Here is a 60,948-nt window from a genome sequence, read left to right as displayed (position 1 = left end):
TAATTGACTGAGCCACCCAGGTGCCCCATGGGGAGAATAATATCCTTAAAAAAAAAAAAAAAAAGCCCTGAGGAGATGATCTATTTAGGATATCTCTCACCTAGGACCATTCATACTAAAGAGCATCAGATTTAAGAAAGACTCTTAACTACACAGAAAACAACATTTGAATAATTTTTATAAAGGGAGAGAGTCTTTCCAGTGGCAGTTACCCAACTTGTAAAATTCAGTATGTAACGGCCAAAACTGTGGGGCATTGTGCTGGTTTGCTATTCCTTTTAAATATGAATAACTTTTAAACTGATAATAATGTGTTTCCTGATCCAAGGTAAGATATTCATGATCAAATCTCATGCTTCAGGCTATAAGGTAATTACTACAGAGAACAGAGATCTCTTGCCTGTGTTTCAAATAAGAAAGAGAGAGAGAGAAAGAGAGAGAGAGAGAACCATTGAGCAAATTCATCTTCCCTCCCTGCAACCCTCACTGAGCCACCATTTCAAAGTCAAGGTGCCCTGACTTTGTAACAGGTGATACAGCATTAGCCACAGTATATAAAGTTCTGGGTTTTGCCAATCATTTCAAAGTCTTCGCTTTATCTGCCAAGATTAACCTCTTTTCTCTAAGTAAAATAAAAATATTGTTTTGCTAGTTAATAAAAAGAAAATCACACAATGTCTGTGTTAGCACATGACTTTTTAAAGCAATAGAATATCTGTATAGAGGCTCTTGTTTAAAAGTGATTATATGAGCCCACAGCAGTGTAGGCATTATGCCAGTGGCATTGACTTGAAACTCATGTTTAACTCAGATTTGGTATAGTAATCATGGTGACCCAATACATAGTAAGTTTGTTTGTTGTTGTTGTTGTTCTTCTTCTTCTTCTTAAGACTGTATTCAAGCTAAAATACTAAAGCAAAACAACACTACAGTGTTGGCACTTGAATTCGACAGACCTGGATTTAAGGAAAGGTTTTGTCAACGGCTACTGGATGACATCAAACAAGTAATTTAAACTGTGTTTCAATTGGAGAGATTAAAATAAGAAATATAAAAAGGTGAAAACAATGATAGTGACCTCCTAGAGTTATTTCAAGGATTTTAAAAATTAGGCAGTGTCCAGCATATGGTGCACATTTCCAACAAGTGACATTAGATTCATATTACTAAATATAATGGGCTTCTCATACTTGGCTCAGATTTAGAAATTAAGATAAATTCCGATACTGTTTCCAACTAACATATGTTTGGTTTTTGTGAGTGGTATATCCAGTAAGAAGGAGCCTCAATACAGAAATTCCAGAATGGGGCTGCTAATTATTATGAATTTACTTAAAAACTAATATGTCATTGACTCCTTAGACTTACTTAGAAAGTAAGCTTTCTAGGTTTTTAGTACTCAAAGTGAGGTGAGAGACTCAGCAGCAGTAACAGCACCTAGGAGCTTGTCCAAATTTTAGAACCTCAGGCATTATCCAGACTACTGGATCAGAAAATGCATCTTAACAAAATCCCCAGGTGATTCATCTGCAAATGAAAGTTTCAGAAGGATTGCTCTAGTAGACTTCTCAGACTTTAGCATATATCATAAGTACCTGGAGAACTTGTTAAAACACAGATAGCTGGGCCCCAACCCCCGAGTTTCTGATTCAGTAGGTCTAGAGTGGCCTAAGAGTTTGCATTATTAATAAGGTGATGCTGATATTGCTAGTCTAGGGACCACACCTTAATAATGACTAGAACATTTGGGAAAGACTCCAGAAGGGCCACACTTTAGTAATAAGACTACTAGTAAAAGCTACTCTAGACCCACTGTAACAAGGCTTAATAATAAGCCTTAAAAGCATCCAATTGGTCCACAAGTAACAAAATTACCTACCACAAAAATGTCCAACACTACTTAAAGGAGAACAACAAAACCCAGACAGTCAACACTGTAACTTTCAAAATATCCACTATCCAATCAAAAATTACTATCCATGCCAAGATGCAGGAAAATGTGACCCATAGCAGGAGTTGGTCAACAGAAACAAACATTGAAATGAAAGAGATGATGGAATTGGCCGATACGAGCATAACAGCTATTGTACACATGCTCAAACTTTTAAGGAAAAAGCATCAACATAAAAGGAGAGAAGTGGAAAATATATTACAAACTAAGTGGAATTTCTGGAGATGAGAAAAATGTAAATGAAAAATGCACTGAATGAAATTAACAGCAGATGTATACACAAGAGAATTTAAAAAATACACATCACATAAAAAGCTATATACAAATGTTCATAGGAACATTATCCATAATAGGACAAAAGTGGAAACAACTCAAATGTGTATCAACTGAAGAATGTACAAACAAAAATGTGGTATAACCATTCATTGGAATAATATTCAGTCATATAAACAAAGTACTGATATAATATCAGCTACCACATGATTGAACCTTGAAAATACTATGCTAAATAAACATAGTCACAAAGGCCATATCGTATGATTCCATTCATATGGCATGTCCCAAAGAGGTAAATCTATAGAGACAGAAAATACATTTGAGATTGTCTAGGGCTGGGAAGGCAGACTTGAGAGAAAATGGGGAATGATTGCTAATTGGTATGGAATTTCTTTTTGGGGTGATAAAAATGGTCTAAAAGTCACTGAGGTCATAGTTGGATAATTCTTTGAACACAATAAAAACCATTGCATTGTATGATATATAAATTATATCTTAATAAAGCTATTATATTAAAAAATATAGGGGTGTCTGGGTGGCTCAGTCTGTTGAACATCCAACTTTGGCTCAGGTCATGATCTCACAGTTCGTGGATTCGAGCCCTGCGTCAGGGTCTGTGCTGACAGCTCGGAGCCTGGAGCCTGCTTTGGATTCTGTGTCTCCCTCTCTCTCTGCCCAGTCCCCACTCATGCTCTCTCTTTCTCTCAAAAATAAATAAAAACTTAAAAAAAATGTTTTTTAAAAACAGTAGCCCCATGAAGTAGGTATTCTCAATCCTATATGACAGGAAGAACACTGAGGCACATGAAAGCAAAGGAACTCACCAAGGACACATGGTTAGGAAGCTGGTAGAGCTGGGGTTTGCAGCCAGCAGTCTGAGCATGCTCCAAACCATGAAGTGCTGTTGCCTTTCTTTAAAGAAATATGCATCATAAAATGGGGTGGGGCCTATGATGGTAGAAGGGCCCACCACCATACTGAAGGGAGCGGGCATCACTTAACGCCCAGACCATTCCTCACGTCCATAAAGTGGGCTCAGTGTTCCCATATCAAGAGACTTTTTTTTTTTTTTAAGAGGAGCTGAATCTGAACTTGTAAATAAAATCTCATGATTTTTAAACGCTGGTAATTTATTTTTTTTAAGTTTAGGTATTTCATAACAGATCTGTCCATGAGCCAGTTATGGCTGATGATGAACCCGTGTGCGATCTCTGCTTTAGAGAGAACTGTAGGCTTCTCAGGTATCCAAGAGAAAGAAGGATATAATACAAACTATGAAATTTGACAAGTTCAGAAGTTTTACATGTCCACAGACAGCATTTTTAAATGCATAGCATAAAGGGGAAATGAACATACATTCAGAAACACGCAGTCAAGCAAATATGCATCATGAAGAAAATCAGGGAATACCAGCCCAAAGAAGGGAAGAGGACAGACATTTTAGAATTACAAACAACAACAAAACTGCGGTGCTATGGTCACTGACAAGGACAATCGGGATGGGACATCATTCTCCAGGAAAGGTAAATGTGATCTGGAAAAATAACTCTCTCTCTGTAAAAGTCCTGTCCCACTTACATCAGGCATACTGTAATCAGTGAGGTGGAATAAATAAGGGACAGCCCATCACGATCTCACAAAGTTATTGGAAGAAGAGGAAAAAAAGAGCTCTGGAACAAGTAGGAGAAACAGTTTCCCCAAAACAAAGTTAGGTCCTGTTACCATGAGAAGGACAATAGACACTGAGTTCTCCTGCAGGGATGTGGGCAGTGAGGGGCACAGCTGGGCTCTGAAAACAGATTGGTTTTTTTGTTTGTTTGTTTGTTTTGAAAACAGATTGTTAGGTCAGTTCTCTTCCACGGCTGCCCAGGACCACCATACTGAGGGTGATGTTTCTAAAACTGTGCTGCATAGGGGTGCTGGGATGGCTCGGCTCATAATCTCACAGTCTGTGAGTTCGATCCCTGTGATGGGCTGTGCTGACAGCTCAGAGCCTCGAGCCTGCCTCACATTCTGTGTCTCCCTCTCTCTCTGCCCCTCCCCCATTTGCACTCTGTGTCTCTCTCAAAAATAAATAAAAATTTTAATAAAATAAAAAAAAATTTTTAAACAGTTCCGTATAGCCTCTTTGCAGCCCATTTGCCAATACTCCTGTCTGCATTGGAAGGATTAAAAGGCACAAAGTGACGTTCAAGTATCCAGCAATCATTACAACCGCCATCACCACAACAGACCAAAGGTATCGGCACCCACACAAGAGTCCACTGTTATCACACCATTCATTGGCCTGCCCTGCAGGCCTCGGCCTCTGGCTGGAGAAACTATTTACAGCCCCCAGAGAGCTCTCTTTTATACCCGCAAGGCAAAGTTGACTTTTGTTTCAGTAAAGAAACTCTTTTTTTTACCAGTTCAATTCCATGGTACCTCTCCTCTTACTCACGACTGGTCATCAAAACCCATGACCCTCTTAGTCCTAGCTTCCATTTGGCAAAACTGCTGAAACGATGACAACAGCAAAAATAACAGCAATATGAAAGAGTGATCACTTTATGAATGCGTCTGATGCGTAAGTGCCGTTCTAAGACTTGACACATTTACTGCACAGTGTGTGGTTTTGTGCCAATCAAGTTTTAGCTAAGCTGGAACTTCTAAGGCAGCTTGATGTCTGTAGCTTCTAAGAAACTCCTTATTCATTTACCCGTGCCAGGGTTGATGGTTGGTGAATTTCCCCCAATCTTTTCAGACCTTTATTTCTCTAGATTCCTCCCACTGTTGTGGAAGTTGGGACTCCTACATGTTTATACTCCTATTGTTTATTCCATGCTCTCGCAAGGTTTCTACTACCTGATTGAACATTAACTCACACTCATTCTGACTTTAGGAGGGAGGTGCTATTATTATTCCTACTTCACAGGGAAAGAGGCACAAAGAGGGAAAATTATTTTCCCAAAGTCATACACCTGATGAGTACTGTAAGATTTGAATCCATACTAATTTTTTGACTTAATATCTGGTTAACTATCATAATAGACTGCCATAACAGAAGATATAGAGAGACAGGCACTATATAGTTGCCATTCCAGTACATATAGATGGTATATATCATACATATCATATATAATATCGATGCTATGTGATATATATATAGGATGCATTATAAGTAGCAGATATCATATATATATATATATATTACATAAACTATGTAACTGATTATATAGAGACATTCAACTTATATATAGAATTTAACTCTAGGAATTTATAGAAATTGATTTTTCAACTGTTTTCACTAACAGCTAATAAATCACCACCTGTGTATAATTAAAAATATACATACATGTACATATATTCTCAACTGTATACAGTTGGTATCTTGATATTAGAAACAATACTTGAAAAACCAGTTTCTATAAAATCCCAGAGCTAAACTGTCCTACAAAGCAAAAGGAATGGGTGAAACTGCTTTTTTGGATAATATTGGTGAAAGAAAGAAAGAAAGAAAGAGAGGGCTGAGCTCATTAATGTTCAAGCAAGGATGCATTTGAATCGAGAAAGTTAATAAGTACTCTGCGTGGGAGGATCCATGAGACAGTATAAGGCTGTGAAACAAATTCAATGTTTAGAAGAAAATGATAGATAATTCCATTTAATGAGTATACAGCAGACTAATTATTGCAATGAAATATGTTTAATTAAAAAGAAGTCTGCTTCCTAATGATTATACTGACTGTAAACCAGTTTGGAAAACCCCAAAGACAGCTAAAGACGATATATATAAAGGCTACAAGGAAGGTTTACACAAGAAGGGTAAATAAATGCGTCTACTGTGGTCTAAAGTAAGCATTCTAGCTATCCTAGGCTCTTTTCATGTAATACTCCCTGATTTCTGAGGGCAATGCCCAGTTGGAAATAAAAGAAAGTCTTAGGAGAATCATTTAAATACATTTTGATATAAATTTTGAAAAAAATATATTTTAATATAAATTCTTAGAAAATGCAACTTATAGCAAGTTTCATTCAGGATAGTGTTAAAATCCATTCACAGAATCAAAACATTAACCAAATGTGTACAGCTCCAGTTTGTAGTGGGACTTAGCAATGACATGTAAAGCATGTTTTCACATCCTATTTAGGTCACGCAATCATTGGTGGCCCAATGGACAGGGAAGAGCATAGCGAGTGGAGGAGAGCAGAATTGGGGGTTTCAATCCAGGGCTGCAAAAAGGTGACCCTGTCTGGATCCTCCAAGAGATTCTGAGAATGTAATAGATGAGGTCATCAACACAGATTAATAGCCTTTATTAGAGGCAAAGTTCAAGGATTTTTTTTTTTTTAAAGCAGGAAGTTCTTCAGCTTCCCATCTTCTAGAATATCTCATCCTTCTACAAGAAGGACAATTTTGAATACCTAGAACAAGGATAAAAGATTTCTTTTTTTCCAAAAGTGCCAACTTCTCTGAGGAAAAGAATGCTATGATTTATTACTTATGTTTGCCATGGGTAGGGCGTAATAGGTAGTGTAACTCATGCCAAGTATTTACTTTACCTAACTTTTCTGTAAATTATTTTCCTCACTTCAAAAAATGTATCTTCATTTGTCTCCTTAAAAATCACAAGTCACTGATATCTGCTATGATTTCTTGAAAGTCTATGCCTTCATATGTGAGATAACTAGAGGAAAATTAGCTTAATAGGCTATATCTATCCTTGGATAATCTTCTAGTGAGGTCAGATCTGATTATGTCTAAGGTTTGAAGAATAATTACTAGTACAAATTCCCTGGGGAAAGATTTTTTTCTCTCTTCTGGTGTAATGAGGGGCTCAATGTAAAATTGGTCAGATGAAATGTGTTTGGGTTTTTTCCCTATAAAAATAATTGTAACACCTGCTCTCTCTTGCCTTTGTAAACATCAACCCATTTTTCTATTATATGGGTTGAAAGTCATTTTCTATTGGATACATTTAAATAAGTACCAAAATAAAGAACAAAATCATGTATATTTCAGGAATAATTTCATGACTCATGTATTATTACTAATGATGTTAAACGTTCATTAGGTGCCTACTTTGTGTTAGGTGCACAAAGCATGGAAAGCAATAAATGCTCTCCAGATAGGTGTCAATCTACAGAATAATACTGCCTCCCTATAGAAGTGTAGTTAAAAATATAAAGACCAAGGACTCATGAGAATAAATGACATTTTGTGAAATGTGAAACTAGAATATTTCTCCATAAGTTTCATAAACTTGTATACCTTTTACCATGCTTAGCAAAATAATTGAGCACTCACTAAATATTTATCACACCATCATATCCGAGAGCATTTTACAATAAAAAATTACATCTTCTGTTTCATTTCACTTTACAATAACCCAAAGGTAGATAAATACAGGAAACAAATACAGGAAAATAAACCCATTTTATGGGTGAGAAATGAGCCTCAGGGAAGTTAAATGATTTGTTGAAGATAAGGAAGCCCTCACCACACTGCTTTCCCATTCACTGTTGGATGGTTTCAATATTCGAGTGCCAATTTATCTCTGAGCCCCAAGTTATCTCTGTAAAACTTGTGCTTTATAAGTTCGCTCTCCTCTAACCTTGCATTGTCCTTATGAGGTTCTTAGGATAAAGTTCATAGTCTTAAGTGTGACCTAGAAGGCCCTGACGAACCAAACCTTCACCTAACTCCCTGGCTTCATTTCAAGGTACATGGACTTCACTCAGTTCTTATCACCAAGCTCCTTCTTAAATACCAGTTTTCATGTCTGTTCTCCCTTTTGTTTATGACACCCCTTCCTCCTCCATCCTTCAGTCAGGCTAGCTTTTATTCACCCTTTGGGTCTCTGCTTAAGTAGCTTACTCTTCAAAATTTTCCCCAACTTTCCACATTAGGTGAAGACCCTGTTATTCATTCACATACATTCCATATATAAAGAAAACATTTGTCAAAGTCTTTTTGGCTGTCCTTCAGGACAATTCCTGAACCAATTCCTGGACCAATTCCTTATTTGGTCAATTTCCCAAAGTATAAGTTATAGTGAAGGATAGAGCCCGTCTCCCATTATGGAGGGCTAAAAGTAGATACTTGTTCCCGCCTGTCTTTTAGCTAGAACACAGATGCATGGAAAATTAGATGCACCTGCTTCCAAGCTCAAATGAGAAGCTCGTGACTGAAAGAAGCATGGACAGAAGAGAATTTATCCCCAGTATGGTGACAATGGCTGTGCTGACACCCAGTTTTGAGAAATCACAGAGACATCAACAGGATTGTTGTTGATGGTAGAATCCTTGATCCCATTCTGGCAATGTAAGGAGTACAAGTCATGGATCCTGGTGATTAGTGGAGTAGTTGGTAGTGTCCATACTTGACTAGTTTTGTAGCTTAATTTTGGGTGTGACCCATTTATGCATCCACCCTTATCCATTTTCTCAGCTTGGTTTCCCAACACTCCTGACAAATCTATAAACTAACACATGTCTTTTCAGTAAATTATAGTTCTGTTTCAAGCAGCCAGGTTCAATTTCTGTTGCTTGCAACTGAGAACCCTGAAAAAAACACTATTTCCCTTTTAATCTTATGATTTAAAAGGAATACATATTTCAGTGATGTCTGCTTCCCCAACTGAACTGTAAGCTGGAAGACTTGTACTTTGTCTATTACATGAGCCACAGCTGTCTAGCACAGGTTTGTCACATAGTGGACAAAATCAATCTGCTGCATGAAAACAGTGAATTAATATCTGCAAAGTACTGTGCCTAAATGATAGAGAGGGTAGGGGATAATAAGGTTCAACAATGGAAAATCATATATATGATACTCAATAGAGAGGATCTGTTTATAATGAATTATAAACAGCCACACACACACACATATATACTAATGAATGTATATATACATATGAACTAATGAATGACCATTATGTAAGATAGAATGTGAAAAGTGTGGGAAAGACAGAAAAGTCAAAAGGAGAAGAAATGAAGGCATTATGAAAGAGATATCTTTCAGGCAGGATCTTGAAGTGTATATCAAATTTTGATATTCAAAATTTGGAAGAGGGATTATTCAGTGAAGTCTGGACACTTGGAGGGATGAACAAAGGCACGGAGGTCAAAATGCAGAGAATGTAATGGGCACCCTACTAACAGCTATTCTGGAGGGGGAAAGCTATTAGGGAAGAAAATGGCATGTCCAGGCTGCACTATGAAAAAGTCAAAATTACAGAATTATTTAAAATTTAACAGAGTAGAAAGAGTAGACCAAAAAAAAAATCAGGTTTTAGAAGTTGTGGGTATAATTCAAAGGAGAGGTAATAGGACACTGTTGTAAATAGTAGAGACAAATGAGTGAGACAAATTATGAGCCACCAAGAAGGTGGAATTGCAAAGATTTGGAAACTGGCTAGATATGGGAAGTTTTTTTTAAAAAAGAAAAGTTTTTTAAAAGTGAAAATAAAGCATGGATAACCAGGAAAATGGTACTACCAAGAACAGAAGAAAGAAATCATAGGGAAAGGTGAAGTTTTATAGAGAAAGATCAAAGTTTTTTGTAGGATATTTTGAACTTAAGGTACAGATGCATTCCCACCGGAACTGGAAGTAGAGGTCTGGAGCTCAAGAGAGAAATCAGAGTTAGAGGTCCAGATTAGGAACAGAAGCAGATGCTGTCAGTGGTCTTCTAGGTCCCCTCAACTCCCTTTATATCATTTCTGTATACCCTTCTCCCCAGTTCTGTGTGGGTTCAGGCATCAGCCTCTGTGGCCCACCTTGGAGGACAACTGTGAGTTACTAGAGGTGTACTACCTGCGTGTGCAGATTGCTACAAGAGTTTGGAGTTTACATGCTCTTCTCTTCTGTCCTTAGCCCTTTCTGGTGCCAATCAGGTAAAGAAGTATGAAAGCCTTGCCTTGAATTGTGCAACACTGAGATGTACCTTACACTACAATTGTTCTGCAAGATCAGGTTGACTTATGCCTGAGATCATACCCTTGCCTGACCTCCTCCCTTCCCTGTCCTGCTCTAATCCTTTCCAGTCTCCTATAAGAGCACTTCTTCACTGAATCATTTGTATATGAATCCATTTCTCAGGGCCTGCCTCTGGGGAACCAGAAGGAACACAGGGAGTTGTTCTCACAATGTGGCTCAAGTCCTCCATATTGCCACCGATGTTCTTCCTGCTTGTTTTTATCAATTTTTGAGTGAGGGGTGATGAGATCTCTGATTCTAATTGTGGATTTCTCTATTTCTCCTTACACTCTACTGCTTATGCATCACTTATTTTTAAAACTCTGTTATAAGTTGCATAAACTTTTAAGAGTTTTAAGTTCTGCTGATTAAGGGATACGTTTTATCACTATGATATTACCCTCTTTATCCTAATAACTTTGTTGTGATTGAAAGTTATTTGGTCTGATGTTAATATAGCCCCTCAGGCTTTATTTTGATTACTCTTATCATGGTATGCCTATTTACATACTTCTACTTTTAATATGTTTGTGTCTTTATACTTAAAGTAGGCATTTTTTAATCAGTGTGTAGTTCAATAAGAGTGAACCATAATGTAAAGTATGGACTGGGTGACTAACATGTGACAACGTAGGTTCACTCTTTGTATAAAATGTACCATTCTGCTGACAGATGCTGAAAATGTGGGAGGTTATGTATGCATGGGAACAGAGTGTACATAGGAAATCTTTATATCTCTCTCAATTTTGCTGTAAACCAAAAACTGCTCTAAAACAATAAAGCCTTAGGGGCGCCTGGATGGCTCAGTCCGTTAAGTGTCCAACTTCGGCTCAGGTCATAATCTCATGGTCTGTGGGTTCGAGCCCCACATCGGGCTTTGTGCTGACTGCGCAGAGCCTAGAGCCTGCTTCAGATTCTGTGTCTCCCTCTCTCTCTGCCCTACCCCTGTTTGTGCTCTCTTTCTCACTCTTTCAAAAATAAACGTTAAAAAAAATTTTAATAAAAAAAACAATAAAGCCTTAGAAAATAAATTTTAAAAAAATTTAAGTGCATATTTTACCTTCATTTTTGAAAGGCACTTTGAAAGGCAACCAATTTTAGGTTGGTAGTATTTGTTTTGTTTTTTTCTCTTTTAGTAACTTAAACATATTTTACTCTCTTTTTGCTTGCATTGTTTCCAACAACAAGTCTGTTGCCACTCTTATCTTTGCATCTCTGTATGTCATGTATCTTTTTGGCTTGTAGCTTTGAAGGTTTTTCTCTTTATCATTGCTGTTAAGAAATTTTATTATGATATGGCTTGGTATATATTTCTTCATGTGTCCATTGTCCATAAGTTCACTGAACTTATTAGATCTGTGGATATAAATTGATAAAATTTAGAAATCTGTCAGCCATTATGTCTTCAAAATTTTCTCTATGTCTTTCTTCCTTTTGAGATTCTAATTGCAAAAATATTCAAACAAGGTTCTCCCACTGATCACTATACTTTCATTGTCCAGTATTCCCTCCCTCTGTGTTTCATTTTAGTTCCTGTTTCTATTTCTATGTCTTCATGTTAACAAATCTTTTCATCTGCAGTGTCTAATCTGTTAATCCTCCACAGAGTATTTTTCATCTTCAACACTGTAATTTCCATATCTAGAAGTTCAATTTAGGTCCTTTTTATGTGTTTTATATTTGTTTCTTTAAAAAAATTTTTTTTTACATTTATTTATTTTTGAGAGACAGAGTGTGAGCAGAGGAGGGGCAGAGAGTGAGAAGGAGACACAGAATCCAAAGCAAGCTCCAGGCTCTGACCTGTCAGCACGGAGCCCGACACAGGGCTCAAACTCACTAACCACGAGATCATGACCTGAGCCGAAGTTAGATGCTTAACCAACTGAGCCACCCAGGCACCCCTATATTTGTTTCTACATGCTATACTCAATCCTTATTTTTTGAACATGGCATACATTTATACTAACTGTCTTAATAATCTTTCTACTAAAATTATCATCTGTACCATTTCTGGATTTGTCTATGGTGGTTGATATTATCCTCATTATATTTCATATTTTCTGCTTCTTTGCATGCCTTGTAGTTTTTAACTGGATGCCAGACATTGCGAATCTTATCTTCTAGGGTGCTAGACATTTTTGTATACCTTAATATTCCTGAGGATTGCTCTGTGATTCAGCTGAGTTATCTAGAAACAATTTGAGCATTTTGAGGCTTTTTAAAAAGCTTTGTAAGGCAGGACCAGAGCAGCCATTCACCTAAGGCTGACTTTGTCCCAGTACCAAGACAATACTTTTCTGAGTACTCTATCCAGTGCTCCATTAATTAATCAATTTTTTGCTCTAGTTCCTGGAAACAAAAACTGTTCCTGGCCATGTATGAACTCCTGGAATTATTCCTCTGCTCCCTTGGCATGCTTCTTCCTTGGCCTCAGATAAGTTACTTACCTTCATGTGCTGATCAGCATTTATCTGAAGATTTAAGGAGAATGCTTTGCTGACCTCCCAAGCTTTCTCTGGATGCAGCTCTTTCCTCTAGTATTCTGTGAACTCTAACTCCTTTGGATCCCTCAAACCCAGCTTCACCATCTCAACTCATGAAGACAGCTAGCCCCCACAAGGCTCTTTCTCCCCCATACTCTGGAAACTTGCTCCTCAGTGAGAAAGTAATAGGGTTCACATGACTTTTTTCTTATTCCTAAGCGATCACTACCCTGCACTGTCTGATGTGCAATGTCCGAAAACCAGTGTTTCACATATTTTTTCTGGAATTTGTTTCAGCCACAAAGATGAATCCAGTCTTGGTTATTATATTTTGGGCAGAAGTCACGTGTTGCTGTTTTTGGTAATAAAGGAACTTTGTAAGTGCTCATAGAGGGGAAAAGATTGACTGTAAAGTAGAATTTGAAATTGAAGAGAGAGAAGGAAAAAATAATGAATGAATTTCCTAAAGGAAGTACAAAGGAGAAATAATGAAAAGCTGGGATGGGACTTAACTTTGGATAAGGAAAAAAAAACCCACTTCTTCTGAGACAGGAAGAAAGTAGGAGAGTAATAGTGATAAAGCATAGAAATTTAGACGCAGGCTTCATTTGGTCAACTGATACTATGTGCGCTCCTATTATGTAATGTGAACAAATCTCAGCTCTTTTCTGCAGGGTGGGTCAGGGGATGGAGGAGGAGAGCGAAGCATGATACCCAGTGCATGTCTCCCCCAAATCACCCTCATTCCAAATCCTCCCTCCTGAGCTTTCCATATACTTGATAAAAGTGAGTGTTTTGTAGATTATCTAATGGGCTCTTAATCAACTTCCTTTAAAACTTCTGGTGGTCTGATTCACAGCTCACATTGGTATCTGGTATTTATCATCTTTTGGTGCCTCCACTGATCTTTTCAACTTAAAATCCTGTTATATAACATTACCTAAGGGGTATGAGACAAGTGAAAATACAATTTCAATTTAGCAAAGCAAGTGTTCTGTTCTGTAAGTGTTCTGCATATCAGGTTATGGAAATACAGTGGATGGGCCAGGGCCCTACATAATATTCAAAGGCCAGATAGATAAGGGGAGTAGGAGTGGTAAGAAGGAAGGATGCTCCATTAGAGGGAGGAGAATGTGTGAAGGTCTGGAGGCAGGAGAATTTTTGGAACTGCAGGTGGATTAATAGGACAGGTGAGGTCAGAGAGCTCATCAGAAGCTACACCCCCACAAATACCCTGAATGCTTTCTGGGGTGTTTGGAACTGATCCTGAGAACAGTAGGGAATCCTAGGGGAGTTTTAAGTAGAGGAGTGACTGCAATCAATTTTGTGGTCAGAAATCATTCTGATATCAGTGTAGAGACTATACGGGAAGGAACAAGACTGTTAGAGTAGTTACTGTGACAAGGGATACTATCATATCCTGAGATAGAAGGAGAATAGTAGGGATGGAGAGAAGTGATATATCCTCGAGAATAAGATGGTGGAACTGCCAGATCTTATAAGTGATTAAATATGTGGCATAAGAGGAGCTACCAGGGGAAACACCCAGATGTTTGTCTTGGGTAACCGGATTGACGGCCCTGTTTCCAATGAAACAAGTATTACTGGTTAGATGTCCTAAAACTCCTTGTAAAGTACGAGATAGTAGGGACGGTTGGAATGGTTTAGACTTGCTTTCGTTCACTGAACATATTTGTCTACTGTGCCAGGCTTAAAGATGGGGAAAGTGAAAGAAGCTATGGGATAATAAACAAGACACGTGGTGGGGAGGGGTGGTGGCAGAAAGTGACAACCTCAGGAATCCTTAAGTCCCAGTCAAGGTTAGATAACATGAATTAGTGGAAGCAAGAGTCTTGGTTATGATCTTCTTTCAGTAACCCTGGACACTATGAAAGTAGCATCAGAGAAAGCAGATATTGATGGCGGGTGGAACCCAAGCTGCAGAATATGGGGGCAGTGTGGGTAAATTTACAGTAAAGTACAAGATGGAAGGCAATATCTGGGACTAACATGAGCGTCTCTAAAATGCCTTCCCATGAGCATAGAAAGGATAGGGAAGCCAGAATGGGGCCAATGGGAGAATAAAGGCAAAGTGAAAGTCTGGAGGCCAATGCACTGAGAATGAAGGAGAGTGTGGTGAATAGGAGACGGCCATCAGAGAGAATGTCAGCGTTGAAAGGAATGGCAGTAGTGAAATTCCAAAAGGTGTGTGCAGATGTGATTTCACTTCATAGAAGGCAGCAAGTGGTTGCGAGGCAAGATTGTTAGAAGTGTCATGAATATGAATGATGACATTCCAAAATAGGGGTTCCACAGGAAGTCTATGAACAAGGTAAAAGTCAGGCTGGAAGTCAGTTATGGAAACAGGACAGGGAAAGAGCAGAAAGTAAAAAAGAGCGCAGAGTCAATTGTGTGGAGGAAGAGACACCGTGGTGAGGTGGAGGTGGGGGTGAGTGCTTTCCTTCTTGAGTCCAGAGGTATTACTTTCATTAGAAGGAAACTGGTATTATCACGAGAAAAGAGGTATGGGTGGCGACCATGAGCAGGGAAAAACATTCTAGGAAGGGATTAATTTTCAAGCAAATAGTATGTTACAATAATAGAAGAAACCCCGAGGATAATTCTTTTCATTCCACTGATCATTGTGGAAGCAGGTAGGAGAGGGAAAACAGGGATGGTCAGGGATACATGGGATAGCAAGGAACGTGCTGGAAGGGACACAGTGAAAAGTTTTCCCCTCAGTGGCAATTTTTAAAATAAGTGAAATTGAGGCTCTCTGGGTCATTTGTATTTCTGGAAACTCCAAAGTCATTTTAAGTTTATTTGCTAAAATTTGGGGGGCCCATCATAGTTGCTGAGCATCTCCCTAATGAAATTCTTTGAAGAGGTCTTCCCTTTGAATTTTCCTTTCATTTTTTTAATGTTTATTTATTTTAGAGAGAGAGAGAGAGGAGATTGTAAGTGGGGCAGAGAAAGATGCGGACAGGATCCAAAGCAGGCTCTGCACTGAGAGCAGAGAGCCCAATGCCAGGCTGGAGATCAGGACCTGAACCGAAGTCTGACGCTTAACCAACTGAGCCACCCAAGTGCTCCCTTTTGAATGTTCTTCAAGTGCTTATGGAGAAACGTTTGGCAGAAAATACAATGTGGTATGATACACAGGAAGATTATTCCCTACTGTCAGGGTCTGAACACAGAGAGAGTTCACTAATGAAACAAGTCAGAGGAGAAAACTTTCTATTTCCTATGAAATAACTAGCTCACATTAAATATCAGAAAGTAATGACGAAGAGGTGGAGAAGATGGGAGGAATATACAGAAGGTTTCACCCACACCCTGTTTTGTGGTTTTTGCCCTCATCCTGCCACCACACCTATGAGTTTTGCTTATTAAAATAATGAAGAGGTAGAATGACTAAAGCTGCTGACAATGCATAGAGCTATACATAGTCCCATAAAGGCTAGTACCAACAGACAAGATCAGTATTCAATTTGGGGAATGCCTGATGATGTTAGCTAATATTTTTTCCAGCTTGGTCTATCTGTGCATACTGGTGTGTGTACTTTTGTTTATCTTCAGCGGATCCTTGAGAAGATTAATCTCCTATCCTTCATTTCACTTACAAAATGTTGACATTAAAATCAAAGATAAAACGGGGATGAATTGGGGTAGGGAATCTAAACTATACATAGCATCCTTTTAAAAAAAAATCCACTTAAGTGTTTAAAAGGCAACAGCAATTCAAAGTTTGGAACAGATAAAATCAATTAAAGTTTTATGCGGAAAATACAGCCTGGGCAACATCATAGGTACACAAGAGCACGATATGAACATGTGTAAAAATTCAAACACATAGCAGTCGTCATAGAAGCTACCATTAAAAGAGCACTTCCCATGGTCTAAGCTCTTTCCATGTTAATGTAATTTCGGTAATGACAGGAGGTAGATATCCTTAACCCCATTTCACAGATGAACACACCACAGGCCCGCCAAGAAGCCTTTGCAGCATCCACCACCAACAGGTGTTGGAGCTGAGCCATCTGACTGCCCTAGCGGTGTTTTAAAAAATCCCACTAGAGTCTCACTTAAAGCAGATCTACTCCACTTTTTAGGTGTGTCTAGTGACCTTCATTTTACCTGCCGAGTCACAATTTCAAGACTTGTCTTACAGTTACATCGAAGAAAGTAGGGTAGAGAAGTCGTGAGTAGGAGGAGGGGTAGGGCAGGTGGAAGAGAACAGGTGGAAACGAGGGGAGCTAGAAGAAACAAATAAAGAGCAGGGCGCTGGCCCGCGGAGGGGCGAGGAGGGCGCGAGAAGGACCGCGCCAGGTGGCCGCCGCACCTGTGCACGTGACCCGCGCGGGCGCCAAGGCGGCCTCGGCGCGCTCACCTGGACCCACGTGACGGGGCGGGGCCCCGCGCGGCCCTAGACAGCGCGGCCACGCCCCCTCCCGCGCTGCGCGCCGGGACCCCGCGGACCCGAGCGGCGGCGGCGGCGGCGGCGGCGGCGGCGGGGGGAGCCCGGGCGGCGGAGGCGGGCGGAGGGAGGCGGCGGCGGCGCGCAGAGACGCAGAGCGGCAGCGGCAGCATGTCGGCCGGCGGAGCGCCAGTCCCGCCGCCCCCGAACCCCGCCGTGTCCTTCCCGGCGCCCCGGATCACCCTGCCCGCCGGCCCGGACATCCTGCGGACCTACTCGGGTGCCTTCGTCTGCCTGGAGATTGTAAGTGGGGCAACCTCGGCGCGTCGCCCGGGGAGCGAGGACCGGCAGCGGCATCCTTGCTTCCCGGGGCTGGCTCCCTCTGCCCGCGCCCCAGCTCCCTTACATTCGACGTGGCCTTTACCTGCGCCTCTCCCGGGGTCCTGCCCTCTCCATGCCCAGAGCAGCCCGAATCTGGGCCCTCTCGCCTGGCACCTGTTACGCTGGCACCTGCTCTCCCGCTGGCGACAGAAATGGCCCCGAGGGAGCGAGCAGAGGGCCCAGCGCCGGGGCCCAGGATTGGGGTCTTTGAGAGGGGAAGGGTGCTTGGGCTTGGGGCGCCGCGGAAGACCCCCGGTGGCTTGGCCAGGGGCCGCGCTTGGCTAGGGCCAGAGTAGGCTCTCTGGGCCTCGCCTGTTGCTAACCTGCCATTTTGTTGGGTGGTGCAAAGGTGTAGCCGATGACTGAGTGACCTGAAGGCTGCCACGACGTGAAAAGCCGGAGGCGGGAGGTGCCAGGAAGAGAAGGCGGGCTTAAGACCTGAGCCTACCCACCCCCTTCCCTTTCCATTGTTAGTGCCCTTTGGATTGGGGAGAGGAGCAGAGCTCTGGAGGCTGGGCAGGGAAAAAGGTCAAGTGAACCGTGCCCTTGGCAGTTTCTAATAAAGTGGGCCTGAGAGTGGCTGGGGCGTTGGTGGGGGAGGTACAGAGGTGGCTGTCAAGTTCCTGGCTGCCTGCCTTTGCGCCTACTGGCTTCCTAGCCGACCTGTGCAAGTCGACACTTCTCAGCCCACTTTGTTGGGCCTAGGTGAAGGTGAGGTCACCTGCCCTGCCGTGCACCTTATTGGGCTAGAGATTTTTTAAACCTTTTTAAAGCTATTTTGTGGAGTTGGAAGCTTTTGGAGCTCTTTGTGGACCAGGGGGAATGTGCAAACATAAATTGGGCAACCCCAGGTTGCATCATGCCCTGAGAACGGCAGATCCAGAGTGCAGTGCTAGCCAGTCCCTGCCCTTCCTGTAGGCTGATGTTGTTTGTTCCCTATGGAGTTTTCATCTCTCTTTTCTCACCTCCTCTGAGTTTGCATAACCTGGATTTGGTCGCTTCGGTTTTGCTTTTGTGCTTGTGGGGCCGGAATGCCTTCTGAGCATTGGTTTTCTGCCCTATTGTGTGAAGGTGGCTAAAGCGTGCTAAGTTAAGTTTAGCTCAGATTTGAATCTGCAAAAGGAGACAAGTGAGTTACCGGCTATGACATCAGTAATCGGATCGTGACTGTGAGGCTGGAAGAGGCTGGTTTTGAGTCTGAGCCCAGTTCAGAAGCATCTGAATGCTTGGGATGAGGCGCGGGCATCCATGTGAGGAGAGTAGAGAGGGGATGGCACTGGGCCCGGGCACCGTTGTGTGTGTGTGTGTAGGAGGGGGAGACACTCTTAGAACGGTAGAAAGCTTGTATAAGTTCTGGGCTGCTTTAGTCCCATGTTCCTCAAACTCTACCCATTTGCATATCGCTTTTAGGAGTTTTTGCCATATCTGCATTCCACCTGTTCTAGGATTTACAGAATGTTCACTTCGACTCACTTTCTAAACTTCAGTACCTACTTTAGCCTCATCCTAAGCAACAATATACATGAATTCTCGCATTTGATATACTGGGTATATTTTTTTAATATTTACTCAAATATATACTTTCGCGTTTGCATACATGTATGCATACATGTAAAGATATGTAAGGATACATGTATGTATATAGGGACCTGTATACATATATACGCAAAGAAGGCTCAAACACGTGCCATCACATCAAATACTGTGCCAAGGGCCATCTGTGGTCTTGTCATACTTTTGGAAACACTGCCTAATTCTGTGGGAAAAAAGTGGATGTGATTTATTTTCTCTCCCCTGCCCCCATATCTCTTTATCTAGCCCAGGAGTTAGTTCTCAACTCTGCTGTACTTAATTACTTGGGCAGCTTTTAAAAATACGGTGGCTGGCCCAGACTAATTAAATAAGAATCTCTGGGGGAGCGCCCTGAGTCGGCTAGGTTCTTCTAAAAGCTCCCCAGAGGGTCTAGTGAACACATGGCTGGGAACCCCTGAGGGTGGCCTTTACCAGGGCTCTGTGGACAAGACAGCCCTCATGCAAAGCCAGAGCTTCTACCCCTCCCCATTCTAATAGGGACCCAGGCCCAAAGAAGTATCCAGACTGTTCCCCTTATCTCTTCAAGTTTTCTTACTGCTTTAAAGTGTTCAGTCTCCCACGGCTCCTCCTCAGAAATTCCTCTGCCTGTGAATGAAATGTGACAGTTTGCTAGGAGCAGTTCTAAACTCCAGGTGATCTCCTTTCTGGGGGCCTCTTCCAGTGTTTCTGGATATCCCCAAACTCCTTCTCAATTTTGGCCTTCTGTTCAAAGGCATTTGTCTTGGTGAGTTTTCTTTTTGCGTCTTGTTGCCATCTAAAGCTTGATGTGGGAAAACAGCAATTGACAAGTGGGCTGGGCTATCAGCAGCTGACTAAGCTAATGAAACCGTGATCTTGGAGTTCACTTCTCACACTCACTGGAAACTTTGCTCAGAAAATTCAGTGTCACAGATGGTGCCTATACTTACTGTGGTGAGTACTCAGTAATGTATAGAATTGTCAAGTCACTGTGTTATACACTGAAACTAATGGAACGTTGTGTGTCAACTATACTTCAATAATAAATTTTCTCAAATTTTACATTAAGAATTCATTTTCATTCCCTCTTATTATATCCATGCATAATCTCTCAAGTGTAAGCCGTTTATTGAGAGATAATTCAAAAGATGCAAACAGTGCCTGCCTAATGGCACCAGGTAAGGCAATTTATAGCACTGGCTTCATAGGTGGAGAATATTGCAACCACATAGACGTGGCATGGGTTTTTGAGACAAATGTGGTCCACTCCCAGATATTTAGGTTGTCAGCTCCTATGTTTTTGCCCTGAGCTATACTTACCAATGCATGCTTGCCTTGAAGAGTGTAATACTAAGTTATTTTTGCAATGCTAAGTCTTTTAGTTTAGGATGGAAAACATCACCTTCAAAGTTACATTTTCAAATTCTCTCAGTGTTTCCTGGTTTAGTGTTTTCTAAGTCTTTTGTCAGGTACTGATTGAATACCTACTGAGTGCAAGACACTCGTCTGGGGGGACAAAAAATGGTAGACCCTTCCTCACCTGAAGAAACATCTAACCTAGTTGAGATGATCTGCATAAAAATAACTGCCATTCAGGGACGAGGTAAATATGGAGAGTGAGCTACAGCTAAAGTGTTTTCTAGGCAGGTCTGTTTATGAGAAAATGAACGTCAGAGCATCTGTCTTATGGGGCCGAACAAGACACTTGAGGTCCCTGTCCTCAGTGAGCTTACCTTGTATAATCCGCAAGATAGATCAGATGTTACAGTTAAACATGGAAAAGAAGAAAGGTCAATATGTTGAATTCAGTGCGTTGCATGGTTTCGGTGTTTGGGAAACTATCCACATTCCCCAAGATATTCCCTAGCGTTTTTCTTTATGGGAGATATTCTAAGACTCCTATTCACATGCTCTGACCTGCAGTGGTGTGGATGTCCCAATAACTTTCACTCATCCAACAAATAATTAAGAATCTGCTATGCATCAGGCCTTATTTTATGCCCTGGGAATAGGATAATTAATATAGCTCCTGCCCTTAAATTCGTGTATAGTGAAGTATACAGTCAAGAAAGAATTCCAGTGTCTGAAGTGATAAAATTGGTCATGAAAAGTACTATTGAAAAACGGGGTAAAGCACATCCGGCCACTGGGGAGTCCGAGCCAGGCAGCTCGCATGAGATGGTGACACAGGAGTTTAGTCTTAAGTGATGAGTAGACATTCAGTAGACAAGAAAAGTGGGAAAGAGAATTCCAGGTAGAAACAAGGGCATGTGTAAACGCTAGAGACAAGACAGACCATGGCACGAAGGTTCCAGCAACTGTTTTTGTTTTCGTTTTTTATTTTTTCTAAATTTTTTTTAATGTTTATTTTTGAGAGAGAGACAGCAAGGGAGCAGCAGAGAGAAAGAGAAGGAGACACAGAATCTGAGGCAGCCTCCAGGCTCTGAGCTGTCAGCACAGAGCCCATTGCGGGGCTCGAACCCATGAATCACGAGATCATGACCTGAGCCAAAGTCAGAGTCGGATGCCCAACCGACTGAGCCACCCTGGTGCCTCTGGTTTTTTATTTTTTTTACATGACTCATGGGAAGGTGGCAGAAGAAGGAGAAAGAGCAGAAAAGGCCCGAGTTGTGATTTGCTGAGAACTGACTGGACCAGGCATCACATGGGGAGCTGCTGAAGTCCAGGGGCAAATGTGATCGTACTTGTGTTTTAGAAATCTTTGAGTACGGGCACCTGTGTGGCTTGGTCCAGTCAAACGTCCGACTTCAGCTCAGATCATGATCTCGTGGTCCTTGAGTTTGAGCCCTGCATGGGGCTGTCTGTCATCAGCACAAAGCCAGCTTCAGATCCTCTGTTCCCCTTTCTCTCTGCCCCTCCCCCACTCATTCCCCACCCCATCTCAAAAATAAACAAACATTCAAAAAAATCTTTGAGTGGGGACGTTTGCTGATAAAACAGAGGCTGAAGGCAGATCAGTTAAGGGACTTATGTCAGTGGTTTGAATGAGGGATAATGACAATGACAAATGACAGAAGTACAGAAGAAGAGAGATCTGACCTTTAGAAGGTCAACCAAGTATGTAAAGTTTGACATGTTCTGAAGTGAAACTACGGTAAACTTCAATATAAGATGTAACTCAGAGGAATTACGGCAGGAGCACAAAAGTTAGAGGATGGTGGGGAGGGAGGGGCTCTGGAGCGGGCGTGCACAGAGAAACCTGTGGAAGAGATTTCAGGTTATTGTCAACCCGAAGTTTTGACATTATACTAACATATAAACAGTCAGATGTGTAGGGTTGTCTTTTCTTGCCCAGAAAATAGATTTGAGTTGCACAGGGACATTGTGTGTTTGCAGCGGTGAAGAGGGGCTCTCTGTGGGTATGTTTCCTTCTCTGTGGGGGTTTTAATTCTCTAAGTAGGATTTTCCTTTTTCCTCTGGGTTAGAAATCTCCAGCCGTGTGAAAAGAGTCCTTAAAACTGCATGAGAGAAAAGGAACTTTGGCCCTTGCCAAAGATTATTTTCGGCACTTGCTTCGCCCTGACTAGCAGCCCCTTACAAAATAGGAAGAACTACAGCTCAGAAAAAGTTACATCAGTTTCCTGAAACTCTTCACCTGGAGCTCCAGAGGAAAAGGTCAAGGACAGGAGATTGGTTTTGCAGAGCCCTACAGAAATGTTGGACGTGGTGGTAGGAGCCGTGGCCGTGGCATGTCTGCGTGGATGTGTCCGCATAGAAAAGACTGCGTAATGACAAGGACAGGGACCGGGCTGTCATACACAGTATTGTGCATGCGCAGCACCTGACCCATGCTGTCTGATCTGGGGGACGGTCTGGACGGTGTGTGAAGATATTCTAGAGAAACTGGCTGGAGGGGACAAGGGCAGCTTTGAGGTAGATGTCCTGAGCAACTCTTAAAACATCATGGTTCTTCTCCAGGAATCTGCAGCCTGACCTGAATTTCCTGTGTCCTCTCTAACATGAAAGGGGCCATGTCCTTTCATATGGGATGTTCTTAACTTTTGTATAATGGCTTTCAGAAGGAGGGAGGTAAAAAGCAAGAAAAGAGGTATGAATGATCTGTGTGGTCCTTGCTGACATCAAGGCATTGACCTGCATGAACGTTTTTAACCTAGGTGATAACTAGTTACCTGCAAACAGGAAAAGAGGATTTAAAAAAAAAAAAAAAAGAAATCAAGGGCAGTTATAAGTAAGAATAAAAAGGGGCCAGAATTTATTTCTCCCCTATAAAGATGCGCTTTCCATTTTAGGACCGTAAGTAGCCTCAGCTACTTAAGAAATTGAAATGGAAATTTGGGGCAGATGGGGAGGAAAGGCCTGTAGTAACAAATGCTTCCCAGCATCCTCAAACATATTTTTGAAATTTTCAAATGTGAATCTAAAAAGTAAAACTTCCTTTGCATTAGTGTGTTTTGTACCTAGGCCCCTTCTGTATATGCTATTTCCCATTGCTTCCCAGAACTTGTCTTGTTTTCCTTTCTCTGATTTAAAACAAAAACACCTTGCCAGCTTGTAGCTCTGAATCAGCACTGCACCAGGGCTAGTCCGGGGCCAGGACCAGTTTGGATGGATGTCCGCATGGTGAGAGAACAGATGGGGATTGATGGAGGGTTCAGGAGGGGGTCGGGTAAGGCACAAGATAAACACCACCCTGGTCAAGAGTTCCAGTCACAATTGCAGGAGAATAGGTGAATTGAACACATTTGAGGCTCGAAGAAGAGTAAAAATGGAGTGTCATGAGCTAGACTGGCAAAAGCTGCCACCTTCCCCATAACTTTCCATCCCCGCCTCCTGAGATCTTGCTAGTACAAGATCTGGGTGGGTGTTGCCAATAATAACTTAAAAATTGAGAAGTACATGTTCCTGCTTCACTAGACTTCATGCCGATTTTTGAACACCCACCATGTACCAGCGAATGAGCTAGGCTCCAGACAGCAGTGTGTTCTTAGCATCTCAAGCTGCACTTCTGGATCATTTTCTTCTAGAACCATTCATTACACATACCGGTCGGTTTCCGTTTCTTTCAGGGAGAATGCAGTTGAACGTCTCCTGTAGAAAGCTGTCCTGGGTTCTGAGCGTACAGAGATATTTAAGGCAATGCTGCCGACTCTGACTTCACAATCCAGTGGGCAAACAGCCATATGAACCCATGATTTCAAACCAGTAGATGTCAGTGCTACAGAGGATACACCTATCAGTAACCATGGAAGGACCAGGTGGTGGCATCCAGCCAGGGAAGTCTGTGTGGAAGATGTGCTGCCAGAGTTTAGTTATCCAGAGAAAACTTTGATGGCAGCATGCTAGGCAGAAGCATGAACCAGTGTGATGGACTCGTGTGCAGGGGGTAAGAGACCAGAGCCCGGAGTGCCAGGTGAGGGTGGCTGGGGAAGCAGCAGTGCCGGGAAGAAGGTGAGCTTAGAGTTGACTACAGTCCCACGGTGAACGAATTTATATACTTCTGGGCTGCCTTGCAAGCACATCTATCTGCTGACCAAAGTATGTTCCCAGTTAAAAAAAAAAAAAAAATCTTGGAATACAGGTTATGTATAAAGAGCTAACTGTAGGTCATCTATTCATTAGACTATAAATAGTCCCAACATACTAAACACTCTTTAACCATGTTTAAACCAAGTTTATTTATTTATTTTGAGAGAGACAGTGAGGGCGCATGAGTGGGGTAGGGCCAAGAGAGAGGGAGAGAGAGAGAAATTCAAGCTCATGGCGTGGAGCTTGACGCAGGGCTTGAATCCACGAAACTGTGAGATCATGACCTGAGCTGAAGTCAAGAGTCGGACCCTTAACTGAGCCAGCCAAGTGCCCCGATATTCTGAACTTTTGGAGGGCACAAACTCCTTTGTGATCCTGATGAAAGTTGTGTCCTCAGAAAACTGCACGTGCACTTTACCCAGCTGGATATGACTTTAGGGAGTCAGCACTCCCACATCCACCAAGTGACTCCACAGCAAAAGGAGAGAAACCCTTTGGGGGAGACACAATAGCATAGTATCGAGAGCATAGGCTCTGGAAGCCAGGTGTCAGTTCGAGTCTCATTCTAACATTTATTAACTGTGTAACTTAGGGCAAATTATTAATGGCTATCTGCTTCAACTTATCTGTAAAATGGGAGTAATAATAGTAATTATCTCTGAGTGTTTGTGAGGATTAAGTTGGCACAAATAAAACCCTTAGAGCAGTTCTTGGAACATACGCATTCAATAAATGCTGGCTAGTATTTCTTTTATCCTCATTAGCTTCAACCTCTTAGTCAAACTGACTCTATAAAACCAGACTAAGAGACCATTTTTTTTTCCCTCTAGGCTTGCTGGTGGGTTCATTCTCACTGCTACAGTGATGAAATGCTCAATATATAAATTTTTTTAATGTTTATTTTTGAGAGAGAGAGACAGAGCACGAGTGGGGAAGGAGCAGAGAGAGAGAGAGAGGGAGACACAGAATCCGAAGGAGGCTCCAGGCTCTGAGCTGTCAGCATAGAACCCGATGCAGGGCTGGAACTCACAAACCACGAGATCATGACCTGAGCCGAAGTCGGCGCTTAACCGACTGAGCCACCCAGGCGCCCCTGAAATGCTCAATATATAAATTGCAGCAAAATTGGAAACTTTCTGTTATATACAGAAAGTTCCAAACAATTAAATATTTCTCCTTAGGGGTAGTCTAACCAGTCCTTCCTACCTTCAGATTCACTTACCTTTCCCTGTTCTCATTCCAAACATTGACTAAAAATAGGTCAGAGTAGGGACTGGCCTGTTTACTTAGTGCAATAATAAGAGTGCACTAAGGTGAAGGTGTCAGATTGGTTTGAAAACTGCCAGCTAAGATGTTGGAGGGCATGTTTAAAAGCATGCTATTAGGAAATAAGTGACATTTGAAAAGACATAGGCTATTTGCAAAATGAATCCTTTCGAGACACGAAACCATCCAAATAGGAGACAAGTCGCGAAGTGTGTCATTGCACAGCCAGGATGGCCAGAGTTGTTTCTGGCACAACACCCTGTTTTCCTGCGGGGTTACGGGTTTTCACCCATCCACGGTTTCTAGTGAAAACACGTTTCAAGTCCAACTCGGAGGGCTCAGTTCAGTGTGATGGGCGGATGAAAACGTCCGCGACTTTCTTATGGGAAGGCTTCAATCGAGTCACACCCTCGTGGGCTGCAGGAGCCAAGCTGAAGTGGTCAACACATGGGAAGCCACAAAGGAGATCTGTGGTTTCAGGGATGTGTAGCAGTTTAACAACTGCAACTCGACACAGACATGAACACTCCAGGTGGCTGCCAGGGACCCCTGAATTTGAGTGCAGAAGGGAAGGGGAAACTGAGACACAGGGGAAGGCTGACACCTACTTCTAGGAAATGTTTGCCTTTGCAACATACCTGGAAGTCTGATTGTCTTTTTGTTAGAGCTTGAGGTACAGAGTCATGCGCCCCAGCTTTGTTCCTGAAAGAAATGTCAAAATGTGGTGCACTGGGGAGTTTTGTGTGTAATTATCAGACTTTTCAGGACACTAGAGTGATGCAAGGCAGTGATAGACAAGAGGTCAGAATGTGGATTCAGATCCAAGAAGAGAAAACGTGGGCGGACACAGCACCCCATCCTTCTTCACAGTGTGTGTGCTGTGCAGTTGCTACGATACTTTATCAACTGTTCTCCCTCAGATTTTAACCATTTTTGACTCTGCTTTTCACCTCTACAATCAAGGCTCCCTCCAGAGTCACTTCTACTAAACAGGGATGCTAATATTTACAGTATGGCTGGTAAATGCTTTCAGCTTAGTAACACCCAGGATTAGAAGAGGTGAGTGTAGTGAGCATTGGTAATATTATTAAAAGATCAGTCGTTACAGTTGCAGCCAGGTTGGGAAGCTCAGGAGAAGGGGAAGCTTTTGGCAGAAGGAAGTCATGAAGCGAGGAAGAAAAAACTGTGTCAGAGCCCTAGTGACCTATATGCCAACGTGAGTCTGTGCAGTGAGGAAGGTGGAACTCTGTAGTGAGCTTAATTACGTTCTCTGACCCGTCCCTTCAGTATCTCCCAAAGCTACCGTGGTGAGCGGGACTTAAATCCGGATTTCACAGACTTTTCAAGCCCGGGATGTGGAGTATGTTTACGTGGGGGAGGGGCATTCGCACACCTTCCTCCCTCTCCTGCCCCCTTCCCACACAAGGCACACCGTGAATGAGGAGGCGAATCTGTTCTCTTTCCATGTAAGTGCTTGGTTTCCTTCCCAAGCCTTTGAGGTGTTGGAACGGCTCTGATTTTGAGTAAGAACGGTTTATCTGTACTGTTTCACATCAGCATCTGCTGTCAGAGCCCTGGTCTGCTCTGTAAGCCTGCTTCAAAACCCGCCTCCCTGCCTCTCTTTCTCCATGCCTCCCATTAGATTTCTTCTCTCCTCTCCCAGCCTCTCAGAGCACACTGCATGGAGCTCTTTTTATAGCACTCGCCACAATCTGCTCCGGAATCAGCTTTGATGGTGTCTGTTTCTCCCTAATCTAGAGCTCCAGGATACAGAACCTCGCCTTTTTGTCTTTTTTCCCCGAGTATTCTTCTGCAGTACCTGGCAGTAGATTTGAGGTCAACTAGTTTGAGATCCAGTCTGGGTTTATTAAATGTTATGCCTAATTCTGGGGGATCATATAGCCCTTCTTCAGAGTGTCAAATTTATCATAATCCCTGTAGCATATATTTATGCTTTAATATCTGAGTCTGCCTGCCCCTAATAAACAGGTTCTTTATTACCCTGGTTGAATGAATAGATATTTATTAGTGATGTATATTTCTTAAATAGTATTTAAAGTAATGTAAGTTATTTGTGGTGGGAGAGTAAGAAAAGGTTACCAGGAAGAGGATGCTGAGAAAAAAGGAAACAATTTGAAGATCTTATCACCTTCGGATATTTAGTAGACAGTATGAAAGAGTAGAGAATCTTTTTACCAGGAACATTATTTCTTTTGTAACAACTAATCAGTTTGTGGTTAAATTTTTTAATGTACATTAATATTCATGACTTAGATTTATTTCATAAAACTTTGTGGGTTGATTGTTAATTTGTTTATTGTTATTTTTTTTAATTTGAAATCAGGACTTCAGGTATACCAGAAACCACAACTGTAAATGTAATGATTGGTGCTTTAGTTATCATACTCAAGTGATAATTCATTATGCTTTCAAAAACATTTTTCAAAGTGGTAGTGAATTGCATGACTTGGCCTTTGTGGAGAAACTTGAATTAAACTTGTGGTTTTGACTTTTAGCGACTTGTGCAATTTGGATATTATCTACACACTTAAGCAAGATACATGGGATTACTGTTTGTTAATATGGGGAGCTCTAGCTATTCTTGGAAACTGGGAGCTTTTTTTACTAAACAAATATGGGAGAGCCTTCTTCCTGCCAGACAGACATGTTTCTATGATATCACTTCCATGTATATGGGGGGGGGGGGCGAGGGAGGGAGGGGGTGCTGATTCCTACTTGCCTATAGGTTTCTTCAGAACAGGTTTCTTCAGCCTCAGCTTTTGGGTCACCAAGTCCAGCCCAGTGCCTGACTGACAGCTAGGAAGGGATCATTATGTTGATGGATGAACGGCTTAGGATGCAGAGGCTTATAAGGCGGCTGGCTGCCAAGAAGGTCTCATCGTGCAGTTGGTGTGGAAGCCAGGACATTTACAATTACAATTACATCAGTATAACATATCCACACAGGGAGCTTGCCCAGGGGACAGGGTACCTGAGCATGGGGTGGGACTCAGGAAAGACTTTGGGGTGTTGTCCTCTTCAAGATGAGCTATGAGTGGAGGTTTTTCAAATACTCATGGGAAGGGAATGACATTCTCGGCCAGCATACGTGAGGCCACTCAAATGTGAAAGTGCTTTGTCTTTGGACTATGGATTTTTTTTCTTTAATATAAAATGTGAGGGGCTTAGTGGCAGGAGACAAAGATGGGAAAGACAGGTTAGAGCATAAAGGGCCTGGAATGCCATGCAAAGGACGGGTAGCCTCTATTAGCAGTAGCATAGAGGAGAGTTGCTGTGGTCAGGTTCGTGCAACTGGCTGTCTTCGCCCCAGCACCATTCCTCCTCCTATGATGTCCCACTCACCCCTAGTTGCCCAAACCAGAAGTCTGGGTTTCTTCCTTATCTGTTCTTTTGCTGGCATGTTCCCTGCCTGCCACCATGCCTACTTCTAGGCATGAAACTAGAAACTGGAAACATTCTAGTTTCTGTCTAGTCCACTCACTTTCCTCTGTCCTCCGTGCCCGAGTCTGGACTGTGCTCTGTGGCTCACAGTCTCCTCTGTGGTCCCCCAGCCCTGCATCCATTCCTCTCCAGCCCTGTCGCTCTCTGGCCAGAGAGAAGCATCTAGATACACGTTAGATGATGCTCACTCCTGCTCAGGCATTCTGTGGCCTCCCATTGCCTTTGGGAGAACGCAGGACCCTTCAGCTCAGCATCCAGCCCTTGCCTGTGGCCACCCCCCATGTGGTTCCTGCTGCCCCTGTAGTGATGGGCTCCGCCCCTCAGCTCCCCACCCCCAAGTCAGGGCTCATCTCCAGCAGGAAACAGCCTTCTCCTCCCACCTCTACACTCCCTAGCTTTGTCTTTTGGGTTGCTGCTACTGGTGCGTATTTCCTGTCTTTTCAGCTCTGGATTTTTAGAGCCCTCACTCGGTGAACCTGCAGTGCCCAGTATTTGCCCAATTGTGACAGGTGTGAAGCAGCATTTTACACACTTACTTGTCTCTTTCCTGTAAGAGGCCAGGAATTCTGCGATGGCAGAGACCAGATGTAGCTTGTTGACCATCTTATTCCCAGCATCTGGAACAGTCCCTGACAGGCAGCAGCTACTTACTGAATATTAGGTCTGTGCCCAGCACACAGAAGAGTATCAAAAATCAGGTAGACCTTGTTCACTACCACGTACAGCCGCTGCGGCTTTTACTCGACAGATGGGCAATAATCTCACATGTTCAAATAGGCCATGATAAGGGCGGACACGTGGCCATTAGCGCTGACAGGTTAGAAAGTCATGGCTGATCTGTGCTAGTAAACTCTCTGAGAAGTGGTAAGAGCGGAAGCCAGAGGTGTGAAGAATCACAGCAAGGATAGGAGGTGAGGACCAGGCACAGATGAATTTGCAAAAATGGTTGACTGAAGAGGAAATAGTTAGAAAGGCCACGGGGTCAAAGGAAGATATTTTTTAGGTGATGCAAGAGTTCTGTGTCTGTGCATGGACTGAGAATGAGCATCCAACACAGAGGCAGGTGCAGAAACAGGTGTGGCTCCAGGTCAGACCTGTGCATGGAAGCTCTGGCCTTGCCCTTGAGGAAAGCAGGTGTCTGTGTAGGGGGCTTGCAGCATGGGTACAGGGGTCTGGGGGGAAACAAAGGTAGAGGTAGAGGTGTAAGCATGGACGTTCAGTTCTGTTGCCCACTCCTGTGACATCTTTCTTTCTTCCTTCAGCTGTTCGGGGGACTCGTCTGGATTCTGGTTGCCTCCTCCAACGTTCCTCTACCTCTGCTGCAAGGATGGGTCATGTTCGTGTCCGTGACAGCTTTTATCTTTTCCCTCCTCTTCCTGGGCGTGTTCCTCTCTGGCATGGTGACTCAGATTGATGCCAACTGGAACTTCCTGGTAAGGGATTTTTAAGTCTATTTCAGGAAAATGAGAGAGACGTATAAATATCTTATTCTGTCCTGAAATGCCTGATCCCCTCTTTGATCCCCAGTGAGAGAGAGAGGTCTGACCACCGGGTCTGCTGTGCTAGTGCCTTGCTGGACAGCAGGGTCTTTGTGAAATTTCTGTCAATAGAGCCGAGCAATCTGTTACTCCTTTATGAGTTAGGTGACCTTTACTCAAAGACTCTTTTATTTCGTACAGTAAATGAATTGCATTACAGTTATTGAACTATCGAAGAGATGCTTTTGGGGGATGGATGCTATGACATACATCTTGAAATTTTCCATTGATTTCTGCTTCAGAATATTAAATATGTATATCCTTTTCAGAAAACAAGGAGCGATATATTCTCTTCTCTAAATAGTTACAAAAGGGGATAGTTTGTATTTGTTTTTAATTCCTGTCCTAAATTATTAAGAATCAGTCAATTTTAAGAGATGAATTTACAATCAACATAACTTTAAAAATTATGACACCATTAAATTGGATCCACTTACTTTCCCTTTTCCCATATAACATAGGGGTCCTTTTTCATGCTTATGCTTATTCATTCTCTGGGACCATTTCATAATGGCCAGTGGAGGTTGAATTCCAATCAGTTGGTAGTTAGAAATTTAAACCAAGCCTTAAATCAGGCTTATATTGTTCCTTTCAAGTATGGTAACATTGTATTCACCAGCTTTAGGACAGAGGCTAGGCATATTAAAAAAATGTTCTTTGTTACAGAGTCTTAGAAGAACCATCATCCCAAATGTTACTAGCAGTGAAGTCTAGTGAATGTGGCTGCCCATTAACCCAGCCCAGGGGCAAATGGTTAGTGTAAAAAGTTAAGGAGGAAGTGTGGTACAGTGGTTATAATCCTGCACAGGCTTTGAACTTAAGTCTGGTTTGCTTAATAACTATGTAGCCTTGGGCAAAATATTGAACCTTTTGGGCTTTCAATTTCTTCCTCTGTAAAATGGTAATAATGATACCTACCTCCCTTAGATGCCGTTAAGGAATAATGGCATGAATGCATTCTAAAGCGCTCATCAGCTTTGTGATTTATAGTAAGTGATCAGCAATTGTCATAATTCCATAAATACACAAGGCTTGCAGTTTGAAACTTTAAAAGCCCTTCTGTTGAGGGATGCCTTGGTGGTTTAGTCGGTTAAGCATCCGAATTCGGCTCAGGTCATGATCTCATGGTTTGTGTGTTCGAGCCCCACGTCAGGCTCTGTGCTGACACCTCAGAGCCTGGAGCCTACTTCACGTTCTGTGTCTCCCTCTATCTCTGCCCCTTCCACTCATGCTGTGTCTCTCAAAAATAAATAAATGGTAAAAAGAGGAGGAGGAGGAGGAGGAGGAGGAGGAGGAGGAGGAGGAGGAGGAGGAGGAAGAAGAAGAAGAAGAAGAAGAAGAAGAAGAAGAAGAAGAAGAAGAAGAAGAAGGAGAAATAAAAATAAATAAAAGCCCTTCTGTTGAATTACTAAATTGTACACCTGAAACTAATGTTATACCGTATGTTAACTAGCTGGAATTTAAATAAAGACTTAAGAAAAAAACATATTCTCATTCTCTCTCTCTTTCTTTCTCTCTGTCTCTCTCTTTCTCTCTCTGTCTCTCTCTGTCTCTCTCTCTCTCTCTCTCTCTCTCTCACACACACACACAGGAAATCCTGTTTCTGAGGTTGCTGCTGCAGTGTGTTCCTACATTTTTGCCTTGATTTCTCATTAATGATGAGAAAATATTTCTAATAAATGGTCAAGTGATGAAGATCAGAAGTCTCAGTCTAAGTTATAGATAGACACTTAATCTCCTCTCCCTAATTGCCTGGCTTTCCTGTAATAATGTATGAATGAACCATCGATACCTAACGTTGATACAGCAGCAGCCTCTTTTGGCTGTATTAGGTTCAAAGATGGTGTTTGGCCACCGTGTACCAGTATAGCCTTCAGTCCTAGCTAATACACAGTCACTGCCCCCGCCCTGCTACCTCTTCCCCAGTGCTGTGCTCCCCATCATCCTGGCCCTTCCTGTGGGACTTTCCCGGACTGCCGAGTAGCTCAGCAACTAAAAGGTTAATGCCTGGAAAGGTAGTGAGTCTCCAGGAGCCTGCACTGCCCAGCGTTCCTTCTAACTGGTTGATGCACATGCTGTACCAATGTTTAAATGTTTTGCCAACATCACTCCTGGTTTTATTAGACATACAATCTTTTTTTCATTTATTTAATTTATTTTCAAATTTTATTCAGATTCTAGTTAGTTAACATACAGTATAATATTGGTTTCAGGAGTAGAATTCAGTGATTCATCACTTGCATACAACACCCCGGCTCATCATAACTAGTGCCCTCCTAATACCCATCACCCATCTAGTCCAAAAAAACAAATAATCCAGATATGAAAAGGACAGAAGACATGAATAGAAAGTTTTCCAAAGAAGACCTCTGGATGGCTGACAGACACATGAAAAGATGCTCAACATCACTCATCATCAGGGAAATACAAACCAAAACCACGATGAGGTACCACCTCCCACCTGTCAGAATGGCTAACATTAACAATACAGAAAATAACAGGTGTTGGCAAGGATGTGGAGAAAGGGGAGCTCTCTTGCACTGTTGTTGGGAATGCAAACTGGTATAGCCACTCTGGGGAATACTATGGAAGTTCCTCAAAAAGTTAAAAATAGACTACCCTATGATCCAGAATTGCACTACTAGGTATTTAACCCAAAGGATACAAAAATACAGATTCAGAGGGGTATGCACTCTGATGTTTAGAGCAGCATTGTCAACAATAGCCAAACTATATAAACAGCCCAAATGTCCATCAGCTGATGAAAGGGTAAAGAAAAGGTGGTATATATACACAATGGAATATTACTCAGCCTTCAGAAAGAATGAAATCTTGCCATTTGCAACAGCATGGATGGAGCTAGTGTGTATTATGGTAAGTGAGAGAAGTCAGAGAATCACAAATCCCGTATGATTTCACTCATGTGGAATTTAAGAAACAAAATAGATGAACATATGGGATGGGGGTGGGGAGGGGAGAAAGAGGGAAGCAAACCATGAAAGACTTGTAAACATCTGTTTTCCTTTTGTTTATATTGAGTCTAATTTTTGATATTGAGTACGTTGTTAATATTCTTATAAATGTATTAGGTTTCCTAAACTTGTGTTCCTCCCCCCGAGCTGTAACGTTATATCTGTTGTTCGGGCAATAAAATGTAAGAGTGGGTTTTGGTTTTTTGGTTTTTTGTTTTTCCTAATTAAACCACTTTATGGAAGAGGCCGTTGAAATTGGAAGACCTCCCAGTCTGTTGCATGGCCCCCTGCAGAGTGTATCCTGTGGTTTTCTTAGCTGCGGCTGTCCACTCTGAGGGAGGGAATGGTGGTGGCCACACACAGCACACGGTGCAGCGGGGTCACTGCGCAGCCTGGTGACGGCAGCCACGTTTTACAAGACCTGGCTCACGCCTTCAAGGAGCAGACTTAAACCCTTGCCATGTTTCCAGAGGGCCCCTTTTGTTTCTCCTCTTGTGTGATTTTCTACATAATCAGTCATTTTTTGACCACATGGCTGCTTTTGGTGGGTTTCGTAACCTATGTTGTGTACTCCTAGCCAGAAAGAGTTTTGAGCCAAACGTACTGTGGGAGTTGCCACCAGATGGTAACAACTTTTAATTGCTGTGTTCTGGAACTGTTAGACATTAACTGCTCAAAAGATAATCATTTCCCCCAGTGGTGACAGTTTAATGCTACCTGCATACAATGCACAAAGGAAGCAGAAATACATTTTGATGAAGAATTTATTTTCTAAAAGTATTTGTTGTGGGATATTGACTAAAATATTCATAGCTTCTGTTGTTGATCATGAGATTGAGTTAACATCCGTGGTGGTAGATGTCCTCAGTATTTTTCCCCAAGCTTTCTAGCTTCGGTATAAATGATGAAATAAAAATATAATATGTAATATATGTAACAACCTATATTAAATGTGAAAAACTTGCCCTATTCTGAGAAAAGAAGCAGGTTTTCATTTTGAAAAGGTTTTTCTGTACTCTGTGTGTGTGCGTGCGCGCGTGTGTGTGTGTGTGTGTGTAGAGGAAATAACACCATTCTGCCTAACTTTAAACAAGGGATACCATACTTATTTTCCACTTTTGGAGAGGAGGGGTGTGAAGGAAAGATATATTTTAGGAAAATAAAAGCTACAAAAAGAAGTCCTGTACAATTAAACAAATTCACTTTATTCCCCCAACACAATTGACCCACATTTGCCCATTATGGACATCACTTAATACTGTGAATGTCTTGATCTGTATTTTCTGTCCTGACACTTCATTTACTTATTTGATCTTTAGGTTGATTCCTATGGGACACCATTTTCTCATTTTTTCAGATGAGAAAGCTGAGGCTCTGTGTGGCCATCACCCCTTTTCATGCTGCCGTTGCAGAAACCAGGATTCCCCTATTTATGATGTAGCTTTTTTTTTAACTAGTAAAAATTTCACCTTGAAGTGTGGAGCAAAACATGGGCTTAAGATAAGAATATGGGGGGGGGGGTGTCATTTGTTGCTGAAAAAAATCAAGCTATGCTTGAGGCCATTTACCTGAGCAAAAGGTGAAGACAAGTGGGCGGCACTCTGGGGTGTATGAATATTGGAAAGTTTGGCAGGAGAGCAAGGGTATGCGAAGGAGACTCAAAGAGGACGGGGCCATCTGCTGATGGGGACGTGCCAAGGACTCAGGACAGGTGGTTCCCAAAGGGTGGTCCCTGACCAGCCGCAGCAGCGTCGACCTGGGAACTTGGTAGAATGTAAACTCTCCCATCCTACCCAGACCTACTGAGTCAGGAACTCAGAAGGTGGGGCCCCATAGTTTGTGTTTTAACAAGCTTTTCAGATGATTCTGAGGCATGCTTACCTTTGAGAACCACTGGTTTTGCATAAACAATCTGCGTTGCCCAGAACGAGCAAAACGTGTGGAAGACCTTCTTGCACACGTTCCACACAGAACAGCAGTTGGAATAAGATGACGAGGATGGCCAAATATAAACATGGGCGTGGCTCTCCAGTGGCGGGGGATCTTTACTGAGCACCTAATATGTGTCTGGCCCTATCCTAGACCCTAGCAATAGAGTGGTGAACAAGACAGGCCTGCAGTGGCTCTCAGAGTTTGTTGTAGCAGGCAGTGGCATTAAAGATATGATTACACGATTGATGCATTAATCCAAATGATGTTAATGGCCAAGCAGGGAATGCTCAGGGTACTAGAAGAACATATCTGTCATCTCGGGTCCACTGGGAAGCGGACTGTAAGATGGATTTAAAAGTGCAAAAATTTTTTTTTTTTTAGAAGGAGGGGAAGAGATAACACCTGTCAAAGGTAATGGGCAAGGAAGTAGGACAAAGCAGGAAAGTCTTAGAGTGGGATGTAGATTGGCAGTCTTGGCCAAATTAACGAGAAGCTGAAGAGCACAGTCCTTCCTTCAAAAGTCTTGTATTGGGCAAAAGTGGCCAGGCACCCAGCATCCCCACTGGAGCATCATTAGCTGGGGGCTGCCAGAAGGAATGTGGCATTGGCTGAAACATAGCAGTAGGTCCCCAACCCACTGAAGGTGGAGCTGTCAGCTAATGCCAGGTTCTTTCTTAACGGGGAATGCGTGCAGTGCGTGATTAGAGGCTACTGTCCACTTCTTGCACCGGTGGACCCACTTCTCTATGTCCGAGGAACTGCTCCTCCAAGGTTCTCTTCCCGAGTGAGCACTTAGGCCAGATGGACAAAGCACAGCCCCTCTAACTGGCGTTGGTCTCAGGGCCACAACCGGTGCTCATCATCTCCCTCCTCCACGAGCCGTCTTACTGCCCTTGCTCGACACTCAGGTCTGCTGGTCTCGGTGGTTTACCTGGCGGTGTCATCCAAACCCTCCTTCCTGAGGGTGGCTGAGCCCCTGGTAACCATATCCTTGTTTTGCTGCAGCTGTCCATTTTTAGTCCCAACCGGGCATGAGAGTTCCAAGAGCAAGATCACCTGAGTTCCACATGCACTGCCCTCCTATGTATCTGCAGCCTTCCCTTCCCTTGATGATATGGGCAAGCTACCCTTGTCAGGATGGTGATTCCTTCTTTTGCCTTTTGTTCCCCAAATTCATAGGCAGGCAGCATAGCTTATAGCTCAGTGGGACCCTTGCTGTATCCTCCAGCAGGAGTATACCCTTTGGGGGACCAGGGCCTCTGGACATGCAGAGCTCAGAGTCGCAGGGGCAGCAATCACAAAGTCATCAGGTTATTGGGAGTAATAGTAAGTGGAGAAATTCCTGCTTCTACCCCTCGTTTCCCGTTCTTTCAGTGGGGATATAACACCATGTAGAAAACTCATGTGCCCTATACCTACCGCATCCCAGAAGATGGCCACACGTTCTCCAAACTGTGCCTTTAGCCAGTCATTCCATCATGCTCTCAGGCCAGCAGCTTCTAAATGGTGCACTATGACACAACTCATGGTCATGGGCCCATTCCCACTCTTCCTCTGCTGAGAAGTTGGTCCTTTGGTCACATGCTCTGTTGACTAGATGCGTGTGAATCAGGCATTCTATAAGTCCCTGTATAGTGGTGGTGGTGGCTGAGGCTTTCAGGAAAGGAATAGCTGATACAAACTCAAAATGAGTATTTGATTTATGAGAATAAACCATATGCCTTCCAGGAAGCTAGGAGCCCAGTTTCATCAATTTGCTACCAGGTAAGGATTGTGCTATATCAAAGTCTCAGAGTTAGTCTCTGCTGTTGGCAGGTTCAACATTCAGAAGAGGCAGTAACTAAATCAGCTTTGGCGATTGGAAGTCAATGCTACTGAGCGTTACATAGCCTCCTTCTCCCAACTATGGTCATTCTGCTCTTGGGCCCATAATGCCAGTAATCAGGTGGCTGGTGACAAAGCCTGGCTTGCATCAACTGGCTGGGCCATTTTTTCTGTGTGTCATTCCATGCCTGGATGCTGCTGGTGGGCATCACCATGTTGCAGACAGATCACACTTCACACCAAATCCCATATGTCCATCTCCCTGCTCCGTACTTCCTTGTCTCAGAACTTTCAGTCTTTTATTCTCCCAGGGCCCTGACCATTACCACTGACCATGAGTCTATATATCCTCACTCTGGGCCACTTTGTTTTCCAAACAAAGTACATGGCATAATGCACCATTCACAGTTCAACCCATTAGGAAAATATTCCCTAACCACTGTCTCTCAAAGCCAACCCTGACTGTGGCTACAGTGCACATATGATACAGCCACTGTCCCTTGTCACCTTGTAGCCACGAATCATGCCACCATAAAGAAGCGCAGGTGTTTTCTTTCTCCTTCAGCTAGACATAAGGGAACCCCTCCTTCATGTGGCCACAAGTGAGTGAGGAAGGGGGACAGTTCCATTGTGGTAGGTGATTGGGGGTTCAGGCTAGCACCTGATGTGCCCTCTAGCCCGGCTCAGATTGATCTCTGATGTGCCACCCCATCTTAAGGATTGCTGTTGACCTGTTTGACTTACGGGTGGTAGTTTGACAGAATTCCGTTCATGGCGGGACGTTCTGAATCCTTAGTCCTTGGTGTCTCAAGTCAAGATGCTCCTTCTCTACGTGGGCCCCGTAGAACATCAGGAGCAGCTTGCTTTACAAGGACATGTAACCCCTTACTGCAGGTTACCTGCCTGACTCTAGAACTCCAAGCGCCTGTGTGGTGATTTTCTCTCCAGTGTTGCCAAGAATTCAATTCTTTTCCTCCAACACCTTAGGGTACATGTGGCCCTAGAATAATATGGGTAGCTGGACAGCATGGCCTAAGCCAAACAGAGTTAGGAGTGCACGAAGTTTACTGGATGGTTAACACCATGAAAGATGAAGAGGGAAGGAAAAGGGTTGGACAGGGAAGCCTTTACCACAGGTCAATTCTGATACTCCTGAAAAGGAGGGAGAAGGTAAAATTAGGCAAGAATAGAAAGTTGGTGGGAGGTGGGGAAGGGTGCAAGTGGTAATTGGTTGTGGGAAGAGTCTCTCCAGCCACACAATACTGTGTGTAAGGCGCATCAGCCTTGAGGCATAGAGTGCTTTCTAGCACCAAAGGTCACCACCTTGAGGCCGAAGTGGCCGATATTCAGAGATGTGAGGGTGGCAGGAGATGAGGTTGGTGAAGATGATAAAGGCCTCATCGGACCAAGAGTGGCAGGCCCATGTCACCTAACTCCTCGCCTCTTCAAGGTAACATGAGCTGCTCCTGAGGATCCACCGCAGTTAATTAGTTGAGTGCCTAATGATCTCAAACATATCCTCTCAATCTCTGTTACTAATTGAGATCCAGCTCTATTATTTTTAATCCCTAAAAGTAGTCACATGTGGACTTTCATCAATTAACATTGTTGAATAACTACATATATCTGAGCATTTCTCCTCTGGACTAAACACATGGTCAGTATGTAACACTGTTCTTAAAACTTTTGAAGGCACTGGTGAGTTAGCTTATGAATTAGGTGTTCAGTAGAAAGCATTTTTAGCGTGTACCTTTAATTCTCACTCCTGATGAGTTAACTTTTCCTTATTATTCTAGGCAGGGTAAGAACAATTCCTATGGATAATTTTGTTTGCTGAATGGGCATTTACCAAGGCAGAGCTGTGTTCTTTCTCTGTAACGTTGCTGTATCAGTAATAGACCATGTGATAGAGGAGAGAAAGTGGACTTTGGAACCAGACAGACTTATGTGGCTTTGAGTTCTCCTTTCAGAAGTTCATCTTTGTATGATTTTAGAACAGTTATTTAATTAGGGGTGCCTGGATGGCTCAGATGGTTGAGCATCAGACTTGGGCTTGGGTCATGATCTCACAGTTCGAGGGTTCGAGTGCCGTGTCAGTCTCTGTGCTGACAACTCAGAGCCTGGAGCCTGCTTCGGATTCTGTGTCTCCCTCTCTCTCTGCCCCGCCCCTGCTTATGCGCTGTCTGTCTGTCTCTCTGTCTCTGTCTCTCTCTCTCTCAAAAATAAATAAACATTAAAAAAATTGTTTTTAAAGAACATTTAGTTAATTAAAAAAACAAAAAATTACTTGTTTGTAAAATGGGAATAATAAATGGTAGTTGTAAGGATGGATGATAATGAGTGTAAAGTACCTGGTATCTGGGAGCTGCTGACAGACACACACAGCAGTGTGTTGATGGATGTCATCAGTTCACGTAAGATGATATGAATTCCAGTAGAGTCGCGCCTCACAATGCCAGCAATATACGAAATCACCTGATGACAATTAACTTTTCTATGAGAAGTTCCTGTACTTTTTGTAGAAGCCTATGATATAATATTTGCTTTTTTAGAATATCAGGAGATACGTTATTGAATTCTGTGATGTCATAGGTCGTCTGCATTTTTCAGTGTATGAGGTGACAGTCTCGTGGATGAAAATCATAATTGCTCAGAAATAAAAGACTTAATTATAAATGTGTGTATATTACATAATATATGTAGTATAATGTACTACAGTAATATTATTATCTAGTAACTATAAGAACAAGGTGTAATTTTTTTAAGTTTATTATTTATTTTGAAAGAGAGTGTGTGCGTGAGTGGGGGAGGGACAGAGAGAGAGAGGGAGAGAGAATTCCAAGCAGGCTCTGCACTGTCAGCACAGAGCCCGGTCGGGGGCTCAAACTCACACACCGTGAGATCATGACCTGAGCCAAAACCAAGAGCCGGATGCTTAACGGACTGAGCCACCCAGATGCTTCAAACAAGGTGTAATTTAAATGTTGTTTTACTTGAATTTTAAGAACAGCATACGTTATTCCTTTTTTATGTTAATATTGATCTCTGTGGCACCTTACTCTATGCTGAAATTACATATTTTACTGGAAAATTTAGTGTAGCAGAAGGTTTGCCACTACCGATTATGGTGAGTCGGTTGATTTTCCTTTGGATTTTGATAGCTTGACGTTGCTCAAGCAGCCAAAGCAAATGGTGAGTATGGTGAAGGATTGACTACATGTTCTAACCTTCCTGAACCTAAACCTCATCAACTGAAATAAGGAACAGGGGGGAAAAAGGTACTACTTTTAATTGTAGCTGTCTTTTTTTTTCCTCTTTCAGGATTTTGCGTATCATTTTACCGTGTTCGTCTTCTACTTTGGAGCCTTTTTACTGGAGGCAGCAGCCACATCCCTGCATGACCTGCATTGCAATGTGACCACGGCTGTGCAGCCACTCTTGAGTGATAACCAGTATAACATAAACGTAGCAGCCACAGTGAGTGTCGAGGAGTCCCGGTTACCAGCACCCACCCCTGCCCTGCGTTTGCTGTCATGGTCTCCCAGAAGCTCCTCAGGCGGCAGTAGTTTTCTCTAATAATAGCCATTGGCATTAAACATATACTAGCTAAGTATCTATGTAATAACCTGCTGGGCAAAGTACTGCTGTTACCCCTCGTGTTGTAGACAATGACGTTGAAGCACAGAGGCTGACTTCGTGTAAGATGACAGCCAGTCCGTGGTTGTGGCTGGCATGGTACAACCAAGTCTACTTTGTGAAAAGAATTCCTTGTGCTTTTTACTTCCTGTAACTCCAGACATGGTAATTCATCTTAATTATAATTGTAATTCCTTTGAATTCAGTGAATATTTATGGAGAGCCTAGCACGAGGTAGGTAATTTGCTGGGTTTTGGGGACGGGGATGAACAAGGTGCAGTTCCTGCCACTGGGGAAAGTCCCCGTGAGTGAGGGGGTGAATACGCCAGCCAGTACGATAGATGACAGATGAAATACATGCCGTGGAGAAATATTTTGATTTTTTTTATCTTCCTTAATTCATAATACTTAAGTGAGTTTGTTGTTTTGTGTTGATATGGGGAATTTGAAGACATATTATTTCTGTTTTTATAATCTTGAAAATGCCAGAAATCCAACTTACTCCCTGAAATGTGCCGATATTTAATATGACTATATAGCAAGTTAGTGACCCTCAAGTTTTACTCTTCTATGCAGACAGCACATTACAGACATCCCAGGACTCCCCATGTGGTCATTAAAATTTCTCTGGAGCAGCGCTGTCTGGCAGCACTTACTAAAATGGTAGAAATGTTCTGTGTATGCACTATTTGATATAGTGGCCACTAATTAATCCAATTAATCCATTTTAATTAATTTACACTTCAATTTGAACAGCCACATGTGGCTGTGGCCGTCCTATTGAACAGCACAGGTCTAGAGTCTGGGTTTCAAAGGGGAGAGCTGTGATGATTCTAAGACCTCCTGTCATCCCCAGGGTTCTCAAGCCTCTGTTACAATTTGTCAGAATTCATTGAGCATCTCCAATGATTAGACTGATTGTAGATTGCAACAGAAAGGAGCATGGCTCCAGCTTTGACAGGCTTCTAGTTTAGATCAGTGTTTTTATACTTTCTTTTATAGGAAGTGAAACTGTCTCACTTAATGAAACCTTACTGAAAACCCAATGAATATAGAAGGCAAGAGCACAGATGCTCTTGGATTGGGAGTTGGATTGGGAGAAGACGTCCTTCCTTCTCTTAAGCCACCTCTGTCGGCCTCATCATCTCTGAGGCACTTTCATGAGATCCTTATTACCAAAGACCACAGCTAGAAAGCCACTGGACTTTTAACAATTTTATAAAGTGAAGAAAAGTTCAGGGCCTTGGAGTTGACTTTTTTCCTACCAGGTGTCCTTCCTATTCGTCCTCAATTCTCACAGAATTTTCCTTTACTACTTCCGTCCCCTCCTTTTTAGTGCTGCAGGCTGTCTTCGCACTACCTGCCAGATCCTTGTACTAGCACCAAATTGGTCTGTTTATAGTTGCCTTAAGATCCTACTTTCATAAGAGTAGCAGGTGCTCAAGGACTTGATGATCCATGTCATTAATTTCTCACTAACGTTCCTTTGTCCCAGGAGCCCAGTTTTCAGTGTTGCCATGTTGTGGTTCCATTGTGGCTGACGCTCTTCTGTGACTTTGTCCCTGTTATCCTTCCCTCTCTCTGTGCCTAAGGGAAACTGCCTTAGTAAACCTCTACATGCTTTCCTTCTACATTACATAGCAGCTCATCCATATGTTCTCATAGAAGTAAACCTTTAGTTTCTCAGGTTTAATCATACCTAAATGTATGATTTGTTCTTTTGTAACACTATATTGAGTCCCTCACTTTATTTTTTATTTCAATATACCTGAGAGAGGAAAATTCATTTTTGTTAACAATAGATATCAACAGTGGTCATTCTCATTCAGTAGACGATGTCTAGATTAGAGATGCATCAGAGAGACAACCAGCAGAAGGCGGCTGGGGAGAATAGCAGAATGGCAATTAGAGAATGGTCACGTTCTGTAGGTGAATCCGATATTCCCTCTCAGAGCTGGAGTTTTCTGGTAAAGGATTGCTGCACGAAGTCATAAGGTTTTATCTCATTTAATTGCTTTGTCTTATAGTTTTCTATGGGTCATGAATTCAAAAAGGATGAGGAGAATAGCTACTGTTTGTTTATATGCACCAAATGCACTGATGTACACGTAGCTGTTGCTAAAGAAATCCTTGTCAAATAGTAAGGACAGTAATTCAGAGTTCAGTGCGGGTTTCAGAAGTATCTCCCACGCCAAATGAATCTGTGGATTCATTTCTATGGGTTTTCTTTGTTTACTTCTAAAATCCCTTTCCACTGTCACCGGTAGGATTTTATATATCCTCCAGTTCTCATACTTGCACTTTTCTTGGCCATGAGATCACTGTATGAATAGACACCTCACAGCGAATTTTTGAATACGGTATTGAGAGTTTCATAAATACTTAACAAGTGAGTCCAGCATGTGAACAAACGTTAAAGCTAGGCCTGTCCACAAACCAAAACATTATTAGGGGCTAGAATGTTGAAAGGAAGGGTTAATGATGTGAAGGGATTAGATGGTAGTACAATCATCAAAAAGGTGAATGAATATAAGCCATTTCCGTAAGTGTTGAAGTATCTTTAGGTACTTCAGTCTTCAGATAGTTGTTCCTTGGGATGAGTGGGTTTTTCTAAAATTAAAGTCAGTGTTATAAATCTGATGTGAGCTTTTGTTTCCTTTTTCTTAGATTTTTGCCTTTGTGACGACAGCCTGTTATGGTTGCAGTTTGGGTCTGGCGTTGCGAAGATGGCGACCGTGACACTCCTTAGAAACTAACAGTCTATGTGTTGGTTTCATTTGTCTACGTTACGTGTCTGATCAATTTGGATACCATTTTGTCCAAATGTAATAACATTCCAAAAGCAACTTGTTTATAGAGAGAGAGCACCTAAGGACAAGTTTTGGTTCATTGCATGGATGGAATTTTAATTTTATTATGATGATAAACAGAGAAGTGGCCTTTAATTTTACATCTGCCTCTTTCCTTTTTTAAGAAAATTTTCCCTTATATCCATAAAATATACCGATATTGTTCATGAAAAAGAGGTATATCTTTTGTTTGGTTATTGAGTCACCTAAACCTTAATTTTACTAGGTAACTAAAATTTCATAAAAAGAAAAAAGACACATTTTAAATAGTCTTCCCACTGAATTCTGTCTTTTTAGCGTAAAACAGAGATTGGCACCATTTTTCTGTAAAAGTCCAGATGGTAAATATTTTAGGCTTTGTGGACCATACAGTCTGTGTTGCAGCGACTCAGGCTTGCTGTTACTTTGTGAAAGCAGCCAGAGACCACACATCAGTGAATGAGTGTGCCTGGGTTCCAACAAAACTTTATTCGCAAAGACAGGCAGCAAGCTGGATTTGGCCTGTGGGCTGTGAGTTACGGTTTGCCGACCTCTGGTGTAAAACCTTAGTTCTGTGTTATGTATTTTATTGAACTGATCCTGAAAGCTATAAAACTAGATAAGCCACATAATATTTAGCCTCATTATGCAATAATCATATCACCTTTGTGTTGATGGTCAAGTGCTTACCCTTGAGGTGGTGGATGGTTGCTCAAGCTAATTCAAGCAGAATCTTGGATACAAGAAAAAGTAATTTATGAACTAAATCCTAGTGGCCTAATCTGACCAAGGGTCTCTTAACAACTGAGCAAACCTGTCATCCGGCATCCTTCCAATGAGATCCCCAGAGACCCTTCACCACTCCTGGAACTGGTCTCTTCTACTTCTGTCTTACTTTGGATTTATTTATGCTTCAGAATACAGCTGTTTGTCCCTGTGCATGAACATGGGAATATTCATGTGTGGATATGTGAGGCTCTACCAAATAGAACTCCCTGAAGAGTTAACTTTTTACTTCTCATTCTTTTACATTACTTTGGGTTAAATTTCAGTAGAATACTAAATATAACTTAAAGTTGTAACTTCTTATGTGTTTTAATAGTAGCCCCGACATTTATGTTGGTTTGCATTGGTGACAGATGTACAGAATCCATTTTAAAACAATAGCCATCATAAAAACTTGTCTCTGACTGAATTGCACAGAAAATATTTGAATGCATCTGTTAGAGGTATCCTGGTTGTGGCAAGTGCCAAAATGGCTTGAATGGGAAAACAGGTAAGAGTTAGATCCCACTCCCATGACACATCCAAGTGGGGTACTTTTGTCCTGCCCCAGGAGGGCTGCCTCCAGGAAAAGAAAGCTTTTGATAGTGCTAAACCTTCAGCCCTTTGCTTCTGTGGCTGAATCATCCCCTAAGAGTGCCATGTATAAGTTATGCTGGTAGATTTCATGGACATAGAACAGTCTTGAATGAGTAACACGATCAATGCTCAGTGATCAGATGCTGTTTATATAATCATCTCCAAAAAGAAGAATCTTCTTAGGGTTTGGTTTGTGATATAAAGACGTGTTTCAATATGTGGCAAGAAGAAATCAGTCTTATGGCCTGACTTCCATGTTTTTTCTAGCACCATACCACACACTTAAACCTGTATTATGAATTGTGTATTACAAAGTCATAAATGTGCCATAAGGATATATAGTCCATGCAAGTAGGAATCGTTTAAAGTTAGTCTGCTAGATTTAGTTGTGAGATTTTATTTTTGTTTCCACAGTATAACAGGTTCATGCTTGGTGGCATTAAATTAAATGATTTCATGAAATGGCTTTGGTGGCATTTTTGTAAATGGATTGCTTCTAGATCATTAAGAACCAAGCCTAAAACTCATCTGACTGTGAATAGTTATATTTGTAGATTAATCGTGTTCTGGGTTTGTGAATTGAGTGACAAAGCACTTGAACAAAAATTATGGTATTTGAGAATTCTTTATATATGCTGTAGAAATGCGAAAGTATTGGTTGGTTTTAAAATCTGGTAACTCCATGATGAAAAGAAATTTATTTTATAAGTGTTATGACTCTAATAAAGTATTCATTTGCTAATCTTTTTTGGTCATCTATTTTTTACACAATTCACTTTGAAACTCAGTTAAAGGTTTGATATAAACTTGACAGATTTGGAATTTCTAGACTCATACCATATAAAAATTCTGCTTTAAACCTTTCTATGTAAAAGATGGTCTCTCAGGAAATGTCAGTGAGCCTTTTTTCTTTGATGAAGGTCAAAGAGGTAAGTCTTTGGAAGTCATATTTTAAAGGAAGTTAAAATTATGCTCTATTTTATTTTAAAAGCATTTATATAGTGCTTAATATATGCCAGGCAGCGCTCTAAGCATTTTTTCAAATATCGCTCATCATCTTCATCATGACCACTCTGTGAAGTAGATAATATCTCCTCTTAAAGATGAGGGAACTGGGGCACCTGGGTGGCTCAGCCGGTTAAGTGTCCGACTCCTAATTTTGGTTCAGGCCATGATCTCACGGTTTGTGAGGTCTAGCCCCACATCGGGCTCTGCGCTGACAACGTGGAGCCTGTTTGAGATTCTCTATGTCTCTCCGCCCCTCCTCTGCTCGTGCTCTCTTTCTCTCAAAATAAATACATTAACCTAAAAAAATTAAAAAAAGAAAAAAGATGAGGGAACTAAAACAGACCTAAGGAGCACCCAGGGTCATGTGCCTACCAAGAGGGAAAGCTGGCCTTTGGACCCTAGTAGTGACTCCAAAGTTCAGGCACTCAATGGCTGTGCATCCCTCAGTTAAAGATTTTACGTATGAAAATATATATGTATATATATATGATGTATAAAATATATGATACATATCATATACATATATGACCCTTTTTTCCCCTAAAGAAGTTTTTAGCAGAATGTTTAATTGTGTTAGATGCCATCTTTTAGAACTTTTTTTGTCATAACCAAGGACTCATGAGTTTAGCTGTAAGAATTTAGGCCAAACCTGCCATATAAGGGAAAAGTTAGGCAGCTTTGGTCTGCAAAGGTCCCCAGAGTGCTTGACTGCCTGTTTCTCTAGTCCGTTAATTCTGGCATGGACTGCGGGGCTTCGGTCTCCTCTGCTGCCTTACATCAACGTTGTCAGCTCCTCATTGACTCTTACATCAAGAGTCAGCTCTTTCCTGAATTGGCCTGGCTTCCTGATCGGCCCTGGAGCTGACATCGGGAGGGTCTCTAGTCTGAGACCCCCCATTCGATCTTCATACGTAAACTCTGAATTTGCACCTCTGCATTTGCCAGAATCTGGAATTCTGAGCCATCGTCATGAAGGTTCTGTCTAACATCATGATGCTTCAGGTTTGTCATTGAGTGAGCCAGTGTCAGGTGGCAATGGAATAGATTCGTGGGGGACGGGTCCAGAGTTAAGGGGAGGTGATCATCTTTAGAACATGTATGCATTTTGTTTAATGCTCTGAAAGTTTGGCTTTTTGAGAGAGTACTAACTGTGCCCTGGGCAGTAGGTGAAGACTAGTCGCTTTCTCTGGAGCATTCTTCTCTCAATTACTTGCACGACTTGTTCCCTCACCCTCTTTGGGTTTTTGCTCAATCATCACCCTGAGTCTCATACCGGCACACTCCTCCTCCATACCTGCATTTCTCCTAGGCACTTACGACATACCTTTAAATATGGCATAAATAGAAATAGCATATATTTTACGTACTTACTGATTTGTCCTCTTCTCCACTAGGATGTAAGGCTTATGGAGAGGAGCCATCTCTGTTCACAGCTCTCTCTCCAGTGCCTAGAAAAGAGCATAGCAAAAAGCATGTACTCAGTAACTATATATTGAATTGGCAAATGGATGAATGTTGTAGCATTACCTACTTTTGTGTTCTAATCAATATACTCTATAAAAATTGATCTTGTTAGCACTTGCAAATTTCTGGTGTAAAATGACTAGGCATTTTTCACCTAGCTCTGGATGTATTTAGGGCAAATTCTACCTTGCAGGTTCCCTAGTAATTAAATATATGTGTATTGTAAAACTGCCTTAATCAGTCTTCTATAGCAGAGGAGCTGTGCATATAAAAATGAGGCATCCCATGTAAACTCATTAGGTCATTATTCCAGCCTTTTTCATGACAAAAGATGTCACTGTAGACTCAACTGACGTAGTCCTCAAGGCATCATCAGAACTAAGACTTAATGGTCAAAGTCTGTCATTTTTCTATAATTACGATGGGAGTGGAGGGCTATGGCTAGTGGTGTTTGCTAAAAATTACGATAGTCACTGTTCTAAGACTAACGAGAGGTGGAGATATCTGTATATATCATGTGGCATTTTGATTTTTTGTGTCTCCCAACTCCAAGTTTTATCCTCAGATATGCGTGAGAGGTATTCCAGATGAAGGATATTGTTGAATTTTCTATCTACAGTTTCCTGTATCATTCTAAGTATGTCTTCTGTCCTGAGGCAATGTATAGTTTTGCCAAAGCATCCATGTACTGGGCCACATTGCCTTTTCATGAAATTGCGCATGTTATTGCTTATTAAATATGCCATCTTGCTGAATACCCTAAAACTTTTGTGTGGAAAATTTTTGGAATGTGAATAAACTCGTTTGTTTATACACATAAGTATATAAAATATTTAACAGTGGTTGACTAAAGATTTGTTACTTTTGAACAATTTAACAGTTGTCTCAATTTTTGACCATGCATACCCTATTTATGTATATGAAATATGTGAATTAGTGTCAACTTATTTTAACTATTAGTAAAGCATTTTAATTTTAAATCATAAAATACAGTTAAAGTATTTTCTTGTATCATGCTGTGTAATAAATTTATCCTGAATATTTCTTAAGGTACATATACTCATTTTGGAGGCCATAGGAATGAATGGATCATTGATCCAGAGGTCAGATTTATCTGGATTTATCTCTTCTACTGGTGTGATGAAAGTTTTGAATAAAATCAGAGAGGAAAATGTCTAATATAGGGTCTGGCAACCATAGACATTGTCTTTTATCAATATCTTTGGTTTCCTAGTGAGATGATAGGTACTGCTCCATTCTTTTGAGTGGAAAATTGCCTGTCTTTCAAAAAATACTCTGGTCATATAAATTTTTATGAAACGAATATATTCTCAGCAAATGCATAGGATACTATGCTCTTTCCCAATATGAGACGAGTAGGGGTTGCCTCGGATAGTTTTTTTAAATAGTTATATTTCCAGTGTGCACTAGGAAAGTATAAGTTGCACATCAAAGGCATGATTTCATGGATATTATTCAGCATGAAACTAAACATTTAAGTAGGAAAAAACATTGCATTAAGAGCTGTGTGACTTGAATCACTTTATTTAAGTTTATATATTTATCTACAGTGGTGATCATATATACAAGCCTGTGGCAATAGTTCCTTTGGGAAGAAGAACCCAAGATTTAAAAATACAAGAAATTGATTGGAGGTAATGCCTATGAAAGATAAAGAGAAGGACAAATAAGATTAGGCAGGAAGAGTTTCAGACCGTGTTCTAGTTATGAGAAAAGTCTCAACCAACTTAGGAGGGAGCTCCCACACCAAGATCGCCCATAGAGCACTCCCACACTAGCTAGGAAGAGGGAATCCTGTGCCAACACGATGCTCCGTCATTGGCCTTGGATTGCCCAGAAAGAATGTGATCTCACCTCCTCAGCTTAAAACCTGAAGGAATATCCTAAGGCACCTACAAGTGGAGGCTGTCCAATAACTGCCCTCCCTGTGGATGGTAACCTGTTGGAGAGCTGAATGGCACACTTGGTGACTGCCACTTTCTGCCCCTTTGCCATATAAGTCCACTTCTCCATACCTGTCCTGGGCGCCCCTCCTCTGAGGTTCCAGTGGGCCTCTTGTCCTAAGGGAAGGATTAGAACAAGGAGGTTAGACAAACTACTAGCTCCATCACAGCAGTTAGCCTTGGGGTCATCACTGGTACCCATACTCTCTCTGTGATTATCCATTCTGACTTCCTAGCAGCTACCACCAGCCTCTCCAGGTCTGGGTCACTGATTTGGTGTTGTGACTCAAATCCCTAAGTGGTCTAAATTCCTGGCAGCAATACTTTCTACAGGTATGGGCCACTGCCCTTGTCCACTCACCATCACTGTCGGGCAAGGAAATACCAAGAAGGTACCTATGTGTATCACCTGAGTTCCATACACATTCCTCCCTGTCTCCATTGTGTGATAGCCCTACTCCTTCCTGACCAGGATCAGTTACCCCTGTCAAGATGGTGAATCCTTTCTGCCTGTTGGTTTCTAAAATCCTAAATGCCTCAACAGAAGCCACAGCTTATGAGACCTTTGCTTTGTCCCTGGCAAGAATGAATTTCTCTTGAGGATCTGAGCAGTAACCATGCAGAACCCAAAGTTGCAAGGGCAGGCAGTATCAAGTCCATAGTGAGTTATGGGGAGTGATGATAAGTGGGGCTACTCCTGTTCCACCTTCTTTTGCCCCAGCCCCATGAGTCCTTTTGAGGACATAGTGTCTTATAGAAGTTTCAGATTCAAGGCATATCTAGCATCTAGGAAGGTGACTCCCCACCCTCACAGAGTATTGCCTCTGTGCTGGTGCTTCACCTCTGCTTTCCACAGGCCATTTCAAGCCAGCTGCTTATGGATGCTGCATGGTCTCTCATGATCAATGACCGCCGTCACAGAGCTTTCTCCCTGGTTAGATGCTATGTTGACTGGGATTCCACGCTTATGGACCAGCACTCCATAAGGTTGTGGTGCATGAGTTTGTAAACATTCTCACCTCAAGATATTTTTCCTCTCACAAGAGGAGCATGAGCTAAAACTGGAGAAAACATAGGGTTAAATCCTCATGACCTTGGGTTAATCAGTGGCTTTGTGGATATGACAAAATAGATAAATTCAACATCAAAATTCAAAATTCTTGTGCATCAAGAGACACTGTCCACAACTTACAGAATAGGGGAGAGAATTGCAAATCATATATATGGTAAGGGTCTAGTATCTAGAATATATAAATAACTCATAACTCAACAACAAAAAGCAACCCAGTTTAGAAACAAAGGACTTGAATGGGCATTTCTCTAAAGAAGATACACAAATAGCCAACAAATACGTGAAAAGATGCTAAATATCATTGGCCACCAAGGAATGAAAATCAAAACCACTTCACATTCACTAGGGTGGCTGTAATGTTTTTTAGAAGAAAAATAACTAAATTGGAACCCTCATTAATCACTTATAAGAATGTAAAATGAGGGGTGCCTGGCTCAGTTTGCTAAGCATCTCTTGATTTCGGTTCAGATCATGATCTAACAGTCATGAGATTGGGCCCTGTGTCCATCGGGCTCCACGCCCAACGTGGAACCTGCTTGAGATTCTCTATCTCCGTCTGCCTCTCCCCTGCTCATGCATGCTCTCTCTCTCTCAAAATAAATAAAACAAAATAACTTATTTCTAAAAAAAAAATGTAAAATGATACCATCACTGTGGAATGACACTTTGGCAGTTCCTCAAAATATTTTAGCAGATATTCAGAGAGTTATCACATGACCCGGCAAGCAATTCCATTCCTAAATATATACCCAAAAGAGTTGAAACAGATATTCAAACAAGTGCTTGTACACGAATGGCCATTGTAGCACATTGGGAAACAAACCCAAATGTCCATCAACGCATGAATGGATACACAAATGTGGTCTATCCATATAATGGAATATTAATAAGTCATAAAAAGGAATACCTGCTAAATGTGGATGAACCTAGAAAACATTATGCTAAGTGAAACAAGACAGACACAAAAGGTCACATATTGTATGACTCCATTTATATGAAATATACAGAATAAATCTAGAGACAGAGAACAAATTAGTGGTTGCCAAAGGCTAGAGGGAGGCGACATTGGGGAGATTCTTCTCCCTCCCCACTGTGAGGACACAGCGAGACAATGGGCTTTCTGCAAACCAGGGAGAGAGTCCTCACCAGAAACTGTCTCTGCTGGACTGGGATCTGGGACTTAGAGCCTCCAGAACCATAAGGAAATACATTTCTGTTATTTAAGCCACTCAGTCTGGTGTTTTGTTCTGGCAGTCTGAGATGACTAAGACAGGGTGCTGTGCCAGAACTTGGGTCTGGACCTCAAAGAAGTATCCTTTTTAGGTCAACCAGAATACGGACCAGAACAATATTCCTACACATGGAATGTATTGGCTTCAGAAAACCATGGTGCTTCCATCTTTGTGGTTAAGAAAGCAAGACGCAGCAATTTGACTTCTTTAGAAAGGGTGCTCCAACATGCTGCTGACTACAAGTTTTGTAAGAAGAGGAGGGTCCCTGAATTTTTGCAGGGTTTCTCTCATGCCCTCTGGAGCGCACAATATACCAAGGTCTTAAGCTGGCTCTTGTGCTCATCCTAATAGTATTAATGTCATGTTCAGTAAAATGTGCTGTGGTTATGTCAAGATCCTCCAGATCTCTGCAGACTATATCATGGCACATAACAGAAAATTTATTCTAGTTCTGGACACATCTGTGATGTGTATTACTATCCGATCCATGTGAAAGCCAACTTTTTTGATTAAGATGGAACAAACTCCTTCACCTTACCAAGTGCCTGACATCTTGTCTGGCTTGCCAGCCACAATCAGGACCATTCTATGGTCATTCACAAAGATATTTCTGATTCCTTCAGAGGCCAAACTGTTGAATTAAATAGAGATATGTTAGGGACCTTCTCCCCTGCATCCTTAAAATCCTAATGATGACACTATTCTAGGTCATATCCCTTCCCCCAGAATGTAATATATATATATATTTTTTCATTTAGTATATTGGCTGAGGGGCTGTGCAGTTTCAGAAGCTTCCACTTGGCCTCTCCTTCTATGATAGCTCTTAATCTACAGACCAAGGATCCAATATGAAGTTTACTCTAATTGCCAAGTATGGTAAATCCAGTTATACATTTAGGAACCAGGAAGATGATAACCAAGTTGGTTCACACACATAGTATGTTCTTTGTAAGCTGGATTTTGGCCAGGAATCTACTGTCCCCCTATGTCCCTACTCAAACAGGGATGATAATCATGCTTGAATCTCCAAACATCCATGCCAACTCAGCTCTTCTGTCCAAAGTCCTTCAAAATATCTTGCCACTCTCCTTTAATCAATATTAATCACATGGAGAAGGATCAAGGGTATCATTATAGTGTACATCTGAGGTCCTTCCTCGTGGGGAATTAGCCACTTCTTCAGTTAATAAGTTTCCAGGTCTGAAAATAGGTTCAGGTTGTGGGCTGAGCAAGAAAAGTGAATAATTGCCAACAGTTTCATGCTCATCCATTTTCTCCTGTTTTTGGCTGGATGTAATATGCAGTACTCTCGTTGGTTGCTCATCTGTTTTTGCCCCTACAGGAGCCACGTTCTACTAACCAACTGCATAAACCCCAGTGGGTCAAGGCTCTGTGATGACCTCTCCCAAAATTTATAGCCCCCCCGCCCTAGATTTGGGTGGTTAAGTATCACCTGGATTCTATCATCCTTATTTCTTTTGATGAGTCAAGCTCTGTAAATGTCTTGCCTACCCACAGTTCTATTTTTTAAAGGACCTTCTTAATGACATAGAATAACACTAGCAGGTAACATTTACTGAACATTTATTAGGTGCTAGTTACTAATCTAAGAGTATTAGATGTTTCCCATTTACTCTCTCCAATAACCCAAGACACTCTTATGATCACCATTTTCCAGGTACAGAAATTGAGGACCCTGAAATTCTGAGACTTGTGTAAGATCATGCAGCAAGGAGCACAGTCACATTTCAAACCTAAGCAGTGTGGTCCAAGAACCCAGTAAGTACTGGGATCCAAAACATTTTTAAAGATTACAATTCTGAACGAAGTGCAAGGAGTTGAGTAGATACACACTTTTAGGTGTTATCATAGCCACGAATTTGGTCGATAAACACTGGAGAAATGCTGGAGTATTTTACAGTGAAACACAAACTATTTCCATGGATCACCAGCTACCTCTTTGTTTGCATTTCAGTCTGGTATCAGCCTTTAGAGCTGCCAGTAGGGTACTACAGAGGGCACCAGGCAATGAGTGTGTCAGTGAATGGAAATCAATGCAATTTCGGTGTCCCCGGCTCCACTGAGTCCTGCCTTAGAGTTTATGGGATCTGAGACAAACCTGTCCAGAACTCGGATGAATTCTGGTCACGTGCTAGATAGCTCTGGGACAGCCCTTATTGATCAAATGACTCTAAAGCATGACTTCATTCCAACATGGGGATACTTTTTTGTGGAATTTGTTTAGTCTCGGTTTATATTTGCACTACAAAGTCACAAGTAAGAATTCTCTTTCTGTCCTGTTGTTTTTCGCTTTTGATCCCTTGGCAATTTCCATTTCTATGAAATTCAGGTTAGTCTAAGAGCAGTGCTAAAAACCCACGTTCACTTTTCTTTTAGCTGTTTTTCCATCCAACCAGGAGAGGGCAGTCAGAGTACATGTTAGAAACTTCAGAGGCAGCTGCTTAAGGGTGGGGGACTGCAGAAAGGTTTTCCACTTCAAGACGATGTCCTTTCAAGTCCCTTTCCTCAGGGTAAGGCGCAAACCCAAAATGTAAGGTTCTATGCAGCATGCTGGTCTAAGTTAAGAGCTGAGAGCTAAGGCCTCTCTTGAGTCACTAGTTAAAACTTAATCATTAAAAAGCATAGATAGCAATAATTGTCATCAGAATGCCTGTTTCCACAGTGGGGAGGGACTAAAAACATCAGTGTCTTTCATGTCCTTGAGACACTCACTATATTACAATTAAATGTCCCCTTTTCAACACCTTTCAATCTCTTTCACTGTTCATCAAAACGCAATTGTGGAACATACTCCCTGGGCTCCGCTTGCAAAAGTTGGCCATGACTTCTGAGTTTGGGCATTGCTCTTCTAGCCTTCACCTTATACCCCTGTGGTGATTGAATTGTTTATAACAACACACACTGAAGGCCGTCCTGCACTTCATGCAATAATCCAAACTATTTACAATGCTGCATCTTGTAGTAAACTTTCTCACTCCACCTTCACCTTCTTGATTGAAGTCACTGTGATTCTCACAACAAGCTTGGTCGGGTGGTGCCGTGATGGAAACGGAGTTCGGAGCCAGGTGGGACTTGTTTCATATTTTCGCTCAGTTGTGCGATTTAGAGCCAGTGTCTTAATTTCTGGATCAGTTTTTTCTCCAGTCTGGCAGATGAGCAATGCTCTGATTTTATTGCACGGTAGGACTTGAAGCAGAAATTGCTATTGCTGTTGTTTTTGCCACTGATATTTTGAACAAAGTAGCAAGGTACTAACCAGCGACATCCTCCCAAAGGGTAGCAGAGACTTTGATTCATTCTGGAAATACAGACAGTAGCCCAAAGAAATCTGGTTTTTATCTAACAACCCTATTTTCAATGTCAAGGAGATAAATTAATTTTTGTTTTCATTCACCAAATAAGGTCGTATTTCTCAAATTTCCTTTTTTATATAAAACCTTTTCCTTCTTTATGTCTTCCTTCTCTTCAGGAATACCAGCACCAAAAATAAGAAATAATAGTAAAAAGCATTTTTAGTACTTGTAGTTGACTCTGAATTCCTCTTAGAAGGAATTCTAATTCCTCTTAGAAAGGAATCTAGTTTGGTCTTAAAGAAAGAATGTTTCAACAAATACCACATATGTAATGAAAATCTTTCTTACATGCTTTGCATATTATGTTACATTTTACATATGTAAATTGCATGCAGAAATCAATCTACCAATTTGAACAAAACACTTTGACAGGTATAGTTTGTTATTTACAACAATCTTCTAAGAAAGCAGATACGGTTCACATCCTACTGAGAAAATGATGTTAATGGTTCATTAGCTCTAAATAGATCTCAGAAGACAGATTTTTTTCAGACTCCTAGTCTAGTGCTCTTGCTTCAGTACAGCATCATCTTCACAGCCCTACCTCAGGCAATCTAAATATGGGTGCATTTATAAGGGACCCACAGGTGTACCATCCCTATTCTCAGCGAGTGCACAAGTAGCTGATGTAACATCTTTTGACCACCTTTACTACTACAAAGCATAGCAGATTTATAACACAGCCCGGCAACAAAAAAAAGCAAATTCTTCCATCTTCAAAATAATAACACTTTGAGTGCTGTTTAATTTTTGGAAGGCACAGTGAAACTCAGCAAAACTGAGGACTATGTAAGTGCATGCCATCATTTGGGTGATACAAACCAGGATTATTTTTTGCAAAAAACCTGAATTATAACTATCTAGTTTTTTCAGTATGAATGACAAGCATTTGTGTGTTTGTTAGTATACTCTTTATTCTCAGGGAATCCTAAAGAATGACAGGGACACTGGCATCCTACCTAGTGCTGATACTTAATAAGAGATTGCTAATAAGAGTGTTATAAAGGTATAATACATATTTTTAACCATGTGCCACAATATCATGGGCCGAGTGTATGGCAGGGCAGTATGCTAGAAGCCCTCCTCATATTGTTTCATTCAATCTTCATGACAATCCTATGAGATAAGGGCTGTCATTATTAAACCAGTCCAGATAAGAAGGAGAAGGCTCAAGGAGGGCCCCTTTGCATAAGCCAAAGGCTTTTGCAGGAAGATAATGAGAAAATGAGGTCACAGTGGAGGTCAGGAACAAATTATAACAGGCCTTGGGTGATAAGCTATAGGTTTAATATTTTATTCTGTAAGCTCTGAAGAAACACAAAGCAGTGCTTTAGTAGGATCATTCTAGCTGCAATGTGTAAGGGCAGATTGAAGGAGGAAAGACTGGAGATCTCCTGCAAGCTAGTGCTATAATTCAGACATGGAGAGATAATGGTCAGGGTAGGAGGAATAGGGAGAGGAAGGAAGGAAGGAAGGAAAGGAGGGAGGGATTCCGTTGGTGATGGGGTGTGTAGTGCTCAGAGGAAGTTATCAGGATTCAGAGGCAGAGAGAATCAGGATTTCGGGTGCTGACGTCGAAGAAGATGGATGAATCAAATTCCTAGTGGTGTAGGAGTTGCTTTTTAAAAATCAAACTGATGTCAAACTGTATGTTTTTACTCATAAATGTGACATTCTAAATGAAAAAACAAATGAAAAGTCTTTATATTTAAAACTCTGCATGCCTTGGGTAAATTCCTAGTGGTGCTATTGATGGAATACAGGAGTGTTGATGCGTAGGGGCATTTGTACCCCAATGTTTATAGCAGCACTTCCAACAATAGCCAAATGATGGAAAGAGCCTAAATGTCCACCAACTGATGAATGGATAAAGAAGTTGTGGTTTATATATACAATGGAATACTACTTGGCAATGAGAAAGAATGAAATCTGGCCTTTTGTAGCAACGTGGATGGAACTGGAGAGTGTTATGCTAAGTGAAATAAGTCATACAGAGAAAGACAGATACCATATGTTTTCACTTTTATGTGGATCCTGAGAAACTTAACAGAAGACCATGGGGGAGGGGAAAGGGAAAAAAAAGTTACAGAGATGGAAGGAGGCAAACCATAAGAGACTCTTAAAAACTGAGAATAAACTGAGGGTTGATGGGGGGTGGGAGGGAGAGGAGGGTGGGTGATGGGCACTGAGGAGGGCACCTGTTGGGATGAGCACTGGGTGTTGTATGGAAACCAATTTGACAAATTTCATATTTAAAAAAATTTTTTAGGGACGCCTGGGTGGCGCAGTCGGTTAAGCGTCCGACTTCAGCCAGGTCACGATCTCGCAGTCCGTGAGTTCGAGCCCCGTGTCGGGCTCTGGGCTGATGGCTCAGAGCCTGGAGCCTGTTTCCAATTCTGTGTCTCCCTCTCTCTCTGCCCCTCCCCCGTTCATGCTCTGTCTCTCTCTGTCCCAAAAATAAATAAACGTTGAAAATAAATAAATAAATAAATTTTTTTAATAAATAAATAAACATTAACATAAATAAATAAATAAATAAATCTCTGCTGGTCCTCAAATTTTCCAGATGTTCCGTGATTCTGAGTACATAGTAGGCTTGCACTACTTGGGGCCCAAGCAATGAATTGAGGTCATATGACCTCTGAGATTAAAGATTGTTACTGCGGGGGCGCCTGGGTGGCTCAGTCAGTTAAGCAGCCAACTTTGGCTCAGGTCATGATCTCATAGTTCGTGGGTTTGAGCCCCGTGTTGGGCTCTGTACTGACAGCTCTGAGCCTGCTTCAGATTCTGTGTCTACCTCTCTGTCTGCCCCTCCCCTGCTTGCGCTCTGTCTCTCTGTCTCTCAAGAATGAATAAAAACGTTAAAAAAAAAAAAAAGATTGTTACTGCAGAAGAACCTCACTTATCCTGAATGATATACTAGTTGTTTGAATCATGAAAAAATTAAAAAGGAATTTCCTAGAGTTAATTAGCCAACATTTAACATTTCAGGAAAATAAAAAAAAAAATGCTTTATAGGAGCCTGTGTGTGTGTGTGTGTGTGTGTGTGTATGTGTGTATTCATTCATTCATTCCTCCATTTGACAAAAATCTACTGAGGGATATTATGGGTCAAGCATTTTTTTAGGCAATGAAGATATGAGTTTCTTGGCCTCTGCTCACAAAGAACTAACGATCTTATGAAAGAGAATAGACATCAGAAAGCATGTTATACTACATAATATAAGCAGAGTGCTGTAGGTGTGCAGAGAGGACACTAATCCCAGGTGGGTATGACTACAACAACTTGCTAAAGGAGCAGGTTTCTAAGTTGAGTCTGAATTACAAACATAAATTAATTGGGCATTTGAGGGGATGAGCAGTTTTAGAAAGTAAGGATACCATGTGCAGAGAAGCAAAAGGCAAAATGGCTTGAGTGTGTTGGGAGAGCCACAAATAGTTCCTGTGACTGGGGCATAGAGTGAGAGCCAAAAATCAGTCTAGAAATTAGAGGTTTGGCCACTTGGAGTTCAGTATCTATATAAAGAAGTTTGGACTTGATTTTGAGGGTGAGGAAAGCCACAAGATTTGATGCAAAGTCATAACTTGATCAGATTTTTCACTCGAGAAAGATTTCGCGAATACTGACAGAATAGGTGGATTGTAGGAAGTGGTAACTGAAAACAGAGAATTGAGTTAGGAGGCCATGGAACAAATCCAGGCAAGAGATGATGGAGTTTAGAATAGTGGCAGAGTAAAAATAGAGAAAATAAATGCATAGGGAAAATATAAACTAGGTGTAATTGATAGAGCTGGATTCTATCTCGAGCACCTGAATAAAAGGGGATACGTTTCACTAAAGTAATCTATGGGAGTGGGGTTGGGGGAAAGGGAAAGTAATAAATTCTATTTGAAACTCATTCGCACGTTTGAATTTGGAAATGCCTTGCCAATGACAAATCCTGATCTCAGAAGAACCATATAAGCTAGAGAGAGGTACAGCTTTGGATATGTGAGCGTACAAGTGGTCAGTGATGCCTGGAGGTGATCTCTAGCTCACCATGAAGAAATGTACAGAGGGAAAAGGGATGAGAACACTGGCACATCAAAGCAGGTGGAGGAAAAACAGCCCAAAAAAGAAACCAAAGGGCACTCTCCAGAGGTTTAGATACAACGTGGCTTGACATAGTCAGTGAAAGAGAGACCTAGGAATAGTGACCAACCCATCAAATGCTGTAGAGGCATGAACTTGTTCTTGGCTGTTCCGTGGAGACTCCAAAGCAATGATGAGAACACAGCCAAGCAGCCAAACTAGGTAGAAAGTATTTATGTCATAGTCACTGAACACCTACTAGAGGCCGGGTGCCGAGGAAAAAAAACAGGAGAGTAAATTCTAGGTCCCTTGACATGAAGAAAAACAATTCAATTCATTCTGTGACCTTCCAAAATCCCAGGTCTTTCCTTTGTCTTATCCAAAATGATCTCAATCCGCTCTATAGGTACCTATGTACCTATAGGTCCATAGTACTTTATCCACAACTTTAAGCTCCAAACAGCTCTGGAAACTGTGTTTTGTTTTGTTTCAAGAATCTGACCTGGACAAATAAGAGGTTATTTTTAGTCTTTATTTATCTCTTAATGCGAACATTCATATGTTTGACTGCAGAAATATTGATCCAGATGATTATAATGTACTGTACTGTACCCCACTTATGGTCATAAAATACACGGCACGTGTTCTTTATTTGCTTCTTAAAATCTCTCCCCCTTCAATAATTAAATTCCAAAACACATACGATGCAAGATTATGGACATCTAGAATTAAAGCACTTTATTAAAACACCTCAGAAAATAGACATTTTTCTTCTTTCTAGATTAGATACTTCTGATGGGAGCCATATATAATATTTATTTTGAGTGTGAAACTTTCTGGCAGAAATCAAGCCCTTGCACTAAACAATAGTCTATTTGTCCCTCTCTATGGCAACTATCACCGCTGTGCCACTGCATTCACTCCGAGTACAGCAGCAGAGACTGGAGGGTGCTCCTCAGCTTGCGGAGATGTCCTGTCCCGGAGCTGACCTCACTCCCCTGAGCGTTCTCTCTGCTTCCTTCGCTCTATGGCCCAGGGTCTGCTGGCTCCCTTTTCTGCCCTGCACCTGGGCCTGCTTCCGTTTTCTTTTCCATGAAATCTTAGGCCAGGAGACTCTTCCCATTCTTATTTGGCAAGCTTGGGATCATTACCATTTCAGAGCTGGAAGAAAATTCAGAGAGAGCATTGTGTTTAGTCCCCCTCCTTGTAGAAACAAGGACACTGAGGGGCAGAGAAATGAGGGGACTTGGCCACATCGCCTAGGTAATTTATGACCAAGTGAGGACTTCAATCCAGCCTGCTATTTCACCTTCCCAGCTCAAGGGAGCCAAACATCAGATGCATGGGTGCAGTAGGTTCTGTAGTGGACACTTTTGTTTGCTTTGTTTGTTTGTTGGATTATTTATTTTACTCTCC

At 41.7% G+C, this 60,948-nt stretch overlaps 1 protein-coding gene and 1 long non-coding RNA gene across 2 annotated transcripts in view; one reads left to right on the top strand and one right to left on the bottom strand.

Moving 5' to 3' along the window:
• The first annotated feature begins 17,144 nt into the window (after window positions 1–17,144).
• On the top strand, window positions 17,145–46,088 carry MAL2 (mal, T cell differentiation protein 2). The gene is made up of 4 exons (XM_015072853.3): window positions 17,145–17,389; window positions 30,517–30,687; window positions 40,842–40,997; window positions 43,824–46,088. The coding sequence occupies exons 1-4, from the start codon at window positions 17,258–17,260 to the stop codon at window positions 43,893–43,895; spliced, it is 531 nt and encodes a 176-aa protein (XP_014928339.1). The 5' UTR covers window positions 17,145–17,257; the 3' UTR covers window positions 43,896–46,088.
• Window positions 46,089–60,255: 14,167 nt separating this feature from the next.
• Window positions 60,256–60,948, bottom strand: part of LOC113600472 (uncharacterized) — a 7,643-nt gene continuing 6,950 nt past the window's right edge. Inside the window, exon 2 of the long non-coding RNA XR_003421461.2 lies at window positions 60,256–60,693. This is a non-coding gene — a long non-coding RNA (uncharacterized LOC113600472). The remainder of the gene's footprint in view (window positions 60,694–60,948) is intronic.

This window comes from Acinonyx jubatus, chromosome F2 (assembly GCF_027475565.1).
Source record: "Acinonyx jubatus isolate Ajub_Pintada_27869175 chromosome F2, VMU_Ajub_asm_v1.0, whole genome shotgun sequence".
Classification (NCBI taxonomy): Eukaryota; Metazoa; Chordata; class Mammalia; order Carnivora; family Felidae; genus Acinonyx; species Acinonyx jubatus.
Note: the sequence above shows the minus strand (reverse complement) of the source record. Positions and strands in the feature narration are given on the sequence as shown.

What these genes read in the sequence shown, in the direction of transcription:
- MAL2 (XM_015072853.3), top strand. Translation starts at nt 17,258, where the DNA reads ATGTCGGCCGGCGGAGCGCCAGTCCCGCCGCCCCCGAACCCCGCCGTG. An exon ending in ATGCCAACTGGAACTTCCTG is followed by an intron (nt 30,688 to 40,841) that starts GTAAGGGATTTT and finishes TTCCTCTTTCAG; the next exon opens with GATTTTGCGTATCATTTTAC. An exon ending in ACATAAACGTAGCAGCCACA is followed by an intron (nt 40,998 to 43,823) that starts GTGAGTGTCGAG and finishes CCTTTTTCTTAG; the next exon opens with ATTTTTGCCTTTGTGACGAC.